The sequence below is a fragment of the Saccostrea echinata genome, unplaced genomic scaffold (genome assembly GCF_033153115.1).
Source record: "Saccostrea echinata isolate AGI-Se365-2 ecotype Australia unplaced genomic scaffold, CSIRO_AGI_Sech_v1 ptg000042l, whole genome shotgun sequence".
Classification (NCBI taxonomy): Eukaryota; Metazoa; Mollusca; class Bivalvia; order Ostreida; family Ostreidae; genus Saccostrea; species Saccostrea echinata.
Window position 1 is genome coordinate 3,947,674 of NW_026889791.1, and position 72,089 is coordinate 4,019,762.

General features: G+C 32.2%; 3 protein-coding genes across 3 annotated transcripts; 1 reads left to right on the forward strand and 2 right to left on the reverse strand.

The window, feature by feature from the left end:
* Window positions 1-17,837: 17,837 nt before the first annotated feature.
* Window positions 17,838-33,030, forward strand: LOC133201043 (acid-sensing ion channel 2-like). Its single transcript, XM_061336845.1, has 8 exons — window positions 17,838-18,076; window positions 18,543-19,095; window positions 21,357-21,455; window positions 31,269-31,449; window positions 31,768-31,824; window positions 32,266-32,419; window positions 32,520-32,611; window positions 32,843-33,030. Exons 1-8 carry the CDS (start codon window positions 17,838-17,840, stop codon window positions 33,028-33,030), a joined length of 1,563 nt encoding a protein of 520 aa, XP_061192829.1.
* A 302-nt stretch (window positions 33,031-33,332) lies between these two features.
* LOC133201044 (acid-sensing ion channel 1-like) lies at window positions 33,333-53,629 on the reverse strand. The gene is made up of 12 exons (XM_061336846.1): window positions 53,490-53,629; window positions 50,760-51,315; window positions 49,238-49,336; window positions 48,788-48,968; window positions 48,568-48,627; window positions 48,145-48,298; window positions 46,344-46,435; window positions 45,952-46,125; window positions 35,902-36,470; window positions 35,723-35,821; window positions 35,266-35,392; window positions 33,333-33,499 (listed from the first exon to the last, which is right to left on the reverse strand). Exons 1-12 carry the CDS (start codon window positions 53,627-53,629, stop codon window positions 33,333-33,335), a joined length of 2,418 nt encoding a protein of 805 aa, XP_061192830.1.
* A 5,694-nt stretch (window positions 53,630-59,323) lies between these two features.
* Window positions 59,324-60,757, reverse strand: LOC133201086 (uncharacterized). The gene is made up of 3 exons (XM_061336885.1): window positions 60,531-60,757; window positions 59,890-60,403; window positions 59,324-59,759 (listed from the first exon to the last, which is right to left on the reverse strand). The coding sequence occupies exons 1-3, from the start codon at window positions 60,591-60,593 to the stop codon at window positions 59,575-59,577; spliced, it is 762 nt and encodes a 253-aa protein (XP_061192869.1). The 5' UTR covers window positions 60,594-60,757; the 3' UTR covers window positions 59,324-59,574.
* Window positions 60,758-72,089: the final 11,332 nt, after the last annotated feature.

A 72,089-nucleotide genomic window follows, 5' to 3' on the forward strand; every position in this document is an offset into this window, starting at 1 on the left:
GTAACTACGAATAAGAATAAAATAAATCCATGCCAATATTTTTGACAATGTGTTTCAATCAATTCAGTCAATTACATAAAAGAATAATCAACCAGTATGACTCTCTTGACCATTATGGATAATACGTAATTATAGCTATTAAGGGAAGTAACTCAAAAATAAAGATCGGTGCCGATGTGTCCTTGTCTTGTTTCTTTATAAACATTTTCAGCCAAAATATCTAGAAGTTATAGGAAATGAAGATACAATAATGTATATAATACAAAAACTATATGAAATAAGTGGGTTTTGGAGAAATATTATGGTCAAAAATTATGTAGGTCCCTTTTATCAACATTTTACATAGGAAATGCACTGAGAATTGCAAAAAACACTGATTTGACAAAATCTAAAAAAAAAAAAAAAAAAAAAAAAAAAAAAGAAGGCTGGTTTGGTAGGTTAAACAATCCAGAATATAGCCTGTTTAGTACAATTAAACCTACTCAAGAGTTCTTGAAAAATTCTATACGATAACCAGGAACCTTGCTAATGTCCTTAAGTGCATGGTTATGATGAGAAGGGTGCCTCTTCCAAAATTGTGAAATTTTTGGTCCCAGGGTCTGGGGTTCTTGTGTTGGTGGAGACTCTATCAATTATCTGGTGAAAATGCTTTATTTCTTTGATAATTTTCTCTGCTCTTGGGTATTTAGGACATAAACTAAGTTCAAAGTTATGTTGAGTAAGAGTGCCTTTTCCAAAATTTTGAATTTCATGGCCCCTGTGTTTTCTGGGTTTTTGTAATAGGATTAGACTCTATTGATTATAATGATTTTATACTGAAAATGCATTATTTCTTAGAATTTTTTCTCTACTTCAAGGTTTTCAGGAAACAAACTCATAGTCATGATAAGCGAGAGTGCCTCTTCCGAAAACTGTGAATTTCATGGCCTTGATCGGGGGCTCTGGTGTTTATTCTTTGAAAATCTTCTCTGCTCCTCTATATTTAGCAGATAAACTAAGTGCATAGTTATGATTAGCAAGGATGCCTTTTTCTAATTATGAAATTCATGTATAGCCCCTCGGTCAGGGTTTTGGCGTTAGGACTGGGCTTTGTTGAATACATGTATATAGTTGTGTTGTGTTAAATCTAGTGAAAATGCATTATTTCTTTGAAAATAGATCTATTTTAAATTTGATACTGAGTAACAATTATTTTGTTGATCCCTGATCATCTTCTTTCTCTTGCCCTTGGGCAACATAGCTTCATCTATCAGTTTATTTTGTTTTACTATAAACTTCTGTGGATCCCTTACAGTTTTGTATTATTATATACTCATGTGACCTTAAGGCCATGGGCCTCTAGGGTTTTCCCCCTATATTATTGGACTGTAATTGTAAAGATGTTTTTTTCCTGAACATTGTGGACTGTTATGGCGGTGGGGTATTTTTTTTTCCGAGAATTTTTTGGACTGTTGTTATGGTGGGTTTATTCTCCAGAATTTTTGGACTGTTATGATGTTTTTTTTCAGAATTTTTTGGACAGTTATGATGGTGATTATGTTTGTTTGCCTTACATTGGTCCTCGTAGCTTTTTCCACGTCGTATTTTTCCTACGAAACACTGATCAACATTAGGGTGGAAATGGCCACTGATATGGAATTTCCTACCATAACCATCTGCAATATCAGTCCTGTAAACATGTCAAAAATTCGAAACGCCAGTGTCATATACGATTTCAGTTTAGCTGTAGGTGGGTTTGGCGAGAGTTTTGAAAGAGAATTTAATATTTCCGATCCAAAGTACGCCATTTTACATGAGCCGAGAAACGACTCCTGGTTGAAGGACACAAGCTTCGATCTAAGATCTATGATATTCGCCTGCAAGTTTGCAGAAAAAAAGGACTGTTCTCTGTTTATGGAGAAAAGAAAAACGGACGTTGGTATGTGCTTTTCGTTCAATGGTCCGTCACAGAATCCCCCCCTTGTAAGCAGAATAATCGGAAGTAAAAAAGGACTGTCGATGTTTGTAAACTTGGACCAGGATAATTATCTCATTGGAAATCACAAGGGCGCTGGAATACAGGTAAAAATTCAAATTTGAAACGTTTCGTATTTTTGGGTTCATTCTTGGAATAAAATCTTGTTGCGATACGCCAAATTCACAATCTAAGCTAGGCATAGTTAAACCATTAATACTTCGTTTTACTGTATTTATTAATTGTAAACTATATAGTTTGTCAAGCGTAAACTATAGTTAACAATTTGTTAAGTATACTCGTAGTTTTTATCGTAAAATTTTAATCAGATATAGTTAACAAATGATAAATCTGCCTGTGAATAATCATTAGTAAACTATGATTATCATTCGTTAACTATTATAATCATTCGTTAAGATAGTTAAGAGATGAAAATATTCACTAATAAGAGAAGATTCACTAATTATGAAACCATATTTATATATAAAAAAAAAAAAAAAAAAAAATATGCTTTCGTTAACTATAGTTTAGATTGTTAATAGCTTTTCTCTGTAACTACCTAAACTCTTTTGCTACCGATTTTGATGAAACTTTTCGATTTTGATGAAAACTTTGATGAAGCTCATTATCACAACTTGACACCAGAAACATATATCAAATAAAAATTGGTTGGTATGTGTCTTGGTTGCCATGGTAACAGCGGGAAATAAATGAAAAATTGTAATTTTCAACTACTTTAAATCTTTATTGAGCTTTAATAAAGACTAAGAAAATCAAACCAACCATTCTCACAAAAACATTACACCTTGATGCTAATTATATAAAGAAATTATATAGAATTTATCTCTAATGAAGTGGTAACCATGGGTATATTTGGAATACATTTTAGATGTTGAAAAACGCTCAATATTCAAACATTGAGTTCCTGTTTTGGGATATCGTCGGTCCTATAACAGCACCTTGCTGTGTCGACAAATTGAATACAGCGCGTTAGCTCGGTATGATAATTTTTCGACACTGCCAGATGCGGTTATAGGACCGACGACATCCCATAATAAAAATTCAATTCTTATATTTATATTTTCTAATTTTCTATTTTCATAAATAATTGTTAATTCTATTAATTTTTATTATGAATTTCCTTTCAGAACTGGTGTCCTTAATAAACATAAGCGCTGTTGTGACGCAAATGTACGGAAGCCCGTTGAGGCCAGTTCAGAGAAAGAAATATTTTCTTTTGCGTTTAAACGCAATAATTATTGCGTTTAAACGCAAAACATTTCGTTTAATCGCAATAATCATTGCGTTTAAACGCAAAAGATTGCGTTTCATCGCAATGTATATTGCGTTTAAACGCAAAACACTTTGCGTTTAATCGCAAAAGATTGCGATTAAATGCTGCAATCTTTTGCGTTTAAACGCAATAATATTTTTGCGTTTAATCGCAAAAATTATTGCGTTTAATCGCAAAATTATTGCGTTTAAACGTAAAAGGTTGCGTTTAATCACAATCTTTTTCGATTAAACGCGAAGTGTTTTGCTTTTAAATGCAATATACATTGCGATTAAACGCAATCTTTTCCGTTTAAACGCAATGATTAAACGCAATAATTATTGCGTTTAAACGCAATAAAAAATATTTCTTTCTCTGAACTGGCCTCAACGGGCTTCCGTACAAATGAATATCGCGTGGGAAAAAAATTAAGAAATTAATTTTAAACGTACAATTGTTATATTTTCACAATAATTTAATAGGAAAATCGTTTTTAATTAAATTGAGCCAAAACAATATACATTTTTAGTGTTCCTAGTGTATTGAAAATGCATATAGTTCCTACTGTTTATTCTACCGTGCAGTTGACAAGGTTTAGTGTGTGTTATAGATTTCCAAGGATTTCATGAAGAAAAATTATACTGAATGTAAATATTCACTTATGATAAATGTTACATGAACAAATTCAATCAACAACACAAGAAAAACAATATACAATTAATTACCCCTTATGAGTTCAACATGGTGAAATAAGGACCCGAGACCTGGCCCACGAGGTGACCTGACCTGACCGAGGCCGCGTAGCGGCCTCGGTCAGGTCAGGTCAGCGAGTGGGCCAGGTCTCGGGTCCTTATTTCACCATGTTGAACTCATAAAGGGTAATCAATTGTTTTATTATACCGATATAAGACGATTTTTGTAGGCTTAATTACTAAAATAATCAATTGTGTATTAGATCTACATATACGAAATGTTATTATCAGTGTTTCATCGGGATCGGGATTCGCTAGTGAAGTTGTTCACTTTTCGCCTGCAAGTCTTGTAACTTTTTGCACCGCCGATTTATTAAAACACTCTGTGATTGTCAGTAACATGCATTTTTATAAATTTACAAATACCATTTCCGAGTACAATGACAATCTGGTGCAGACTTTTACCAAGTCTGCATTCGTCGAATCAAGAAACATTTTATTTGACTCACCTTGAATTGTATAGAACTTAAGTTGAGTATCACATATTGATAAAGTTTGATGAAGAAAATAACACTGTTGCTGTGGTTACCAAGAAGGGAATTGTTCGATTTTGTTTACTACATACAGAAATATCAACTTCCAGTTAGAGAATGTGTGGTAGTCAAAATTGAAAACCAGGCTATTTGTTATAAATATCAATCATTTAAGTTTTGGGTGTCTACTTACAAGTGTACATATCCAAGGAAACAAAATATTTTTTTTCAGCTTTTTAAGCACATTTTCCCTACACTTTCCATAGCAACACTCTATTTGAAGAATGTAATTTGAATTTTTGAAGAAAACAAGGCCTTTAAAAATTTATCACCAGTTGTATAGAATTTTGCTTTTTAAAAAGATGGGATCAGAGTAAAACATACAGAGAGTAAATCTGAAATCCCTTTGCTGTATTAAAACCATGGCAACCATTGCCAAAAAGAATAAGATATATCACATTTCGTCCTTGGTATATGCTACAAAAGTATTTCTTTATTATTTTGTTATATTTCAATCTAAAATTGCTTTTATAGGTATATGTTTGAGTGTATGGCTTTATAAAATGAAAAAAATAAAATTATTACCTTTTAATATTTTGTTAGTAAAATGTAATAGTTGATTTCCTAAATATTTTTATCATGCAATTTAGATTCAGACCATCAACTTGTGGGGACAGTCATTGCCACTTGTTTGTATTGCTGCAAACATTAATTAGTGGTCTCTAAACATGTTAAAAATGCCATTTTTCAAACTTTAGGGCATGCTGCCATGGTAATCATAAAACATAGCGACCAATATTTGTTTGATTTGAGTTTACGGTATCAAAGACTTTCATCATAGAGAGTTTGGAGAAATTCCTAGACTATGCGTGCCACATAGTACAGCTTCTATATAAAAGTTCAAGTTATTACAGAGAATGGCTCTTATTATAACTATTCATATAGTATTCATTTAGTAATCCTGAAACTGTATTTATCTTGCAGATATACCGTATTTTGAACTTGAAAATATTTTTCACTATTTATTATAGTTGACACTTGTGATACACAAATTTCTGCATAAATTAATGTTTAGAGATTTAAATATAAATTGATGTCGTTAACTATAGATTACGCTCCGTAACCTGTATAGTTAACAACTGTTAAACCAATTTTATCAATTGTAAAACCATGTTTAGCTCATTTTTGTGAATTTTGTGTATATATTGTGATGAGAAGCTCCTTTTGCTTTGTTCTTATTAATATTAGTGCATGTTTTTATGAGAAAAAATTTTAATTACCGAACAATGCATATGGTTGCAGGTTGCGATTCACCATCGAGATGATGAACCTAATATGGCAGATAAAGGTTTTTATGTTTGTCCTGGCACTGTTACTTACGTACCGATCAGGAAAAACAAGGTAGAAAAAGAAAATGTAGGCAGAAGTCATGAAATACAACTGATATAGACTTTAATTCAATTTACTTGATGTGTCAAATGATTTTTCAGCAAACGGTTAATCAGGGCAGGTATGCTATGAATAAGCGCTAAATAATTGTTCATCAATCTAACTTAACGGAAATCTCCATTAGAAAGAAAATAATAAGTTCTGCATAAGCACATGGAGTTCATGGAAATTTCATGTTCTTTACAAATTATTATTAGTTTATAGCCTTTGTTATAAAAGTGTTATTCTTTTTTTCTCCTAGTACACATATCTGTATATTTAAGCCTTCAAATTGTTATAAAAGCGTTATTTATTTTTTCCTAGTACACATATCTGCCGAGGCCATACGAAGCATTCGGAACGAATTATTGTACAAAAACTACCGATCCAGATTTTCAAAATCCATTGAAACATTATCCAAAATACAGCCATTATGCTTGCCTCAGAGAATGTCGCTCCCGCTTCATCTTTAAATTCTGCAAATGTCGTCTGATAACAGATATGGGTAAGACTGTTTTACTCTTTGAATACACCTTGATAGTTCATAATTATACTAGTGCATTAATGGGACTTATATGAACCCAGTTTATGTGTACTGTATCCCAACTGCCTTTGTATTTTAGTAACGCAGTGTTGTAGCCTGTGATTTCATAATTGAGCACTTATGAGACGTCATTCTAAGTAATCGCGAGTTTAAAATTGTAAACATAGATGGGAAAGGAAAAGTGTTTTGTCGAACTTCTGGTATTCTCACTGTGAAAAATATCACTTCCAAAAATATAATTTTCATTCAATAGAAAAATTACAGTATTTCACTAATGTAATCAAACATCTATATTTTAACAATAGGTGACGAAATCATCTGTACCATCGCCCAAGAATATCAATGTGCTTTTAAAACAAGAGGTTAGTTAACTGCATAAAGAACTTGCGTATATTCTTATTAATTTAATTCTTAACTGATAGGAACATATACATACTTAATTTGTGCATAATCTTGTTGAATTAGTTTTTTAAATGATAATCACATTTACATTCTGGATTTGTCTGAAAATAACTTTAAAGTGCTGAATATGTGTATAATGATTTTGAAATTCTGTAATAATGATTATAAAATTTACAAACCTAATTTATGTATAATTCCTAAATGAAAATTACACTAACATGCTAAATTTGTGTATATTCTCGTCGATTTAATTCCTAAATGATAACATTTACATGTCAAATTTGTATAATTTCTAATCGATTTAAATAACACTTACATGCTAAATTTGTGTATATTCTCATTGATTTAGTTTCTAAATGATAAATACAGTTATATGCTACTTTTGTAGAGTTATTTGATAGCAATCCCAGAGTTCAGGCAGAGTGTAATTGTCCTATACCGTGTGAAAATGTAAATTTCGAAAAGGAGATCTCGTCTGCCCAATTTCCCTCAGAAAAATATCGAGAAGTAATCTATAATTTCTATAAGATTGAAAATATCAGGTAAGACTGCAAATTTTTTTTATTAAAGCGACTTCATTGAATACATGATGACTACATTAATTAATTCAGATACTTTTTAGAAAATAATCTTTAAGTTACTTTATTACAGTTCGAATTTCTTAGAGCTGAAAATTTATTACGATACGTTTGTAACGCACACAATTGAGCAAGTTCCAAAGGTAGACATAACAAACGTGCTAGGTATGTAACAACATGTTCACATAAGTACATTAAAGCATAAAAAAAATAACTTTAAAGATGTATAATAGTGTGCTTTTCAGTCAAGAAAACTCAATCAATTATTTAACTCCATGGAAAATCGCAAAATTATTAGATAGAAATGTATTTCAATTACAATAAAAGCATGCTTCCTTTTCAGGAAATATTGGAGGATACCTCGGAATCTTTCTAGGGGCTAGCTTACTGACAATAACAGAGGTGTTCGAAGTGGTTGTGCTTACTGCGTGCGTGTTTCTGAGGCGTATCATGAGACACACCAAGTGTTTTCTAACCAGAGTAAAGCAGAGAACCAGCATGGTTACAATTTCTACAGATACTACCAAATAAACTGGTGTCCAATATTGCTTCAGAAGCTAAATATAAGTTTCATTCCAAGACGTTTTATTTATGTTTTTTAACATTATAAATGCAGTTGTTTTTATTTGAAATATCATCTTTAAGACGTGTCTACTCAGGGCAAAGTGAATGTTCATTTCGTTAAAGACAACTGAACATGTTAATGTATTCAATTCAGTGTTCAGTAAATTAATGATATTTATTCCATGATAATATATACGTCATTTTGAGGATTATCCTCTTTCTTTTTTTCTGTTTACTGTTTTCTGTTTGTGATTGTGTGTTTAACTGTCTGTAGGACGGCTTAAGATAACTCGACTAAATGAAATATGGAGATAACGAACAGTATTCAAGCTCAAATTCTGTTCAAGCAATGCAAAAATAAGCAGAGCAAAGACTGACCTCTAAACTTAGAATATCAGCTCCAATGAATATAACCACGTAGCCACCGAAATTGCCTATAGCTATAACGGATAGGAAGTTAATTTATTGCACTTAAATGTTTGTCTCCAGTTTTTACTACATGTATCGTACATAAATTCCTAGGTATCGGAAAACAAGTATACCTAAAAGACTAAATATGTTCATCTTACGGATCTGTTTTCTTCTCTCTCTGATCATTGAACAGTAATATATGAACACCTGGGCAAAATTTTCTCTACAATATAATAGGAATCGATTTACATGAAGTGAACAAATGATTTTTTTTTTAATTTTATTTCCCAGACCTATAGTATAACATTTGAATTCCCAACACGAATCTTTATGGCAGTTGCCAGAGATGGGGCCCTGACTAAGCTCCATCGAAATATAATTATAGCATAAATTAGTCCTACATCATCTCGCAGGATGATGACATAATAATAATATTACTTGTAGATGAAAAATAAATAATGATAATTATAGAGTTGTATACACACACATAATCATACATATATACATATACATTAATTTTACAACCAGAAGAAAAGAAAAGTACAAGTTTATTTAATATTGTATGAATATTAATACATTCCCATTGCTGTCGATAGGGGAAATCACATACATTCACTCAGTCCTTGGGTTCCCCTTCAGCAGCACTACTAGAGGGACAGAAACCGTCTAGCAGCGGGAATTAATTAATTTTTCTTATAAAAATAAATTAATTTAATACATAGAGATTACATGAACATATTTTTTTTTAGTTTTATAAACTTATATCTATATACTATAACAAATTCGGTAATTTTATAAACTTTCCAATAATATCTACATTTAGAGCATAATTACAAAACTTAATTACTTTACACCAAAATACTGTAGATTTTTTTATATGATGTACAATATTATATTCAGTTTCGTCAAGATTTTCTATTCTACAAAACATTTTGTATTCATATATTTTTAATGCAATAAAGGAAATAAAATTGTTCAGAAAGTATGTTTTCTGGTTACGTTCAAAATAAAAACCGATAACAATGTCTTTCCATTGAATGTTAACTTTAAACACAGTTGAAGCTATATCCCATATATATTTAACATTTCTACATTCAAAAATAAGATGGTGCATGTCTTCTTCAACAGAACAAAGAGAACACTTGTCTGTGGTATCCTTTTTCCACTTTACCATATATTTTTTGCAACAAAGTAAATTGTGCAATAATTTGTAATTGAATTCCGCAATGTTTTTTTCTATAGCCAGTTTAATCTTTTGCTGATAAACAGATTTCCACATTTTTTGACTAACATTGAACATTTATCCAAGTATTCGCTGATGTTTTGGCGGAATAGCTTTTTTACTTATAAGGATATCATAGAAAAATTTACATTTCTTGCTTTCAGCCCTACAATAATTTCCATGAAAATTAAAATTTCTTTTGTTCTTTATGTTAATAAATTTATATTGTTGATCTTCACTTTTTTCTCTAATATATTTAAAAATTGTCTTTATCATTTTATATTCACACAATAAATTTGACTTTTTTTGAATTTCTTCTCCTATATTTTCGATGGTTTTAAATCCACCATCTGAAAAGAGATCTTTTACATATTTTATATTTTTAACCCAATTTTTAAAAAATACCGTTTTTCCCTTATACAAAAACAGTCTATTATTCCAGATCGGTTCTTGTAAAATTTCGTTAATACTCATTTTCTTTATATCGGGAAGTTTTTTACATTGATTGAAATAAATAAAGATTTCTTTATAGAACAAAGGCAATCTTTTAAAGGAGTCAAAGTCGTTCACACCAGTACTGTTGGTTTTTAATATATATTCAAAATTTACATTATACACCCCTAATAAATTGTCAAGGTGGGAAAGCATAGAGTTGTGATTAGCAATATCCATGAGTCTTGGTATCCAAGTAGCTTTTAATGCTTGGAACGTGGTAAGTATATCTACTACTCCAATCCCCCCCCCCTTCTTCTATTTTACCAATTAATGTATTTCGCATAATTCTGTCTCTGGAATCCCAAAGGAAGTTGAAAATGAATTTACTTATTTCTTTTTAGTTCGTTTTCTCGCGGAATAGGAAAGATAGACGCAACATAGATAAATTTACTTATACCTTAGCTGTTTATGATTTCAGTCTTACCAAAAATTGTAAGTTTTCTTTTTTTCCATGATTCAAAGAGTTTTTGCATATTTTCGCATTTATCAATCCATTTTTTTCTATAGCATTCCTCTTTATTTATACCTATGTATATGCCCAAACATTTAAGTGATGAAGTATCAACTTTTATACCTTCTATTTTGTCTCTGATATGCCTCCTGTCAATATGCATTCAGTTTTATCTATATTCAACTTCGATCCAGCATAATTTGAAAACTCGTGTATTGTTTTAAGACATTCTTTCATTGATTCCACATTTTTAAGAAATAATGTAAGATCATCAGCATGATGGACATGTTTATATTCTCTACTGCTATCAGAAAGTTTAATCCCAGAAATTTGGTCGTTATTCTTGATTTTAAGAGCTAGAATATCAGCGACAAATAAAAATAATATCGTCGAGATCGGACACCCCTGACGAATTCCCCTAGACATAATGCATGTTTTGGATACCCAAACTTTGTTTTTTAGTCGAAAAACTGAATTTTTATAAAGAATTTTCATCCATTTTAAAAAATTTGTTTTTCGGTTGTATTTCTCTAAAGTTTTGAATAAAAAATTCCATTCTTTCGAGTCAAAAGCCTTTTCAAAGTCTAAAAATAGCAATATTCCATCATTATTAGTTTCTTCAAAGTACTCTAAAATATCTAAAATAATTCTGGCATTTTCACCAAAATATCTCCCTTTAATATATGCTGATTGATTTTCATTGATTATATTTCCACTAACTTTTTGCAGTCTTTTTGCAAATATAAATGCAATTATTTTGTAATCAGTATTAGTCAAGCTGATTGGACGATAATTTTTAAAAAAATTTTCATCGCCTTTCTTGTATAAAAGGGAGATAACTGCAACTCTCTGTAAAAAACTCATTCGTTCATTTTCGAAAATATTTTTCAATGCTTCGTAAAATAAATGTTTTATATCTTTCCAAAAACATTGGTAAAATTCATTTGTAAGGCCATATAGACCAGGAGATTGGTTAGCTTTTAGATTAAACACTGCATCAGTGCATTCTTCCAGAGAGGGAAATTGTTCACAGAAATTAGCATCGCGTTCGCGCACTGTATTTTCTAACTCAATTGAAGATAAATAGTTATCAATGCCATCATCTGTTATATTATTTGAAGAGTATAGATTTTCATAAAAGTCGCACATAGCGCCTAAAATGTCATCAGTAGTCTCTATATTATTGTCATTTACCTTTTGTTCTTTTATTACATTTTGTTTTTGTCTACTTTTTTCTAGATTAAGAAAAAAAATTGAACATTTTTCACCTTCTAATATCCATTTTGATTGTGATCTTACAAAGGCACCTTTACACTTTTTATCATAAAGCTCGTCTAATTGTGCTTCTAGGTTGCGTTTTCTGTTCATATCGATATTTTGAAATTCAGATTCTTCTATTTTATTTATTTCCTTCTCTAATAAGTTAATTTTGTTCTTTATATTTTGACTTGATTTTTTTGAGAATCTAATAGAAAACTCTCTTGCTTTGAATGATTCCCACGTATCTAACGGGTTTACCTGTTCTTCCTGTAGTTCACTTATTACAGTTTTAATTCTTTTTTGTATTCTATATCAGTTAAATGAGAATTATTCAATTTCCAGTACCCGCTCCCTCGTTTCTTCTCATCTAATTTAAATGATATTTTTAAAACCCTATGATCAGACATTCTTTTTCCGAGATTTGTTCCAGGAATTTTACGTATAGTTTGTTTAATTCGAAAGCGAAGTTTTTGTTTATAAATATATAATCTATTCTACTACTAGGAATATTTTCTGAATTGCACCATGTATATCCATTTAAGGATGGATATTTCGTTCTCCACGTATCCATTAAATCAAACGTATTTAATATTTTTTTAAGTTTTGGAAGACTTTGATCGTGATGATTATCAATTTTACAATTAAAATCTCCACATCAGATAATATTATCATCATCTGTTGTGCAATTTATATGCAAAAAACAATGCAATGTTTGAAAAATTAAACCCCTTTCTTTAACAGAATTTGGTGCATAAATATTTATAAACGAGAATAATATTTCATTTATTTTTACTTTTAAAAATAATCTTCTACCGTCATGCGAGATATGTTTCTCAACTATTTCTGCATTCAATTCTTTCTTAAATAAAATACTGACGCCTCGGCTAAATGATGAGTCACTATAACAATGAAATGATTTTCCAAACCATCTTGAGTCATATTTAATCTTATTTTTCTCAACATAATGGGTTTCTTGTAAAAAAAAAAAATAACATCTATTTTTGTATCATTTAGCCATGTATATAGTTTAATCCCTTTTTCGTCCGAGTTAAGTCCTCGGACATTTACCGACAATATTTCAAAATTATTCATTTATCATTCATTTATATATATATATATATATATATATATATATATATATATATATATATATATATATATATATATATATATATATATATATATATATATATATATATATATATATATAAAGCGAATATAAATATATTTTGTGATAAAGAAAATTATGATAAAGATCTAACAATGTTTATAGATTTCATTTATTTTAAATAATTTTTTGATAAGTCCTTAAAAAAGAACTACGATTCAAACAGTTTTAAGACGTAAACGTTAATGATTTGTTATTTGATTTGTTATTTCTGCGGTTTCTTACCGACTGGGGCTTTTGAGCTGTGTTTCCCCGTTTGGATCTCATTTTGTCCGTCAGAATTTGACCCATAGTGTTCTTCCCAGGCCATGCGCTCATATCGGTGTACAATGTACCTTTCTTATCTAGTCCAGTCCCCCAATAGTCATCAAAGGCAGCTTCAACGAGTAGAGTGGATGACTCAGCAGAGGAAAGCTTTTCCTTGAATTCAATCACTTGATCGAATTTGGCTTCGATGACCTGACGCATAACGTCGTCTCTCTCCTGCAACCAATGATCCGGAACGGTCACCTGTGATCCAATACGTTTGGCGTCTAGCGCAGTAGCGGCGTTTCTGACAACTGAAGTGAACAAATGATGAATGCAAAAGCCAAATGTGATAGTAAGCTCAGTGTATTTAATTGTTCTGATGTAAATGGAAATTTATTATTGTAATACATAGAGATCAGAATTGCTGAATTGTTTGAAAAATACTTCATAAGATCTGCTGTATATCATATTCATTGTATAAATAAAAATTCTCTTGGGATTACCGATGAAAAAAAATACAATTTTTCTTCCAAGTGACATTTAAGGACTTTCTGCAATTTACCGTTTTTTTGTTTGTTTTTTTTTTGTTTGTTTTTTTTTTTTTTTTGTGAACAAAAATGGCCGTATCAAAGTTTTTCTCTGCTCACTCAGGAGTTGTAAATTCGTGCTTAACGTTCAACAAAACGACCAAAGATTTACAGGAATATTTAGATTTTAAAAAATCTCAAGACTTTGAGTCTATTACATTATCGAAAATTCTAGATAAGACTATGTTTTATCAGTTATGAGAGTGATTTCTAGTATATAATATAACTATTATGCAGTTCAGTGTACGATCAATGTAATGTTATAAGGACCCAAGAATAAAACATGGACTATATAATAAAAAATATTCTGCACTATACAATTATGGACTCTTTTGGTGATTAATATGGTTTCTCATTCACCAGAAAAATATCAATATTGACCTCAGTTTCACCTCGGTCAATATTGAATTTTTTGTGAATAACAAACCATATTCACCACCGAAAGAGTCCACATTTGTATACCTCATACACACTGACTAATGTCGACCTCGAACAGGCTCTGTCACTTTATATTGCCTTACAATGAAGGCCATAATCACCCCTACTTATGTGTTCGGAAACTTTTATTTTTCGGTGTGCTGCAAATTATAATAATATCCGAGAAGTTTACAGAAGCTCTGCAGCGAGACTTTTAATGGATAAAGTAAGTTGGTCAGGGAAGTGTAGCTAGAAAGTACTAACTAGCACGTGGAGACATGGAAAGCAGAAAAGTTATGTTACATTTCAGTTTTCAAGACTGCATTATATCAGTGGTTATGTACTTTAATGTGTCTAGAATTCATTCAAACATCATCATTACATGTAAGTATTCTTTATGAATTATTTCCTGCAGTTATGAATTAAAATTTCTTTTTTCACAGGAACTACATTTTCTGGCGTCAGACTGCTTACATACTAAACGAGGCCCCAACGTGACTTAAAACTGACAAATCAGCTGTATGTTTTGTTTGTTTGATTGTTGTTAAACGTCCCTCTCGAGAATTTTTAACTCATATGGAGACGCCACCTTTTGCCGGTGGAGAGCTGCAAATTTTGACCTATACTCAGGGCAGTAAGAGATCTTTTTCGTGCCAGTACCTACTGCGACACGGGACCTCGGTTTATACGGTCTCATCCGAAGGACCGGTCTCCACGTCCCACTGTGCAATTCGAACCCGCGACGTAAGGATCGACTCCTTACTCCGCGACTCAAGACGCTCTACACTTCGCCATACAATCAGCCGAATGAGTTAAATAGCATTGTTTTACCTTTAAAAATTATTTCCTATATAAATCTATACTTTAAAAAGTCTAACATTTCTAATGTTTTACTGAGCGGTCATAATAAAAATCGATGTTTGACCGCAGTGAGATATCGGACCTGTTGACGAGAAATTGGACCGCTTACGTCACAATGTGGGCGTGATAAGCATAATCTCATTTGCATTCATTGGTATGGAAGCCAGAAAAGATGCACATATAACAAAAAAAATAAATAAATAGATAAAAGGTATAACAAAACATTTATTGACTGTGTTCTCGGTCAAAATGCGTTTTGCCGACCCCTCGAACCAAACCGCTTGCCCTGGGCCTAACGGCCTCAGGTAAACAGTTTGGTTCTTGGGTCCGACAAAACGCATGTTGCCCTCGAACCCAGTCAATTAATGTATAATATGAGTTACTTCGAGTAGTACAGGAAAACAGGAATTTTACGTTTAGAAAAGAGCAAATCTACTTGCAATTGCAAAAAAACACTATGATCATTTTATTTCATATTATACATAAAATCAATATGTTCATTATTTTCTATTATTTCCATGCTCACAAACAATTATTAAAGAAAAGTAGAATTCTATTTTTCTCAAAGCCATTCTGTGAGACGATTTGCGTCTGTCTATCGGTGAAAACTAATCGGCTTGGCCAAGATCAGGTGCCCATTTCCAACTAAATGATGTTATATAGATGTTACTCTTTATAGTTACATCCCATATAAATATCTTTTGTTGTAGTGCAAAGATCAGAAAGAGAGCTTTGCATTGGTATACAATATAATATTTGTAGTGTCTGCATTTTTGAAAAGACAACAGAATAAAGTCAAAGTTTCATTATTTTTGAAGCGTTATGCTGGTGCACTTGATTTTTTACATTTTAAAAAATTGTTAAAAATAATTATTAGGATCATTGATTTAAGAATCAGTAGAGAATCATTGTTTTGTACATATTTAGTAAATCTAATTCCACATAATTCTCGTTTAGTTTATTTTGACCAATCAACTATAGGCGTAGGTAACATAAGGAAAATTATGTATCTCTTTCTCCATGACTGGAGAACCCACAGTACATATTACATTATGATATAAGAGGTTCTGACCAAAACTTTCTGAAAATGTTGACGGGTGACATACATTAAAAGTAAGTTAAGGCATATTGTTCATCTTTTCATTGGATTTCCTATTTTTCTGGATTTTAATTAGATTTGGTAAATTTTAAGAGCCAAAAATATTTTTAACGACATTGGTCAAGTCATGGAGAGATGGAGTCATGAACATGTAAGCTGAAAATATGGCGTATGCACAGGCACTTGTTCTTGACCCAAAGTTTTATTCTTATACTATAGATTCAGAAAGAAGGTACGGTTTGGGTTTATTTGCCCTAAGAATTTAATGTTTTCAAAAAGTTATGGTATTGGCTTAAATATGAATTAAGTATATGAATGTGATAAATCATGAACGAAAACGGCATGAAAGAGAATAGAACCATTCTGGAAATATGACGTCATTAATTTGGTACAATTCTAAGTTTTTTACGGAAAAAGCCTCATAATAACTCATTTCTGGAGTTATATTCCTGAAGAAAATAGTGTCCACAGCCGTCGCCACTTCAATTTTCGGAAATGTTGTGTAAAATCCTTGGAAAAAGCACATTTGTAAAAATCTTTATGGGCGATGTTTGTGCTCTATATTATCTGAAAAAAAATTCCACTGAAAATTTGTCTTCTGCAACTTTTTAAGAAAATACGGGAAAATGAACATGTTCTTGACGTCACAATTAGCATTTAGGAGGACAAATGAGAAAAACGATTCGTTTGTTCTTACTGCATGGAATTTCATAGTTTTAGTAAGCATGGGTTTTATTTTTTTTTAAATCACTTTCATATTTTAGGAAAATAGATGGCCAGATTTTGAAACTGTACCTTGTTTTCTTTTGTAGAAACAAGTGCCTGTGGGTGTATGTTAAAAATTAATTTTTTGAAAAATTTTTAACATTTGATTGGACAAGTATATCGAAGTAAAATGTAGTATACGGGTATACTGGTAAACAATTCGTGAATATTCGCTATGGCCAGACATAGAATGATCACGTTACACCTTTTTATACAAACTGTACTTTAATTTGCTTATCTTCAACTTTTTGTGCGAGATCCAATGTTTTGAATTTTGTAATTATAGGAATTTCTATCACTTTGGCAAAGAAAATCTAAACAATATATTATTTTTTTTCTTTCTCACAAAAACAAATTAAGATGACATAAATTAAATATCTTCAAAAAGGCATTTGCAAGTTCTGTGTTTATTTTAAAAAAAAATTTCTATATGTGATATACTGTTAAGTAACATCTCAGTTGTCGTATATATAGTATGCGGATTTTGCAAGAACTGCGTATCATTCTCAATCACACATTTCCTTTAATTGACTGCTTATCATTGTTTTGTGTACAATATATGTATAGACCAACGAATGTTGTCAAATAGAAGCATGTATAGACCAAGGAACGTTGTCAAACAGAAGCATAAAAATCAACAAATGAGATCAAAATGGATGTATTCAGATCTTCTAATTAGGAAGTAATGGCCAAATACAAACCTTTAATGTAGAATCTTTACATGTCCATGAACATTATTTGATGTGTAATAAACATTGATTTACATATTATGTAACTGATACATAGAAGGACTCAAAATGGGTTTAATTGACATAAAAATGACCCACCTAATTGATGTAACAACTAATATAAAATTGTCAAGTCTATAAGTTTAAATGCTCCATATGCCGCTAATTGAAGGTGATTATGAAAGAGATGATTCTATGTCTAAGACTTTAACGGAAATGAAGGACGGTGTTGGTGGTGTTTTGGGAGACTCGTATTTTGTAGACCAGTCCTCGGACCAGCCTTCTAAAAGATCCTCTGGTGAAACGTCAATATGTCACGTATGGAAAGAACTACTGGACAACACGTCAATGCACGGCGTCAGCCGGATATTCCGCCGGAAGACCATTTTTCATGGGTAAGATATTTTTCTCGTACTTTTTTATTCTAACGTAAAAGCATACACAAAGAATGTATTTTCCACTTTTAACTGGCGTTGAACAATTTTAAACTACTCTCTGTCAATCGATTTTAACCCATTTGCTAAATCTTTAGAACTATCAGGATAGGGAATGTAAAGAGCGTAGTGTTTTTTCATCCTAGGACTTTTGTTATCCTAGGACTTTTGTTGTCCTGTTTACGGTGTTGTGTATACTGCTTTGATCGCCATATATCACCTGTCATAATTGTAATTTGTTTTAGAATCTCTTGGACTATTATGATGGTGGGTTTATCTTAGAATTTTTGGACTGTTTTGATGGTGTTTTTTTTCCATTACTTTTTGGAAATTATATTTTTTTTCTTCAGAATATTTTGGACTTTTATGGTGGTGGGATTTTTTCCCCCAGAATTTTTTGGACTGTTATGACGGTGTTTTTTTTCAGAATTTTTTGGACTGCTATGATGGTGTTCATGCTTGTTTGCCTTACATTGGTCCTCGTTGCTTTTTCCACGTCGTATTTTTCCTACGAAACACTGATCAACTTCAAGGTGGAAATGGCCACTGATATGGAATTTCCTACCATAACCATCTGCAATGTAAGTCCGATAAACATTTCAAAAATTCAAAACGCCAGTGTCATATACGAATACCAATTAGCTAAAGAGGGGTATGGCGAGAGTTTTGGAAAGGAAATTAATATTTCCGATCCAAAGTACGCCATTTTACATGAGCCTAGAAACGACTCCTGGTTGATGGACACAAGCTTCGATCTTAGATCTATGATATTCAGTTGCAAGTTTGCAGGAAAAGAGAACTGTTATCAGTTTATAGAAAAAAGAAAAACGGACGTTGGTATGTGCTTTTCGTTCAATGGCCCGTCACAGAATCCTCCCGCTGTAAGCAGAATAACCGGAAGTAAAAAAGGACTGTCGATGTTTGTAAACTTGGACCAGGATAATTATGTCGTTGGAAATAACAAGGGCGCTGGATTACAGGTAAATATTAAAACTTGAAACATTTATTTTTTTAATCATTCTTAGAATGATATCATGTTGCGTTATGGTACTCCAGATTAACAAACTAAGCTAAACATATTTAATCGTTGTTACTTCGTTTCGTTTATAACAATTGTAAACTATTGTTTTTTGAAACGTAAACTATAATGCATAATTTATTAATTAAGTATAGTTTTTATCTATAAAATATAGATATAGTTTATGAATGATAAACAAATGAAATCTACCTGTGAATAATGTTCAAGATTATTGTTATCTACAGCATCATTGGTAAATGATGAATATCATTCGTTAATATAATTAAGTAATGTTTATATTCACCAATAAGATATGATTCACTTATTTTTAGCTATATATAGCAAATTTAAACTACAACCATGGGACATAATTATTTGCCACTTCAAAATGGCCGCCGTACTTTTTTACATCGCGCACCTTGATATTTAGGATCTGTTAAACAATTAATAAATGCCTATATTTTTTACCTCAATACTTTGTTATATTGCCTTTTATCTTTAATACTTCATTTAGTCTGCCAGGAAATGTCTTATACAGGTCCTCAATGTAGGAGGTTGGTACATTTTCCAAGCAAGTCCGAATTTCCGCCATAAACTGATCTTTTGTTAATGAATTTGGCACGGGTTTCCAGTGTTCTTTTTATTTCTAACCAAATGTTCTCGATAATTTTGAGGTCAGAAGACTGGGCTGGCCATTATGTTGTAATTATTTTGTTATTTGGCGATGTATTCTTCTACTAAATTTGCTCTATGAACGGAGCGTTGTCGTCCATAAATACATACTGGTTATCTGGAAAATGTCTCGACTGGCTAAAACGGTCAAAGGTTGTTGTCTATATTTCAATATACATTTTCTTGAATTTATGTTATCTTCTACATTAGTTAAAGTTTCTATTCCTTTAACACACATACTACCCCAGATCATGATACTCAGATGTCGCCAAGATGGCTGACACACTAGATGCGCACTGTACTTTTCCTCGTCTTTTCTCCAGATATAAACTTTCTTATTTTTTCCAATTACTTTCTGGCTTTCATTACTAAACAACCATTTATTCCATTCACGATCAACAGTCCAATTTCTCTCTTTGTACCACATTTGTTGGCCTAATAGGGAATAGCGACTTTTATCTTGGAAACCCTCCGTAAGTAACCCAGCTCTCAGTGAATTTTTTCTTTTTATAGTTCTACTACAAAATCTATTTTTTGTTTTCCTCATTTACAATATCTGTTATGTCTTCGTAAGTTCTTCGTCTGTGTCCTTTAACTACAGGTGAAATTTTTTTTCTCTGTCTGTAAACACTTTCTCCCCCCCCCTTTCCTCGTCGATTTTCTACCTGTCCCGTTTCATTAAATTTTTTCACAATACTACATATTGTAGACCTAGGAATTCCTAATAATCTCTCCAATTCTGATGTATTTCTGTTCCCTCTATACGTTTTTACAACCATACTTCTGACGGGCGTATCTAGTTCTTTTCCCTTCCGACCCATGTTGTTTTTTACATAAATTTATCGACAAACAATAAAGCAGACGACAAAAATATTGTGTATACGTCATGAATTTTAGTATAGACGAATTTCACATTCGTAAGAGTTTTCTCCCGATGTCGGCGTAACGCTCATTTTTCTCACTATAACCTTTGTAACTTACCTGTAAATATTTCCAATCTTTAAACGCTATCGGACAATTTTGATCCTTTTCCTGTATTGCCATAGTATGGGGCAACATAAAAAACATAACAAACATATTCATACAGATTTCATTTGTAAGACATTGTCTCATGAAGTTGGTAATGATATAGAGGGAAAGTCTTACGCCGGTTGACCCCAGATTGACCCCGCAAAGGGAAATAACTTTTGTAAATGTGAAAGTCGTCTATTACAAAGATAAAAATAGAAAAGGAAAATCTATTGCTTAATAACAGCACCCATAACTACTTCACCGAACATACGAGAAAACATGACACTCTCTGCGCGGAAGTGGCGAAAAATAAGTCCCTTGATCGTCTGTTTTCGTTAGCTATAATAGTAGATTGTTAACTACACATATAGCTTACTAATCGTGAATCTTTATTTATCTTGCAGATAGAAGATATTTTGAACTTGAAAATAATTGTATAATTGTTTTCACTATTTTAAAGTATAGTTCCCTTTGCAATGTCCTTGTTAGCAATATTGCATTTTTATGAGAAAATTTTAAATTACCGAACAATGGTTGCAGGTTGCGATTCACCATCGAGATGTTGAGCCTAATATGGTAGATAAAGGCTTCTTAGTTTGTCCTGGCACTGTCAGTTATGTGCCGATCAGGAAAAGCAAGGTACGAAAAGAAAATGTAACCAGAAGCCATGAAATACAACTGAAGTAGATTTGTATATGAAGTTTTTTTTTATTATTATTATTTTTTAATTCACACAACATACATAACATTATATACATACATCAAGTTTCAGAAGCAGAAGTGTGTTTTTATTTTATGAGAGAGAGAGAGAGAGAGAGAGAGAGAGAGAGAGAGAGAGAGGGTGAGAGTTAAGAGAATAGTAGGTTCCACCTGTTCCACTGGGTATCAAACTTTTCCTTTCCACCATTCTTATAAGAAATAAATTTTTGTGTTTCATAATGAAATTTCATTTGTGATATTGCAGTATGTACATTAATAGGTTTCTGGGTGCATCTTGCAGTATAAATATAATATTTAAGCCAAAGAAGAATAGCATTTTGAACATCAGTGTTTTCATCAATAAACCCTAAAATAAAAGATTTCTTAGTAACTCTAATCTTTAGACCTGTCTTATCTTCAAGTAAATGAACAAATTCTTCTAGAAAAATTTGTGTACTATTGCATTCCCACAAAAGGTGTTCTATTGTTTCCTCCTCAGTGTGGCAAAAACTGCAGAACTTACAGTCATTTATCTTAATTTTGAATAGGTATGAATTTGTTGCTAAAATTTTGTTTATAATCCTATACTGGAACCATTGGACTTTACAGTCTTTTGTTACTCTGAAGGGTATTATGTGAATTTTTTTCCATTCCTTAATTTCAATTTCTAGAAGCTCACTCCAATGTGTTTTACCTGCTGCAACAGAAGAATTTTGATTAAGGATTTCATAATAGCATTTTGATTTTTTACATTTCATTACTGTGTAGATATTTGACATAACTAATGGGTTAGCGAGCTTTTTTATTGTTTTTTCCTTACCAGAATTTTTCATCCAAGCCTTTATAGCATGAATAATACTATTGTATTCTAAAAAATTAATCTTTATATTTGGATAGGTGTTACAGAAACACTCATAAGTAAAGAGTGAACCATCCTCATTTATGATATCATTAAGTTGTCTAATGTTACTGTCAAACATTTGTTTATTATAAAATGGTTTTCCACCGATATGTAAATGTGGATTGTAAAATAATGGTGAGTCACCAGCAACATCAAACTTTTTTTCAAGGTTTTGTAACATTATCCATGACTTAAAAACATCTGTCCAAAATTTATTCTTCAATGTTTTTAAGAAGGTTGTAGTGTATTCAATTCCACAACTTAAAAAATTGTTCAAATTGAATTTTGGAATGAGGTGTTCAATCCCCCTATTTGTAAAGATGAGATGCCTTATCCAAAATAATTTCATGGAAGCTATAAAAGACATCAGATTTAACATTTTCAAACCTCCATCTTCATATTTTTTTACAATTACTTCTTTTTTTACTCTATGCGTTGAGTTATTCCATATAAATGAGAAGAAGATTTTTTTCCAGCACATATCATAAATATATATGGTGACAAAGGATCGCCCTGTCTGCAACCTCTCTGAATGTTAATTCTATCAGAGAGATTACCACCTTGGTTTATTGCAGATGTAATGTCTGTATTAAAAAGCGATACCCACTTCTTAATTGAGGGACCAAAGTTAAAAAAGTTAAGTGCACCTTGTATAAAGCTCCATGATAAAGTATCAAAGGCTTTTTCAAAGTCAATAAGTAGTAATAGTCCAGGTATATTTTCTTCCTCAGTGTAATGCATTATGTCGTAAATTAGCCTTGTGTTTTCTCCTATATATCTATTGGAAATGAAGCCTGTTTGATCTTGATTAATTATTTTATCTAAATAACATTTTACTCTGTTAGCGATAGACCCAGATGCAATTTTATAGACGGTATTTAACAAAGTAATAGGTCGCCAGTTCTTTAAGTATTGTCTTGGCTTGTCACCTTTTGGTAACAAAGTAATGACACCATGTCTTTGTGTAATAGACAGACTGTTATTCTTATATCCGTAATTAATAGATCTAACTACAAAAAAACCAATATATTTCCAAAACATCTTGAAAAATTCAGCAGAAAACCCATCCGATCCAGGGGATTTATTTGATTTCATTTTGTAAAGCGTAGAAGAGGCCTCCTCCATAGTAATTTCGCCCTCTATAGATTCTGACTCTTTGCATGAAAGCTTAGGTATTTCTTTATTGCTTAACTTGCTGAATAAATCAATATTTGTATTTACTGTACTTTTTGTATATAACTGTTCATAAAATGATTTTGTTTCCCTCAAAATTTCTGATTGGTCATAAATAACATTTCCATTATTATCCTCCAATCTTGGTATGATCTTACTAGTAAAGTTTCTGGATTCTAGTGTACAAAAATAATGTGATGGTTTTTCACCTTCCTCAACCCATTTTGCTCTACTTCTGATATACATGTATGTACCCTGTAATTTATGTTTTCGAATGTTCTCTAATTCTTGCTTTTTACTACACAATTCATCGATATTATTTTCACTAACATTTTCTTCCAATGTTCTAATATTTTCTATTAATTCTTTCTCCTTATTTTCATTCTTCTTTTTGATATAAGTTGCATATGAAATAGTTTTACCCCTTATTTCAAAGAGCAGGGTTTCAAGGAATAATTGATCATCAATAGTGAAGAAAATGTCTGAATCTAAAATATTATTTATGTTATCAAAATTGTATACTGGAATTGCATATTGTTTTTTAACCTCCTAGATAACTTTTTTGATGCATTCCAGATATTTTTCATCATAAAGTAAAGAGTTGTTAAACTTCCATAGACCCCTTCCTTTCTTAAAGTCGTTAAAGGCTATAGGCAATGATATCATGGAGTGGTCTGATCTGTAGCTAGATTCTACAGTACATTTTTCTAAACCTGACAAAAGGGACTCTGATATTAAAAAGAAATCTAAACGACTTTGTTTCAAAGGAGTTTTTCTTCTCCAAGAGTATCTACGAACATTTTCATGTAATTGTCGAAAAGGGTCAATATAACAATTATTTTCTATTATTTCCAAAACCTTTTCTCTTGCCTTTGGATTATTGATAGATTTATAATTATAATAATCTAATTCTGGGTTTAAAACTAAATTAAAATCACCACACCAGATAAAATTACTACAGTGCATATCCTCAATGTGATTTTGTACGTTTTCATAGAAGAGTGGTGTGTCATTATTAGGACCATATATAGTGCATATCAATACTTCATGTCCCTCTGTACATGCTTTAAGCAAAATATAGTTTCCATCAACATCACCCTTTTCTGCAAGGGGTTTAAAATCAAAGTTATTATTTATCAGAATTGCAACTCCCCTGGAGTTTGTAGTATATGAGCTAAAAAAGCACTGATATCCCCATAAATTTCTTACTTCATTTTCGATATCACAGGAAAAGTGTGTGTCTTGCAAACAGTAAATGTTATATTTCAACGCTCTTAAATAATTGAAAACATCCTTGCGTTTTGCAATATCACCTAAACCTTGGCAATTTACTGATAGAATTTTAACCATTTGATATAATTACGCAAAAACGTTTAGATACCCAACGGAACCATGGAGGTGAATTCATGATATTGAATATAAGTCTACTATAGAGATAGAAAGAAAGAGCACAGAAAAAGCAACAATACAGTAAGTCAGATAATGATTATCAACAGTTAAAAAAAATTCCACAGAAAAACAAGTTGACTACCGTGATCTAGTGAGTCACTGTTTGGAAAAAAGTCAATGCTTATGACACCGGATAAACATTACTGTCAACTAACGTCGGTGGGAATACGGTCGGATTTTTTAGTCCCGGATTTGTATATGAAGTTAATCAATTTACTAGATGTGTTAAATGATTTTTTAGCGAACGGGTGATCAGGGCAATAAATAATCGCTTAATAATCACCTAATCATCTAGCTTATGGAAGTCTCCGTAAGAAGGAAAATAATCAAGTACTGCACAAGTACCTGTACTTCATGCAAATTTTAAAGTGCTTAACAAATTATTATTAAATTGAATTGAATTTAGTTCTTCAAGTTTCAGTGAAACTTCTGATCTCGATCTCGATTTAATGTATTCCAAAAACTTGCCTAATACGAAATTCTGTTTGAAATGTTGTCTTATCCGGCGGTAGAGCGTTCGCTCCGTGATCGAAAGATCCTGTGTCCGAATCACGGCCGACCTAAGTCGATAAAAAAAATAGGTAGCAACTGTTCCTTCGCCAAGCGCTCGGCACTTTGAGGTTAAAGTTGCAGGTCCTTCGGATGAGACCTTAAAAACCGAGGCCCCGTGTCACGGTAGGCGTTGGCACGATAAAGAACCCTCACTGCTCAATGGCCCTAAGTGCCGAGTAAAGTTCTAAATTTGAAGCCCTTCACCGGTATATGGTGGCGTCTCTATATGAGTGAAAAATTCTCGAAAGAGACATAAAACAACATACAATCAATCTAATCCGGAATGTTGTCTAATCCGGGTGTAACGTAGAATATATATTGACCCGGGCTGAAAATTGACCCATGGTTCATTTGTCAATGTTGAATACTTACTCAAGGATGTTTTTTCTCCGTTGGAAATCGAGACAAAAAATCGTGGAATTTGGGTCATTTATCAACGTCTTGGTAATTTATTGTTGCGGCACTTAAGACATAAATGGGTTGAAAAAGACCCAGTTGGATATTGACCCCCAACTACAACCCTATGTTCGATCTGTAAGTTGTTATGATTTATATGTACATGTAACTACTAATATATTTATCAGTTTCATAAATTGTATTATTTCTTCTAGCACAATAATAAGATTGGACTGAATTCAGGAAACCTATAGCATCCCGAAAATACAGTTGCTGTCAGTACACCTTATATCTTATTTCATGATTGTCTTTGATAAAGGTTATTTAAGATACTAGAATGACCATCTAAAGAACCCTTTATCGCCACCCCACCCTCTTTCAGGTGTTCATTATGATATAAAACTCATTGTTAGCCGCGAAGGATAAAATTGCAGGAGTTAATTTTTTTTCAAAAATTGGGACAAGATGTGTAGAATTTTATTCCTGTATCAATTACACAGCTGTATCAGGCCCGTAGGAAGCAATTTCACTTTGAGGGGGCACAACCATACATTTTTAGTTTGGGAGGTACTATGAACTACCAAAATTCCTTGACAAGCAAAAAAAAAAAAAGACATTATCATTGAGGAGGCACAAGCATATAGCATCTATGTTTTCTATAGTATTCTAAATATCGGCAAAATTATTAGGGGGGGGGGGGCACGCCCCCCCCGTGCCCCCGGTTCCTACTGCCATGTGTATATACACATACGGCAACAGAAGAGCAAAACTGTACGACAAAATTAACCAGTTTTACAGTATTTACCTGTATGTATTTGATTGCGATATAAATCTGTAAAAGAGCAGAATTCATATCCATGCATAACTGATTTACCTACACATCCCAAGGACATCTACATGTGATTAGCAATCTGCTAGAAGAACTTGTATTTATTTTTTATTTATTTATTTATTTATTTATTTATTTATTTATTTTTGGAAATCCAACTTATACTCCAAATACTCCAAGGTTTACTCTTTCTAAGGATAGTTTTTCCTCAAAATCACGCTGCTGTCTTAACATTCAAATCAACGAATTCGATTTATCCTTTCTATGCTGGATTCTTAAACTTCATACATGCAGGTTCCAGCAAATGCTCTAACAATCCCCTATTTTTACTTCTCACAAAATTTTAACTGTTATGAAGAAGAAACTTAAGAGGTACTATGCTTCAACATATTCATGAAATTGTTTAAATGATATAAATTATGGATTTTAAAATATCTGCCAAACTTTTGCATTTTTAAAACATTTAAAATCACATATTTTTTTTCAAAGTCAATAACACCAAAACGTATGATTTTACAAAACTTTATAAAGCTATTCCTTACGATGATTTAAAGATTACATGTTTTGATTTCATAGAAATATGGCTTCTTCAAGAAAAATGGAACTCGGGAATTTTCCTGTTTCGTGACTAGTCATTATCAATTAATTTTAATTGGGGTTCTTTTTTATGTACTGTTCACAAATTTGTATTATTTTGGAGAATTTTGAGATCATTCACTGTTATTTCCACCTTTTACAGCTTGGTTGAAAATTACGTATATCGGTATATTTTGTAAACTTAAGAAAATTCAGTTGGTTGATCAAACCGGTAGTTCAGCTTATAAACTATAGTGGAAAGGGCTACTTCTTCCTTTTTCAGTTATTCCATTCATAGAGAAAGTTTACCAAATAGGTCTATAATATTTTAATTAGACCATATGCAATTGTCATTTTTGTTTTCATTTCATTCGTTTTGACAGTTGTAGGACATAAATAAACGAGAAAGGGTTGAAATTATTGAATAGCGATACCAAAAACAAAATAGGTGTTTTGAGCTGTTGAGTGAATTACGTATGGAGAGTCTTAATAATATACAAGAGCTAAAGCTGTTGTGTAAAATAAAATAACTTTCAATTTTCAAACTGGATATAGTATTGTATTCACTAAGTACGAATCTGATGTTATTTTCCCGGTTTTTTTTTTTTTTTTTTTGTTTTTTTTTTTTTTGTTTGTTTGTTTGTTTGTTTTTTGTTTGTTTGTTTGTTTGTTTTTTTGGTTTTTTTTTTTTTTTTTGGTTTTTTTTGTTTTGTTTGTTTGTTTGTTTGTTTTTTGTTTGTTTTTTTTTGTTTTTTTGTTTTTTTGTTTTTGTTTGTTGTTGTTGGTTTTTTTTTTTTTTTTTTTTTTTTTTTGGTTTTGTTGTAGTGGTTGTTTTTTGTTTGTTTGTTTGTATTCTTTTTTTTTTTTTTTTTTTTTTGAGGGGAGGGGGGGGGGGTGTTAAGCTTCGTAGATTGTCCTTTCACCGGTATATAAAAATACTATTGCCTGTGGCGATAATATGCGACGATAACATGCGAAACGTGTTCACTATACGTAAGTGAAAAATAGTAATATATTGATTGTAAATTAAAGCCTTTTTTGTACAGTTTAGAAATGAAATAAAGTAATGTATATTTTTGCGATGAGTCTTTAGAAAATTCGAGACCTTCCTAAAGTGCTATATGTTTAGTATAAATTGACCATTTTGCACTGAACATGTATCAGTATTCACGTTAATCTAAAAATAAAAAAAATATATATTCAGTGAACAGCTCAGTAGAAAGGAAAATCTATTATAGTTTTGTTTTTGTTTAATTTTTTTCTGTGTGTGAAGGGGGGGGGGGGAGATTAAACAAATTCATTGACAAGCAAAGAGACAAAAAAGGTCATTAGAGTAACGTTCTTTAGCTTTGTTTCCTATTGTATAGTATATGATCACTATATTATTACTGATATGATTAATGGAAATGGTCACACCGTGCCCTTTCCCATTTCCACTCATCTGGTTCCTAGGGGTTAAATATAAATTTAGGGATGGCAATTTATAACCGGTTACTCGGTCGGAACGATGGTAACCGGTTAGAAAATCTGTAATCGGCTAAAAATTAAAAATATGTGAAAAAATCTGTAAATTTCTTTAAAATTCAATTTCAGATTGTAAAAAAAATATTTGAATGTTAAAGTCATAACGTTAAGACATATTTATTTCGGCTGATTTGGAGGTAAATAATTAAAGCTCTCCGGATTGAGATCGTTAGGGTAATTGGTCAGTTTATGAAGTGTTAATTGTTATTTATAAACACCATGTCGTTACGCAGATTGTCCTGCGTTCCTTTTATGATATTAATTAATTCGCCGTTGAGCACTGTGAAATGGTTATAATGTGTATCTTACCCCATCTATCCTTGGCAGTTATCTGTCAAATTATATTTTTAAGCAAACATTGTAAAATTAAGTGACAGTTCAGCTCAGTTTCTGTTTATGATGACAATGCAGAATGACCTTTAACATCTGGTTTGAAAAATTCTAACAACATCATTGTTATCTCAGGGATGCTTCATGGTTTTCTCAATTTTCTTTTTAGCTCACCTGAGCCAAAGGCTCAAGTGAGCTTTTCTGATCAAAATTTGTCCGTTGTCTGTCGTCGTTGTCGTTGGCGTTGTCGTTGTTGTTGTTGTAAACTTTTCACATTTTCATCTTCTTCTCAAGAACCACTGGGCCAAATTCAACCAAACTTGCCACAAAGTATCCTTGGGTAAAGGGGATTCAAGTTTGTTCAAATGAAGGGCCACGCCCTCTTTCAAGGGGAGATAATTAGGAATTAGTGAAAAAATAATGGCATCATTTAAAAATCTTCTTCTCAAGAACCACTGGGCCAGGAAAGATGAAACTTATGTGGAAACATCCTCAGGTAGTGTAGATTCAAATTTGTTCAAATCATGAACCCCGGGGGTAGGGTGGGGCCACAATGGGGAATCAAATTTTTACATAGAAATATATAGGAAAATATCTTTAAAAATCTTCTTCTTAAGAACAGCAAAGCCATGATTGGTCATATTTATATGGAAGCATCCTCAGGTAGTGTAGATTCAAGTTTGTTCAAATCATGACCCCCAGGGGTAGGGTGGGGCCACAATGGGGGATCAAAGTTTTACATAGAAATATATAGGAAAATATCTTTAAAAATCTTCTTCTTAAGAACAGCAAACCCATGATTGGTCATATTTATATGAAAGCATCCTCAGGTAGTGTAGATTCAAGTTTGTTCAAATCATGACCCCCGGGGGTAGGGTGGGGCCACAATGGGGGATCAAAGTTTTACATAGAAATATATAGGAAAATATCTTTAAAAATCTTCTTCTTAAGAACAGCAAAGCCATGATTGGTCATATTTATATGAAAGCATCCTCAGGTAGTGTAGATTCAAGTTTGTTCAAATCATGACCCCCGGGGGTAGGGAGGGGCCACAATGGGGGATCAAAGTTTTACATAGAAATATATAGGAAAATATCTTTAAAAATCTTCTTCTTAAGAACAGCAAAGCCATGATTGGTCAAATTGATATGGAAGCATCGTTGGGTAGTATAAAATGAAATTTGTTCAAATGAGCGCCCCCGGGGGTAGGGTGGGGCCACAATGGGGGGTCAAATTTTTACAAATGAATATATGGGAAAAAATCTTCTGCTCAAGAACAGCAAAGTTATTTGTTATATTGATATGAAAGCATTGTCAGGTAGTTTAAAATCCCCCATCCCTCTCCCCCCCCCCTCTCTCCCCCGTTAACTTTTCAATACTGAACTGATTTTTGCTTTTTTTCCTAGCCAGTGTACTCAGGTGAGCGATGTGGCCCATGGGCCTCTTGTTATTTTTGAAATTGATAAAAACAAAATATATAAAGTTTACGGCTCAAGCATGAATAGAATATTTATTTATCAACGTCTCTTTTTATTTTTCTTGTGTATGTGAATATGTATAGAGTTTACTCTAGAAAAGAGGAAAATGCGTATCTATTTTGATTCGATTAACCGGTTAATCGGTCGGAACGTCTTGTGGTTAACCGATTAGTAATTCTGTATTCGATTGCCATCCCTAAAATATATACATGTGTTATATACATGTGTAATTTTCAAATGAATAAATCATGAATTGTATACGCCAGTTTATTTTATATGTGTTTTTATGCTGTTGAATTTTGACCCGGTTTTGTGATGAAAATTCAACATCCCGGCTCAATTTTCAACAGGCTAGGGTCTGAATTCAACGCCGATGGTCTCAATATTTAACTTTGGAAAAAGAATGCCCCCCCCCCCCCCCCCCGGTCAGTTTTCAATCCGAGTCAAAATTCCACGTTACACTGGCAGGTGTCCAGATTAGACAACAGTGTGTCCGGATTTGACAAGTTTTACTTTATATAATAGCATTATTTAATTTTTCCTAGTACACATATCTGCCGAGGCCATACAAAGCATTCGGAACGAATTATTGTACAAAAACTACAGATCCAGATTTTCAAAATCCATTGAAACATTATCCAAAATACAGCCATTATGCTTGCCTGAGAGAATGTCGCTCCCGCTTCATCTATAAATTCTGCAAATGTCGTCTGATAACAGATATTGGTAAGACTGTTTTTAATTATTGAATACACCATGATAATTCATAATTATACTAGTGCATAAATTGGACCTAAATATACCCAGTTTATGTGAACTGCATTCCAACTGCCTTTGTAGTTTAGTAGCGCAGTGTTGTAGGCTGTGACGTCATAATTGAGCTGTTAAGAGACGTAATTCTAAGAGATTATGAGTTTAAAAATTGTTCAAAGTGGTACTTTCACTGTGAAAAAATCACTATCAAAAATATCATGTTCATTCACAGGAAAAATCACAGTATTTTCACTTTGATAAATGTAATAAATATCCATATCTTAACAATAGGTGACGAAATCATCTGTACCATCGCCCAGGAAGATAGGTGTGCTTTTGGAACGAGAGGTTTGTTAATTGCATAAAGAACTTTGTTAATTTCATTCTTAAATGATAAGAACAAATATACATGCTTAATTTGTGGATATTCTTGTTTGTTCATTTAGTTCCTAAATGATGATAACATTTACACTCCGGACTTTTCTATATTCTCATTGACAGAATTACATTTACATGCTGAATATGTATAAAATCTCATTGATTTAATTAATAATAATATATTTTTGGTGCTTTTGAACATGTAAAATGTAAATATAAGGAATGTTTTTAAGTTAAGTGTGAATTATTGGTGTGTAAATCACACAGAATTGCACGTAGTCATATTTTTCATGAAGCGCTAACGCGACAAGTCTGTGTGATTTATACCCCAATAACTCAAAAAAAAACTTAAAACATTTCTTAACTATTTAATTACCAAAATGATAAGAGTGGTTACATGCTACTTTTTAGATGTATTTGATGGCAGTCCCAAATTTCAGGCTGCGTGTAATTGTCTCATACCATGTGAAGAGGTGGAATTTGAAAAAGAGATCTCGTCTGCCCAGTTTCCCTCAGAAAAATTCCGAGAAGTACTATATAATCTCTATAAGATTGAAAATATCAGGTATCATTGAGAATTTTCTATTAAAGGGAATTCAGTGAATACATGTTAACTAAGATATTTCTTCACAAACTCTTTAAAAAATAATCTTATTTTATTACAGTACGAATTACTTAGAGCTGAAATTTTATTACGATACATTTGTAACGGACACAGTTGAACAAGTTCCAAAGGTAGACATAACAAGCGTGCTTGGTACGTAATAACATGTACATATAATTACACTAAACATGGAAAACAATATAATTTAAAGATGTTTACTAGTGTACATTGCAGTCAATGACAACTTATCTCTCCATGAAAATCAATCATTGAACTCCATGAAAAAAAAAATAAAATTATTACATGTAGATAGAGAAGTATCTCAGTTACGAAAAAAGTAAAAAAAAAAATAATAAAAATAAAAAAAGCTTGCTTCCTTTTCAGGAAATATTGGAGGATATCTCGGGATCTTCCTAGGGGCTAGCTTACTAACAATTACAGAGGTGTTCGAAGTGGTTGTCCTCACAGCGTGCGTGTTTCTGAGGCGTATCATAAGACACATCAAGTGTTTCCTTACCAGAGTAAAGCAGAGAACCAATATGGTTACAATTTCTACAGACACTACCAAATAAAACTACGGCACTACCAGAGTAAAGCAGAGAACCAATATGGTTACAATTTCTACAGACACTGTCAAATAAAACCTGTGCCCAATAATGCTCCAGAAACTTAGAATAAGTCTCAATCCAGACATGTTTATTAAACTTTTATGTTCTATAACATAATACTTGTAGTGATTTTTTACTTGAAATATCATCTTTAAGACGGACCTACATAGAGCAAAGTACAAGTTCATTTCGTTAAATACAACTGAACATGCTTGTAGTAATACAGTCAATAGGCTACTAAAATATTCAGTAAATTAATGAAGTATTTATTCCATGACAACATATATGTCATCTTTTGGGTTATCCGCTTTCTTTTTTCTCTTTATTATCACTGTGATTGTGTGCTTAACTGCCTGTAGGATGACCTGAGATAACTCGACTAAACTTAGAATACTAGCTCCAAGGAATATACCCATGTAGCCACCAAGATTGCCTATAAATGGATAAAAAGTTAATTTATTGCACATAAATGTTTGTTTTCAGTTTGTACTACATGTATTGTACATAAATTCCTAGATATCGGAAAACAACTATATACCTAAAAGACTAAGTATGTTCATCTTCGGGATCTGTTTTCTTCTCTCTCTGATCAATGAACGGTAATATATGAACACGTGGGCAAAATTTTCTCTACAATAGGAATCGATTTACATGTAATGAACAAATGATGAATGCAAAAACCACGTGTTACATTAAATTCAGTGAATTTATTTGTTCTGATGTAAATGGAAATTGACTACTGTAATAAATAAATAACAAAATTGCTTAATTGTTTGAAAAATAATTCATAATAGTTTGCTGTATTTCGTCTTTATTATATATGAATAATTCTTGGGATTTTACCGAAGAAAAAAATTACAACTTTATCTTCCCTAGGTGGTAGGGACTTTATGCAACAAATAGTTTTTCTTCTAGGTGATATTTAAAGACTTTCTTCAACTCACCACTTCTTTTGTGAACAAAAAAAGGCCGCATCAATTTTTTTTTCGCTCACTCAGAACTCGGAATTCGTAGACTATGAAAGTGTTTAACGTTCAAAAACGACCAACCTTTACAGGAATATTTAGATTTTAAAAAAAACAAAGATTTTGAGTCTATTACATTATCGTCAATCCTAGATATAAGACTATGTTTTATCAGTTATCAGAGCAATTATATAATATAACAATTAAGTACTTCAATGCACGGTTAATATGTGGTTGCAAGGACCCATGTCAAGCTATATTGACCTCATACACAGAGATTGATGTTGACCTCGCAGGCTCCGTCAATATCGTTTCTGTATTTTCGGTCAATATTTCTTAAAATGGGTTCACCTGATACTACACGGAAGACCATAATTGTATTATACAAAACTGTTGATATCTCGTTTTTTTTAGCTTGGACTTTGAAATAATTATACAAACCTGCTTATATTTTTTCCATTGTGTTTGAGCATTGTTGTTCTTTTGCCAAGCGTTACAGACGATATTTGCTTCTCAAAATATGTTCTTATACACGATCTTGGACATGAACATATATCTCTTTGTGATTGTGTTTGTTCAAATACATCTGAAATCAAGTTTGTGTTTTTAAGTCATGAATACATTATGCATGCATGTACTTTAAAAAGCATGATCATTCTCTTTCAAGTTTATATGTACTTTTTACTTTGAGATCACGTATTGGAATGTCTTATTCCCCATTAAAACCTTCACACACACACACACACACACACACACATACACACACACACACACACACACACACACACACACACACACACACACATATATATATATATATATATATATATATATATATATATATATATATATATATATATATATATATATATATATATATATATATATATATATATATATATATATATATACATACATATATATATATATGATTCTTTTTTTTTCAATTTTGAAACGTACTGTAAAGTTTTCCTCTAGCTCTCACAACTTTCACAACCCTTTAGCTGTGTTCGAAGATATAAAGCAGCTCACCTTCTTGTTTGAGAACACAAGTATGCATCTGGTGAAAAGAACAAAGTTTCTCCGATCCTGGAAAAATATATAGTCACGACAGGAAAATTAAGTGAACTTAGTAAATTCTATTCAAATATACTAAAATTTGTGACAAAAAGAGACACACCTTGGTATGTGTGTCCTCTACATCCACAGTGACTGATAATAAATCTGCTCTTACACTCTCGGACACAGGCGCGATGGCTGTAGATCTGATGGTGCTGTAAAGGGGAGTTTAAGTTAGGACTGGTGACGTCCACACAATGACCGTCAGTAAAGGCCAAATAGGGAGCAGGTAAATAAACGTCCTGTAATATTGTTAAGGATGCATGGGTTCCAAAAGCGTATTAAATTATCATTTTTTTCTGAAACTCAATATCCTCAATTCTTCTTTCAAAGAATAACACGACTTGCCACCAAAGGTTTTGAATAATTGCAGATTTTTCGAGAGGAAAAAAGATCGCAATGAATTTTGAACTATTTTGACATTTCCGAATGTTGAATGTACTGCGTTGAAAAAAAAAAAATCAGAGATAGATGGAGGATATATCTGAAATACATGTATTAGATAAATCAAGCATATGTATGAAGCGTCTGTCATGAATACAAATGTAACTCAAACAAACTATCAAAATTACTTGTTTATATTCGAGGGCTACTTCTGTTACTGTTTCGGGGCCAATGAGGAAACTGTCAAGGTTCATGTTGGGTTCTTCATCTTTAGGATGGATAGCTACCTAGATTAAATGCTTTGTATGTAAGATATGAACATATTCAAAATATTTTAATTCAGGATCGCTTTAGGGAACATACATACACTCATTCCAACAGCCATGCTTTCTGTGTGCACGAAATTATCCTGGTCAATATGCAGCAAGAGAGATAAGCCATGGGATTTCCCAGGATTAGAAGTCGGAGACAGAACACTGTCGTCTAACATAAAACAAGGCCCCATGTCAGTCAGTTTTGGTATCATCAGATCGAAGCACTTCATCATTTTTTCTCTGTAACTACAGGACAGAAATGTCTCGTTCACTTCAAATCCGACATAGTTCAACCAATTGTCTATTCCATCCTCGTGTAAAAAGGTGTTTTCCGGGTCACTGAAATTAAGTTCGATTCCAGCAGAAAGGGAACTAGTTTTGCTCACAAATGACAAGTACCTAAGAAATGATGTATTGTTTTGAATTTTTGAGAAGTTATATTTAGATAAGGGACAAAATGTAACAGGAGGAAAATCAAGTTCTTCCTTGAGTTTAATACTCATTGTAGTTAAGGTATTCAAGTCACCATAGTATGCAAACAGCAAAGACGCAACCACAATGAAGGCTGTGAGTATGGCTGATGTTAACACTGCCCAGAAAACACTGTGGAAACAAAAAGTCTCTGGAAATATTGAAGCTCTATTTATGTGAAATAAACTGATATATTCTGGTGTGAAGTATTACATTTTTGTAACAAGATTCTATTAATTGAAAAAGAATTCTGAAGTAAATTGAAATAATTAAAAGGATTTTTTCTATTCATTGAAATAAAATAAGGTATCCATTTCTACTTTCATTTATATTAGTCATAAGGGGATAAAAACTTCAATAAGAGATAGTATTTGAAATTATATCAAAGTTAGATTTTAAGTTTCATTCAATTCAAACAAACACTTTAAGCAGACGAGTAACATTTTAAAACTTTTCAGCTATATATATATATATATATATATATATATATATATATATATATATATATATATATATATATATATATATATATATATATATATATATATATATATATATCATTACAGTTAGACAAAAAATATGAGAAGGATAGTTAATCCGCATTCAGCAGATGATTACATATGAGTAGCCATGGCACATCTACGTCGAAATTTATTGAACAGAAATACCATTCTAATGTATTTGGTACACGATACGGACAAAATCTGTGAATGGACTTTTTTTTGTCTTTTTTCGAGAAGAATAGCCAAATACTACTTTTGCATTTCTTTTGGTCATCCACCAGCAAAGTTAATGAAAAAAATAAATAAAACAAAAGAAAAATAGGGTAAATACCAAGGATTTACGTTTACTCGGACAGCTTAGTCGAATAGCTGGATGCTTTAGTCGAACGATAGTCGTACTTTTAAAATATTTTATGCCAAAGTTTTGTCATTTTCAGAATATTACAATATTTATTCCACGCTCCCATCATATACCATTATTTACATGTGTCCAGTTCCTGCAAAATCATTAGCCCATAATTTGTAAAAAGTTTACTTTTCTTTCTATCAAATTATACGAGGGTCGATCAATAAAAAATGCAATAGGTCATCTAAAAGTAAGAGAAGTACATAATACATATTCTAAATATTTTCAATCCCTCAAAACGTTCCCTATTACCCTTTACGCATGTCTTAAGTCTTTGTACCCATGACCAGAAAACCTCAGCATACTCATCTTTAGGGATGCCCCAAAGACACTGATGAATATCACTTCCCATGACATATCTAATATTGTACAATCTTCCTCTGATTGTTTTTATGCGTTTACTGGACCTCTTAAAAAATGAAAACTAATAAAACATGCTTGGGGTCCTTGTTTCTCTTTACAATAATAAGAACGATAGGTTTTTCTTTGATTCCACATTTTATTATTGATCTTCCTTTTTGGCTATAAAAAGTGCACCAATGTTTCGTCATCTATCATGCAAATTTAACAAATTTTCTATTTTGTTAAAATATTTGTTTTTAAATAGACCGTTAACACGTTTAATGTGTTTTCTCCTAGGCAATTTAAAAAAAAATAAGGCACTTATCTAATATTATTATATTCATTTCCGTTGTCAGAATTCTATAAAATGTTGTGATGATGAAATGCTTAATGTCTAAGCAATGTCTTTCGATGTAAATCTGACATTTTCAGATATCATGTTGCACATAGCATAGATAATTTTTGGTGTCCCTGCAAATTTCAATCGACCAGTTTGACTGTTATATTTTAACTCTCCTCTTTTACTTTTGAATTTCTGAATCAATCTGAAAATTAAACAGCGTTAAAGACTATTCTTTCCACATATAAAAATCACATCTTAAATATACATGTAAGTTCTTCGGCGATTAATCTAAAGAAGCAGTTTTCACATACGCTCTCATTTTCATCTCCTTGGCAGAGATCATTTTAGACAATTTTCAGCTCAGTGTATTTACCATGCATACTTTAAAAGTGAATTACTTTGCAAGGAGAATAGGAAAAATCATGGGGTTTTCTGTGATTAGAAGCTCTTTAATTGAACGCTTCAACTGTGAAAAAATAAAAGTAAACAGATCTACATTTACTATGATATACTGTTTGTTGCATTATTTATTGAAACACCCTCGTATAAAATTTTAATTATGAAATGCTGTTATAAAAACCAATACATTCAAAAAATGAATTGACATGAAACATGAGAAAAAAAAAAACAACTGTAAATGCTGAAATATTTCCTAAATTACAGGTACATGTTTGCACATGATTAGGCATGAAAATATTCTATTGCGAATCGGAATTTTGAAATTTGAAGCTAGAATCCAAATAATTTTATAAGCCCTCTCCATTTTCAGCACTTGGAGGTAGAAAATCTATTACGATTTTGTTTGTGGTAGCATCCGTTATTTTTCGGGCTCTTTACCTTGGCGATTTTGCGGAGAACTTACGAGAAAAGGTTCAATTTAACCTCGAATTAGACGGATGTCGGTCTTTAGTCCTTTAAAATGATATAATAAATTTTATGTTAATAAAGACACAAAACATCATTGTAGCTTCAAGTAATTTTAATTTTTCAGTCTTTCCACCGTGAAAGCTTTAAAAACATGCCCAGACAGCAGATTTTGAAGATACATTGTATGTTTGACGATCAAAAATAAATCTACAAATATCTCCTTATTACTAAGAACAGTGACCTTAGAACGGTTTTAAGCTTTTCTCTTACGCGGGTTTATTACGAAAACACTGATGCAGAATAAGGAAAATAAAATTTTATTACCTCGAACTTATGTTTACTATAAAGTAGCACATTTTTAACGAATAACCGAGTAAAATATATTTAGCTGATAGTTGGTATGAACGAAGGATAGTCGAGTACTCGAACACGAACTTGAAGTGAAAAAACAAAATAGTAATTCTGTTACTGAAAATGGCATGCTATTAAAAATAAAATTGTGACATTGTAATAAGTTGTCGTTTATACTTTTAATTTCTCTATATAGCTGTATTTCTCAGATTCCTATATTTATTTACCAGGAAAGTCGTGACCTTTCTGCCGTAATATGCGCTATTCCGTGTAATGTCGTGGTAGATCTGTAGTCTCGCCATATGTCTCCTATAGATCTACTGTTCTCTAAACAAAATTAATTTATAAGAATAAAACATAATGAGATAGGTATGAGTGATGTAATGAAGGGTTTGGTTAAAATCTTACCTTTTACATTCTTCATATCGCCCTTGATATAGCTTGAAAACTCAGAATATTTCTCGGTTTGACAAGTCAACAAGCATCTTCAGGATAGAATGTTTCTACTCTATTTCCTTTTTAACGGAAACTGGCAAAACGTTTTCCGGCAAGGGCAAAATTAGAAACACACACTTTACACTAACTTGCACTAATTGTATATTTTACTGCAGTATCATATTTGTATTTTTGAACAAAATAATCTGGGATACGGCTTTGTAGTAAATGTCCAAACTACTTAATTGTGAAATATCATTTCTATTAACGATTTAAACTCACCTCGAATTAACTCTAGGAAAGAATGAAAGCGATTTAAAAAATTACATGTATATATGTCTTACCTTTTCACGACACATTTTCATAACTGGTTTTTTTAAATATGTCAATATTCAATAAATACAGATAACTCTAATAAAAACAAATACATTTAAGATATATAACCTATTTTACTGTATAAGATAGGTTACATATGAACATATGTAACTTAACATCATCTATAAGAAACAAATTTGTTAAAATAACATACATGGCAAACAAATATTAAATAAGCTTAAATTATTTTAAACAGAAGAAATAAAGGATTACTTTTCTGAGAAATTTTCCTTGTGGCCAGAGAACAGAAACAAAGGGCTCATGGGCAACGTTGCAAACTTGGGCCGATTAATCAGATTTTTTGTGTTGCTGTTGAAATATTTCACTCCACATTAATAGGACTAATGTGGCTTTGCTGTTTTGGAGAGAAAAATTCATCAGATTTTTTCGGTTTAAATATAGCGTCTCAGACTTTAAGAAGTACATAAAATATCTTTAGGAATATTATTACAAATGTTCTGTCAATATGCAATAAGGTTTTCATTCAGAAAGCAATTTTGGAACCCAAAAAGTTTTTGAAGGGGATGGGTGTTTTTTGTTTGTTTTGTTTTTGTATCTTTGTGGAGTTCAATAAGACCATGTTATTTAAAGCTCCCATCAGATCTTAAGCAGTAGGAAAATCATATTTTGGAACATGTTCTATAATGCCTTAATGTTGTTAATGAGGTTTCGGAATATGATTATACCCACACTGTGAGTCAATTGGGGGGAGCCTCCCCCAATAAAAAAAACTTTCAAAAAATTCTTCGTTAAAAATGGTATGGGTTATATATTAAAGGACATCATAATACAGTGCTACATGTAACTGCACATAAGTTTTGTCTTTCAATGTATTCTCCTTCTAACCTGGGTAATTTGATTGAAATTTCCACTATCTTGATCTAAGCTAACATGGCTAATTTAGCGTTCACAAGGTTGCATTACACTAAGGTGACCTTAAAAAGCCATGGTCTTTTCGTTGCAGGAAAATGTCATTTTTCTATTTTCGGCCCCTAATTTTCCCCATGATGAAAAGGAAAATTCTGAAACCTCATCGAACATCTTAAAGGGGCTGGACACAGTTGCACTGTTTACAATTTTAAATGTAATTCTTATTAAAAAAAAAAAAATAACTTCATTTTACATGAATATTCTAAGAATTTCATGACAACGACATTCTTCATAACATCACGTCAAACACCTGTGTTTGTAAAGAGGGCACGAGCTCTGTTATTCTTAGTGTTTACGTTTAACCGGGTGTGTTCAATTTGTTTAGTCTGCACACATCACTGAGCACGGACTGACAATACTAGTGAGTTGGTTTTGCTTTCTTGCATTTCTACTCTGAACTTTCTAGATTACAATTTTCATATTTTTCATTAATACACAACAAAATTTAGACTTTTCTTAAGTATTATGGATAAAGTTTACTTTGTGAAAGTGCAAGGTTACGTGTCAATCAAACTCGTCCCGAAAATCATAGTTTTAGTAATTTCCAGATAAAAGAATTTTCTTAACACGCTTTTAATATATTTCGGTGTGAAATGCTCTAGCAACACATAAGCCATGATATTATTTAGAAAATTTTAGAAAATATGAACTTCAAATCTGTGTCCCAGTACTTTTAAGAACACAAACAATCATATTCCAATACAATGTATATGATTTAGGTTTTTTGTATAAAAAATGTTTTTTCGTCCCCGAAATGGCCTTCTATATGAAAATCAAAATTTTGAAACTTATTACACATCTGCAGACATTATTATCAATGACATTCAAAAAGGCGAAATTGCTACTGAGTAATCTCTCAGAAAATTCTGAGAACCAGATATCATTGTGTAAAATTTACCCCAAAATAGAATTGAAAAATCCAAAACCTGATTGCATAGCACAAGATACAAGATTTTGTTAGTCTAATTTTGGTTCCCGGAGGAGCAAAATATTTTTTTTAAAAAAATGAAGAAGGAGAATCAAAATGATAGAACAAACATGGTTTGCTGTTGCCATGGAATAAGTATTTATACATTACCGATTTATTTCTTTAAAATAAATGAGTTATATTCTACATGTATTACTTAGAAGTTTGTTTTTGTATCTTAAAAAGAATATTGTTTCGACACTTTTTAATTTTCCGCTTTTTATTTATCAAAACATCCAAATTTGTTGCTGGGCAACGGATAGGATTTTTCAAAAAACCAACGTATTGAAGTCAAACTCTAAAAGTGTTTTTATGTGAAATACATGCAACAACTGGTATTAATTTAAATTGATCTTGAATATTGTCAAAATCAAGAAAAAATCTGTATCAGCAGAGAGAGAGAGAGAGAGAGAGAGATGTAGATATATATATATAGATTCTAAAGTCTATCAAAGAACTATGTCTAAATTTAATATCAATGTCTTGTTTTGTTAAAACACGTAAAATGTGTATCATTATTATACTAGTAAATAAGAATAATTATAAAATTATTGATATTCAATTTTTAGCTATAGTATAAATGATTTGATTTCCATCCACATGGAAAAATTGATTGGTTGCTAGTGTCAATTGTAACCATGACCAAAAACACTTTCGTTTTACATACATGGATCATAGTGAAAGAGAAATCTATTATATGGGGTGTGATTTTCCATTTGTAGGAATATATCTCAGTTTTAATCACGTCATAGAGAGGCCACCCTGTTAAGACAGATTGAGTATTATGACACTATGTAATTTCTCTTTCTCTCTAGCTATTCCACATTATCGATGAATAATACATAAATTTAAATAATTGATCATCTATTATCAATTGTCCAATTTGCTTTATTAACAGCATATGCTAGATATTCCCAAACTGTTGCTTCCAAACTTCAATTATAAACAAACCATAGAGTGCCTAGATATTGAAGATCTAAAACAAAATCCTCTCAAGTGTTCTAAGACTTGCTCTTCTTCTTCTTCTTTCAATACATTCCCGTTGGGCATGTCGTTACTGATGATGTCAATATACAGTAGTTGAAAATGAAGATCTTAAAGCGATCATATTAAAAGGTCGTAAATACAAGGAGTTCCGATCAATTCATTTCTATTAAGAATTCTATGGAAGATTATGCCAACCGTTGGGCTAATTATGAAAAGGAAGATCTGAACACTTTGCCAGAATGGATCAAATGTTTTAGAAATATATTAAAGAATCGAATAAGAAATTTAAAAGGCAATATGCAAGCCATCTATCTTTCCGTTTTCACTAAATCGAATGTGACCAAAAAACTAGAAAGACTACATAAAAATATGGTTCAAGCTTGTAAAAATATCGTTTTTGTTTGCAAGGCTCATTATTATGACTGCATTTTCGAAGAACTTGGTTTTAATTCTACTTTTGGATATCCAACTTACTCCCAGTTTCACTTTCTAAAGATGACATTCTATAAAACCAAATTTCAGTATTTAAAACCTTTAACATTCCAATTAACGAAGGTGAGTTCGAGCTATCCTCCCTCTACTTGATTCCTAAACTTCATAAAAATCCTTACAGAGATACATTGAAGGGTCAAGCAAATGTTCTACTAAGCCCCGATCCTTACAAAAAATATTTACTGCTATTAAGGAGAAACTTCAGACGTACTGTGCTACAGCATATTCTAGAAGTGGTGTAAATCAGATGTGAATTCTCAAAAAATTTCAAAAAACATTTAGAAAATTTAAAATCGCCAAATTTTTCAAATGTCAGTAACATCAAAACGTACGACTTTTCAACAATTTATACAACCATTCCTCAAGATAAATGAAAAACTAGAATTTTTGATATCATAGATAACTGTTTCTTCAATAAAATGGAAATTGGAAAGTTTCCTCTATCTTGTGATTGGTCATCAACAAAATGACTTTGTTAAAACTCACTCTGATTCTATACACAAGTACTCTGAAGTTGATATAAGAAAGATGCTGGAGTCTCATTGACAACATTTATGTAGTTTTTGAAGACCAGGTCTTCCAATAAACTGTTGGAATTTCGATGGGCATTAATTGTGCTCCTTTATTAGCCAGCCTCTTTTTATATTCCTATGAAACAGAATTTATTCAAAAACTTCTGCATAAGATGAAGAAAATATTTGCTGTGGCCTTCAACTCGACATTTAGATATATTGACGATGTAATATCAATTAACCAGTTCTTTCATTTATATGTCGTTTTGATATATCCCAGTGAACTTGAAATAAAAGACACCACAAAGTCTGCCACATCTGTTTCATATTTGGATGTTTTACTGACTATAGACGATAAGGGACAACTAACAACTAAATTGTATTACAAAGGTGATGACTTTAACATTTTCATCGTCAACTTTCCTTATCTATAAAGTAAGATCCCGTTAACACCAGCATATGGTGTTTTCTTTACCCAACTTATTCGATACTCAAGAGCATACTCCGAGTACGATCAATTTTTAAACCGAGGAAGTCTACTGAAAAATAAGCTGATGTTGCAGGGATTTCAACAACCTTGTTTAAAGTCAGCATTTCGAAATTTTATGGTCGTTATAATGACCTTGTTAGCAAATATAGCCTTTCATTGGGTCTTATTTTGGCTGACTTGTTTCATACCTATTGTTAGGCTTATTATACAGAATTTGACTACGGAATGTGAAAAGACACCGAAGATCAAAGATTCCAAAACGACCAAAAGTGTTATTAGTATGTTTACTAATAGAAGATTCTACTTTTCAAATTTTTATTTGAAAATCATGATTCAAATTTAAATAAAAGACATTTTAAAATCAATATAATGCATAAATCATGACGATTTGAATAATGGCTTCCAATTACTTGTAAATGATACATAAACATAACTTTTCAAATACTTTAAAGTAAAGCTTAAGCTTGTTCGGGTTTACCTACAATTTTATACAAGCTTATAGACTGTATTACTGATATATTTTGGTTCAGATCTAAGAGCTGAGGATGTTTTTTTTAACTTTAATTTTCTCAACTTTATTGAAATGATTAATTTGGTTCGATCCTGATGTAGGAGTTCGGGGAACTGTTGGGTTTATATATATATATATATATATATATATATATATATATATATATATATATATATATATATATATATATATATATATATATATATATATATATATATATTTATATATATATATAGTGTGTGTGTGTGTGTGTGTGTGTGTGTGTGAGAGAGGGTGTGTGTGTATGTGCAATGATATAGTGTGCAACAAAGAATTATGAATCCAAGAAATCAGGACTTGTATAACGTTTTATTTCAATATGTCAAGAAATACGTACATGTCATGTGATATTTTGAAAGAGTCTTCGCATATACAATAACTCATCTTCAAGGTTTTTTTTTAAAAATCAGTGAAATATCTTTTGCATGATACATGTATTAACATATAAAGACAGACGGACAGGAACCTGATCAATGCATTTTAGCCTTTGGTATTCGACAAGTAGTGCATTTCTCAGTTTTAAACCATTAAATTAATTTAATATTAGCATGCAGAATCCAGACACCTCCCACTGCACCCGGAATTTTTTAAGTAATTTCTTAAGTAAAGTAACCCAAAAAATGACCTTGGACCCCCTTTATCAAAAGCGATTTGTCCTACCCCCCCCCCCCTCCCCCCGAAATAGAATTTACGGGTTTGGAGAAGTTGATAAAGTTTTTCTTTGCTTATCAAAATAATTCTGAGTGGGATTTTCTTTTTGAGTGTGTAAACCGCCCACCTCCAATCTCTGGAAAAAATCCTGGATCTACACTAGATCAGATTTCTGTATCAATTGTATTTTGAAGCTATGAGTTGAATTTTTATAAAGTCACCCAACTTATTGCTGAAACATTAAAAAAAAATTGTAATTTCTAGAATCACCAAAATCCTGGTTAAAAAGGCAAAATGTAAGTTTATCTGACGAGTATTTCTCTAACTTCTATTCATTTGTTCAATCCCCTGCCTAAAATGATATCATGGTATCGGTAGCGCTGTGTATATTCCACTTTTGAGAATGAGTGGATATCACAACGGACCATTACTGATGCTTAATGGAGATTTCCTGGATGTACCGGGAGCAGGAGAGGGAGCTAATCTTGCAGGACGGAGTGCTTTCTTACACATAACAATGATAGACAGGAACAAGACTTCTATGAGCTCGGAGAGCGTCAGTAGGCTGGCTCCCAGGAAAACACCCATCTGTCCTCCTATTGTTCCTTAAAAAAAATTCAAATTATTTCATTTTATGTTTTTTGCGAAAATATTTATACAATGTAGCAATTGTCTGGCTTAAGGTTAATTTCACGATTATAGATTCCAGTGCTGAATCCAATAATTAGACATAGATCGAGTAATCCATTAAGTAGAGATTCCATAACATTGTAAAGGATAAATCATCAATAATGAACGAACAATAGAGAACATAAACACTCACCCAGAATTTCAATGTATGTGATTTTCTGAATTTTCTCAAAGCTTTTATATACCAGACTTTCATAATATATCCTCACTTCCATGATGTTTTCTCTGAGAAACAAATGCATAGTGAAAACGACATAGATGATCATCATGTTAAATTGTTTAGAAATATGATTGAACAATTATCATGCATACTGTAGATTTATTAAGGTGCTGTTACCGGGAATCAAAACCAAACATTATTGATATAAGGTAAACATGCAGTAGATGGAATTTTAAAAGGAGAATGGTTTGAGGGTAAGTTCGAGTCCTTTATTGGGATGCTCACTCCTCCATGGCACCTGGTCCCACCTCTGGTGTTTCAGAGGTCCTGTTTGCTCTGCTCCGAAATATTGTATTGTTTAATGGACTTTTGAGCTTGAATACTGTTCGCTATTACCTTATATTTCATTATTTAAATAGATTTATCACATTTATTTGGAAAAAATCATCTGATACAGACTCATTTAAAAGAAAATCGAATGGGTCCTATTAAGACAAGAATACATAAGCCTTAACAGTTCCTTTTTTTAATTCTTTAAAGATGTTCAATTTTCAAAGGCCTCATGAACTAAAATTGATAATGTTATTTACATGGATTCAGCTGTTCTTGAAATTAATTCAAAGCCAATAAGTTCACAAATAACAAGTGTTTCTATGAAGCTGATTTGAAAATTAGTTTGTTATAGATACAAGATGGTGATTTGCACATAGAAGGTTTCTGATCTTCATGTCTTTTGTTAAGAAGATGGGCGAACACGGTGAGCAAAATGCCTTTTGTGTGAAAGGAAAAAAAAATGAAATCTCAATTATGACATAACATTAACGTATATTTTTTGTAAAATCTCCATAATTTGCATCAATCTCACAAACATTGAAATTATTCGGTCTAGTAAATAGCAAAAACACACCAAAGAAGGCAAAAATGATCATTTTTCATACTATATTACATTTTTTTTTCAATTTTTCTGGGCGCCTGCGTGGCGTAGAGGTTAGAGCGTTTGCTCTAGAGTCGCGGTGAAAGGAGTTGATCCTTACGTCGCGGGTTCGAATCCCACTGTGGGACGTGGAGACCGGTCCTTCGGATGAGACTGTATACACCGATGTCCCGTGTTGCAGTTGGTGCTGGCACGAAAAAGATTCCTCACTGCTCAATGTCCCTAAGTGAAGAGTATAGGTCAAAATTTGCAGCTCTCCACCGGCAAGTGGTGGCGTCTCCATATGGGTGAAAATTCTTGAGAGGGACATTAAACAACAAGCAATCAATTAATCAAACAATTTTTCTGTATGAGTAAATCTTCGTTTCATTTTTTTTTAAAGATTATACTCAAAGTAATGTAAAACTATTCATATTACGGTTAACAAGAACACACGGCAAAGATCCGCTATACCAAAAATACACATTTATGAAACAACATTCGTATCTTTCCGAGAAATATTTGAAGTCCATTTAGTCAAGGGTCATTTCACAAAAGAGCTATAAAGGGTAGTTGTGAAAAAAACTGAAACCCAAGAATACAACTTTTTTTAAATCATAAAATGATTTTTGCTGAAAGAATTTTTCCGCAGAAAAGCTTTGTCAGAATTTCATATTTTTCAATAATATGAAGTTTACTCTAAATACTACCTTCACAAACTGAATATAACTTTATACATTTGAAGCTATAGGCAATTTGCACGCCTTGTTCGTCCAGTTCCTTTAAGAAATTTCAGAATATTTCAATGCCATAGTTCTTGCATCACACACAACATAAATGTTCCCTATACTTAGGGTTTACCGTATGTCAGTGTACCCGAATGTAGCTTTGATCCAATCCTCGTACAAATTGGCCGGGAAATAAGCATTTGATATGTGTGTTTTATACTCAATATTTGAACAAGGAATCGGACAACCACACTCAATCTGGAGTGTCAAGTTTCCATCAAACTCTTCTGAAATTAAAATACCATGAATCAGACAATGAAAAAAATAATGCATTATACGTGAACTTATTTTGATTGAAACATTATACAAAGAGCATGTACTATTTTCATTATCAAAGTGTTAAGTGTAATATTTATTAGTTTAAAAAAAACCTGGTATGAAGATTTGTTGTTACATCTCAAATGAAATTAACAATAAGCCTTGTTACAATTTGAAGAGTTTGCAATCTTGAACTGAGTCTTGATATCTATTCAAACAACAGAAATGTGATACTCGCCCCTTGCTGGCTTGTGACAGTGATAATCTCTCTCGATAGAGCATATTGGTTCCAATTGTCCTATTGACAAAAAGGGTGGGTAAAAAAAAAGCCAATAACTCACAATCAAGACAGTGAAACACTGCCAACAACAGAGATATAGTTTAGGCTAAGATTTATCGATAAAATGTCTTCATAAAAATTCTGTTATATCATGCATAAATCAATGTGTTCATCTTACCTAAATCATGATGACTACGACATGAACATTTCTGGAAAGCAAACTTTTCTTTGCATTCCCGCAGACAACCACTGTAACTATACAGTCTATGGTGTTTCAAATTGTTGATAAATCCAGCTTTATCAACATCTTCGCAGTATTCATTCCCAAATGCCTTGAAAGGATGGGGAAGGAATTTGTACTGCAATAACACGTTATTTATATATATTTTTTCATTTACTCTTTAAGATATGTCAAGTTACTTTAGATCAATCGACATTTCGCACCAAATTCTTATGATCAAAAAGAACAGTCTTGGTAATAATTACATAACCGTACATTGCATTGAAAAAATATAATTTGCCCTTTCGAAATCAAATTAATCTGAACATTTCTTTTTCCTAGATATCAAAAAATATTTCAATTTAAAGTCAATTATGAATTTCTACTACATGTAGTTTAACGTGGAACCTTTGTCATCTCTAAAGGCATGTAGGTTGTGAATCCTGGAGAAATCAAGAATCCAGAATTCATGATGTTTGGCTCCTCATTGTGATCGTGGATCACTAACTGTAAATTCAATAAACATGGATCACAACCTTTAACGTCACAATAAACATGAATTACTAACTGTAACGTCACAATGAACATGAATTACTAACTGTAACGTCACAATAAACATGAATTACTAACTGTAACGTCACAAAGAACATGAATTACTAACTGTAACGTCACAATTGTGACGGTCAGACGGGTTCGATCGCCGGTGGCCAGATAGCTATGTTGGTAGAGCACCTGACGGGAGATTCAGGGAACACGGGTTTGAATACCGGTCTGGTCTGTTTTATTTTTTCTCCTCTCCTGTTACATTTGGATCCTGGTCGGCACCAGATGTCACAGGGGAGGAGAAAATGCGTTCCCGGATTCTCCACCCAAATCATGTAACAGGAAAGGAGAAAATGTATGGCTGGACAGGGAATCGAACTAGGGACCCCTGAATCACTAGTCAGGTGCTCTACCAACTAAGCTATCCAGGCCGATTTCCACGGCCGAAACCATTACATTCCTCCCTCCTTAAATTGTCTTGTCCTCAAAGACACAACCCAAGTTCTTTTTGCCCCTGGAAGGACTTAACCTGCAAGTCCAGGGTCAACGGCACCAAATTATGTAACAGGAAAGGATGAAATGTATGACTGGAGCGGGAATCGAACCTGGAAACATGCCTGTATCGCTGGTCAGGTGCTCTACCGACTGAGCTATCCAGGCCGATATCCACGGTCCAAACAATTAGGCAATAAACATGGATTACTAAGTGTAACGTCACAACAAACATGGATGACTAAATGTTAAGTCCCAATAAACATTAATTACTAACTGTAAAGTTACAATAAACATGGATCAATAACTGTAACGTTACAATACACATGGATTACTAACCGTAAAGTTACAATAAACGAGGATCACTAACTCTAACGTCAAAATAAACATGGATTATTAACTGTAAAGTCACAATAAATGTTGATTACTAACTGTAAAGTCACAATAAACGTGGCTTACTGACTGTAAAGACGCAAAAAAACATGGATTACCAACTGTAAAGTCACAATAAAAAGACGTACTCTTCAGATGTCTTATTTATAAGCTGCAATTCAGTGTTAATCATAACTCTAGTAGATATATAGAAAGTTACAAATATAATATAAATAGGATGAATTCTAACTGTTAACATGACAGTGAAAATGGGTATAATTATATTCCATATGATATCAAGGGCATATCAAGGTGAGAAGAAACGTTCTTGTTTTACAGGGAATCATATAGAAGTTCTGGTTCCATTCTTTTCCGACTGAAGAGAGACGACGCCTTTAAGTGATTTGATTTTCTGATTTGATTTCCTTATTTGTTCTTATTTGAACATATGTACCTTTACTATGGAACATTTCTGACAAAAAGAAAGCTGGAGAAAGACATTTAGTTCATAAGAAAGTTTTACCTTGATTCCTGCCCCCATGTTTCTAGCGAAGACATAGTCACTTTGATTGATATGCAAGTACATCGTCAATCCCAGAATGCTTCCAGTGTAATGTGTTCTTCTGGGTTCCCTCGTATCAAGACCATTGAAGGAGAAGCATAGTCCCCACTCAGTCTTATACGGAGTGAACAACTTGGTACAATCGAAGTATACCGTTTCCTTCCATTTACATGCAATAAACATGTCGCTTACACTGTAACTAATGTTAACCAACCAATCTTCCGTACCGTTCTCATATAACGGTAAATACTTGGGATCACTGAAATTCAATGGTGGAACAAAAGATCCAATATTACTGCCTCTCTCTAAATAATCCATTGTGGCCTCGTCCGGATTTAACTTTGACATTTTGTAGGGACTAATATTACATACAGTTACAGCGGGAAAAGTTATCTCTTCCTCCATTTTGATGTTTAAAATTGTCAACGTTGGGTATGAGAAATATTCCAGCTTGAGGTTATATAAAGTTAATGTCAGCGAAATCCCCATGACTATCACGAGAATAAACCAGATTATCCTGAAATCAAACAGTACCAGATAATACTAAAATCATGAAACCAGATCATTATAATCATGCCAAATTTCTCAATGATATCTTAAGAAACAAAAAAAAGTTATGTCCAAAAAATATGCTAAAAATGTCGGGAGTGCAACACCTTTGTGTGACATTTTGAAAATTCCATTTTTTTTTTTAAGATCTGTTTAATAACAAATAATGGTTTATGTTGGAAATAAAAAGTTTCCTGGTTAAATTCAATGTATTGAGTTTTAAATCTAGACTAGTAACTTTTGCTTGATCAAGTAATGGTCACTGCTGATACTAAAAAAATGATATCCCATGTCAGGAGTGCAACAGATAAAATGTAATGATGCTAAAAAATATTGAATTTAAAAATCTGTATGACAATTAAGTCAAAAAAGAAATTTTGAAATTGTATGACAATAACCGATAGACCATTAAAAGGTATGGTACCCTACGGCTTTCCATAAAAAGGTTTAAAATGTTATATAAATCACAAGCAGCATTAACGACAGTCAAATATCTGAGGGTACCCATTTATGTGAGGAGTAAAACATTTGATGTTCTAACTTGGAAAACTTTCATCAGTATATAATGTTTTGCATTCTATTTTGAAAAATAAAGACAAAAGGAACATATTTATCGAATAAATCTATCATTTACAGGACCTGTCTTGTTTCGGTGGAAAAAAGTGGCTTTTAATTTGCTATTTAACATTAACATTAATTGTCGCAATTCTGGTTTGAAAAGTTTTGATATGAAAGAACTATGATGTAATAATTTCTCCAAAAATTACTTTTTTGTCAATTTAGTCATTTCTTCAAATCTTAGCCAAAGCAGAAGTTTGATATAACAAGTTTTTTGTTTTGTTTTGTTTTTAATAAAATATTAGATTTTAAAGTGACCCTATTTTACCTTATTTTGTTGCACCCCTGATATCTGGTATGGTTTTTTTTTTTTTTTTTTTTTTTTTTTTTTATCAAACATTGTTAAAACAATTCTAACACACAATATCTCATTCTTATTTTGTAAAACAGTTCTTTGTTAATATTTTTAATCATTTACGGAAAGTTTTAATATTTGACTTCAAAATATGCTTAATTGCTTATGTATGAAATATTTTTAAAAAATATGTGTCTGATGATGAAAATTTTCCGCAATTTTCCTCTAAACGCTTGCAGATATTGAGCTGATTTTTGGTATGTGACTTAACCTTGATGATTTATAGATCAAGTTTGCATTTCGTTTCGCTTCATTGATTTTTGAAGAAATTATGGCAGTTTCAATTTTTAACGGGAACCAGATTACACATGCCGGTAGGGGACTAGTATTGCTAATGCAATACTCTCAGAATGCTTGTTGATTTACATAATGATTTCAACTTGAATAGTATCGAGCATTATTTTATTATATATTTTGTAGTATAGAGATGGAGTACATTGACAAAACAGTTTTGTTGCACCCCTGAGTGCAGTAAGATTTAAAATTGAAACCACAAAACACAAAAATTCATAAAATACCCATATTTTCTTTTTTCAAATGTTCTGCAAATAAATATTCTGAAACTTTTTAATGGATTTGTCAATCTTATTTTAATTACGGAAATTTTAACTAGAATGTATATACAATATGATGTTATAATGATGTTATAATTGAAAGATAAGTTATGACAAGTTGATTTTTTTTTAAAATCAATTTGCTGGTCATCATTTTTTTAATTCATCTTGAACCTTTTTTTTTTTTTTTAGAATTGATCACCGTTTCACTAGAGTGCTTAATTTCCTGTTATCCTTTGATTTATAAATGTAAGTATAGATATGAGGAATTTGGAAATTCAAAAATCATTCTGTGAAAATTTAGTGCACCCCATACCTACTTGTATTTAGGCTGTTACTCGTGTAAAAAGGGGAGCACTAAATACTACAAAGTAAATTATCAATGTGAATATAAAATCCTTACTAATGATAAAATATTATATAATAAATTATATAAATAAATAAATTATATAAATATAATAAAATGACGTTGACAATAATATATTCATTTCCTATATATATATATATATATATATATATATATATATATATATATATATATATATATATATATATATATATATATATATATATATATATATATATATATATATATATATAATTCTGCTTTCTTACCCTCGAACAAAAGTTCTTTCCTTTGAGATGTGAGAGAGTCCGTGTAAAGATGAGGAATCCCTGAACTGCCGCCAAAGACCACGAATAGAGTTATCTGATGGTTGTAATGACGTCATTTCTGATCTTTCCAATGATGTCATTTCTCCTCTTTGTGGGAAGTGTTTTTCCGTGTGTTGGTATGTTATTTTCAAATCATATTTCAGATTTAATCATTTCATAGACAAGCCTCTCTGTTAACACAGATTGAGTATTATGGGACGATGTTATCTCCCTCTTTCTCTCCAGTTATTCGACAGAATCGATGAATTGGACACTCAGTTTCAATCACCGATCATCTATTATTAACTGTTCTACCACTTAACTTGATTGACATCATATGCTATAGTTCTACTGAAATAGAAATTTCTAGCGATATATCAATATAATCAATGTCTCCATTGGAGCGGTTATTTTCAAAGAAACATTTGATACGTTACCTGTTTGCAGAGATATAGAGGGTTTTTTAAGGACATACGCAACGTAGTTTGAACTTTATTGTCTTTTCCCCTGGAGTTGAAGAGTTCCAATACTTAAAGGAACTGTGTGCTACATTTTGATGTCTATATATGCTATTGTACACTTCTTCTAAAACAAGTTTGGATAAACAAAATATCTAGAATATATGTTTAGTAATTTTTGTATATTTTTCTTTGAATTATACAAGAATTTCCATCAATTGATATCTTTTCAAAACCCCTGGTAACGCATGCTGATTTATTGTCTACAAACATCTGATGGCACTATAATCTTAAATTAAGAATATCTCGAAAAATTATCAGTAGGTAAGGTACGTTGCGTATATCCTTAAAGAGTTACCCTTCTTTTATCTCCACAATGCCATTAAATGCCAGCTAATGCACCTCTCGTAATCATCCAACATATTGGTAAAGCCAGAGGCAAAGGGATCAGCTTCTTACACAGATATACACTTTCTTTCTAAATCGAAAAGTTTCGGTTAGTGAATTTATACTGACTGACTCATTATTACAAACATTTATAGATAAATGTTTTCAAATTGTTAACAGTTAATGATATCTTTGTCGGTAAACGACAATTTATTTGTCCTTTGTTGCACAGAATGAAGATCAAAGATTCCGAAGATTTTAATGGTGTATTTACTCAAAAAATATTCTACAATTTTTTTAAAGCTCGTATGTTGAAATCAGGGTCCAAGTTCCAATTAGAACAAATTTTAAAATGATTTTAATGCTTAAACCATAAAAGCTTGATAATGACTTCCAATTACTTGTAAATGATATATATACGTAAATGGTTATACAAATGATTAGAATTATAATTTTTTTACTTTACAATTTGTCTGTGTCCAGATGTATCTGATAATACGCTGTATTTTTACAAGACCTTGATAAGCACATAGTGTTTCTGATTTCTATTGTTTCAACTTTCTTTAGATTCATCCTTTGAATACTGCCCCTCCCCCCAACTTTTTTGGAAGTAGTTTTTCTCCCTATGAGGGAAAACTTCTACATAATAGATTTTCCACCATAGTAGAGTTTCTCACCTATTGATAAAGAAAATTCAGAAGCAAATATAGGGCCAAACACAGAGAGGTAAAACGCAGCATGAGGAATAACAGGAAAAAGTGGATAGAAAACATGAAAACAGAAGCAGAAAGGATAACCAACCAGTAATGGCCACATGAAAACGGTGTATGAGATAATAAGAGTGCTAAGTAATGAAAGGAAAAGCATGACAACAGCAATAAAGGACAAAAAGGGCAAGATCCTGAGCAGTCTATATGGAAGTATAAAACGGTGGAAAGAGCACTTTGATGAATATTAAACTGTCCACAACTTGAGATGCAATAGATGAGATGGACACTGGTCCCATACGGAAGGATAAAATCGTCAAAGCTGTCGAAATTAAATAGTGGAAAAGACGGAGCAGTTGATGGGATAACAGAAGAAATATTAAGGCAGACACAGAGACAACAGTTCGATACTTCGAAAAGTTTTTCATAGTTAAAAGTATTTGGAACAAAGAAACTACCATCTCTGTGGAGTAAAGGTCCGATCGTGAAGATTTCAAAGAAAGGTGATCGATCGATATGGGACAACTTCAGAGTCAGCACTATTTTATCTGTGCCAAGCAAATTATTCTCTAGAACAGTGATACAAAGGATTCAAGGCAACTGTGGAAGGAACAAGCCGGCTTTAGATCAGGGAGGAGTACAATCGAACAACTATTTACACTTGGTAACAGCATAAAACAATGTACTGAGTTGAAAAGGCATTTGATTCAATTCACATAGAAATCATTTGGTCTATCACGAAGATTTTTAGCATTCCAGACAAACTGATAGAATGGTTCAACATTTTAGGTCACCTGAGCCATCAAGTGACCTATTGCTTTTTTCTTTTGTCGTCTTGCGACGCGTGCGTCGGACGTGAATCGTAGACTTGCGAACATTTTCAGCTTCTTCTCTTGAACCGCTGAATCATTTTCAACTAATTTTGGTATATGGCATCTATGGACAAAAAGGGAACAAAAATTGTGAATTTCATGGTTTCTGTTTCCTTGGGTCTGAGGGGTTGGGGCCAAAACCATCAAAATTAATGCAATCTTCAAAAATATTTTTTAAATCTTAGACAGCAAGCAGTCAAGCGTTTGGCTTATTATAATAAGCTACCAAAATTGCAAAATTCATGGCTTCATGGTCAAGGGTTCTGGAGTTAGGGTTATGCTCTATTGTTCAAATACGGAAAATGCATAAATTCTTAAAAAATCTTCTTCTCTTCTCCTAAGTATTTAGCAAACAATCTGTGTGCATAGTTATGATGAGCAAGGGTTCCTCTTCTAAAATTGTGAAATTTGAGGTCCCTGGATCAGGGGTTCTGGATGGGCTCTGTTGGTCATGTAGTGAAAATGCATTAATTCTTTGAAAATCTTCTCTGTTCATGAGTATTTATCTCGAACTCGATGGGACAGAGAAATAACTTTGAGCTTTGAGATATCCAAGGATTCGAGATACCGAGGGTTAAATAATAAGTAATTGGAACTTCAAAATTACTTCGGCATATCCATGGTATTCGAGATATCGCTTTTCGAGATACCAAAGTTCAGCTGTGTAGTAGGTTTTCCCTGGTATTAATCTGACTATAAAAGTGGGAGGGAATCCCACTTTTTAGCTAGCTTCCCGAATTCGTTTTGGGGTGTCTGATGGCTTTGGGGAAAAGCTACCTACAACACCGTCCTTAGAGATACCAAGTTATCAAAGCCTGAAGGATATTTATAAACTCAAAACATTTAAACTTTAAAAAATTCGGTTGATTAATGGACGATATGGAGAACTTTTGATATTAGATAACAGAATATAAAGAAAAGACGCAACTAATCGACACAGGTATTCTACATGGACAGGAAATGTTAACTTGCACCTGCTCAAGTTCAATGACAAAATGATAACAAATCTGAAATCAACGCGATACCGGATGTGACAATTAGTAAAAGTAAACTTATAAATTTCAAAAGTGGCAGAAATATTGTTCAAGTATTTCAATATTCTTGACGCTCTGTCAATTAGAGTATATGTCTGGAAACGTGGGCGCCACGCGTTTCTCAATAAGTAACACGTTTATGACAGCAATTCTTCCATTCCTGTAAAAAAATTTATAAAAACAGGATTAAAACAGATAGACTTTCTATCTCGTTTTTGTACATGAAAAAACGGCACAAAGAGAAACATATTACCGGTATTAATTTATTCGTTCGAACTTAACACATTTTATAGACTTTGCTTTCGATCCAAATTCAAAATTTAGTTGAAAGGAAATCTTTTAAAAATAGCAACAATGAATTTCATTGTACCATTTCAATCAATCCTCAAAATTCAGGTTGCGAGAGTAAAAAAAAGTGAAAATCCAGCTTTTAAATAAAGCTGAGCGTTAATGATGTTCATTATTAGCGGTCAGTTTAAAAATCTAACCGGCAAACAACGGCTAACTACATCATGTCGCTGTTCTGCCCACCGTGGACAGATGTAGAATTAAACAATCTTCTTCTTAAGTGGTAAATGGATAGTGACAATTCGATGTTTTGGAAACTGACCATAGCTGAAGGGTCCTAATTATAGGTCTCCACAGGAAACTTGTTAGTGACCAGTAGGGGTGGTTTTCTGACGATGTTGCAATTCTGACCAATTGTCAACAACTCAAGCAAAAGGGTAATTACAGAACGACTACTGATCCTAGGATATTGTGAACAGTTGCCTTGTTATAAGTACTCTTATAATAATAGAGGTCAAATGTTTGTAGTGTTATAAAGATTGACTTTTGGGGACTTTAACACTATGGCTCGGAGATTTTCCTATACAAAAATATACGGAAACATCTACATGTATACATTTTTAAGTGAAAGGGTCTCTCAGATCTTTTTGGAACGTTACATACAATATAGTACTGGTTTCTATAGAAAATGCAATAGCTCTCAAGATTCCATAAATTAAGTAACAATAATCAAATCATTTCTGTGCAACTTTGTTGTTAGAAAAGTATGTATCCTCTCTCTTCAACTGACCATATGATGTCCAGAGGTTATACGCATTTATTCAGACATACTGAATGCATAGCTATCAAGGGAAGTATGGAAAACTAGTGTAGATATAATAGGAACACAAAGCACGATCTGTTTTTAATCATTTTCTCAAAAGTATCAAATCTGTTACCTTTTTGCATTTGATATAAATATATAGATAATTTGACTTCCTACATGGGGGAGTAAAGAATATTTTTAATATGTAATACCCCTTATCAAAGGCAGGGTAAACAATAGGTTAGCAAGAAAACTAGGACAGCCCGTTATTTCACTTTTAGAATAAACCTCCCATCAACTTATTGCACGGGTAAAATTATAAAAAGTACGACACTTTCAAAAGAACGCGAAAAATGGGTGCCAACTTGCTGAAACCTGATTCCAAAAACCTGTTTCATTTTTGATACATCGTCTCACCTAGCACATTTTGTGTCAAATTTCTGTCATTAGCGTGCATATTTTATCATAAAATTTAACTTCACATAATGAACAAATCTGAGATTTCGATGATTAGTGGGTCTGAAACCCGACTCAAACTGTAAATATCCAATATCACCCTTATCTAAGGCAACCTGGCCTCAAGTGCGCATGTCAGTGTACGATTGCTGCCAAGACATCCCAAGGCTACACGTGTCCCTTTAATACTCCTATTCGGGGTGGCTCTGCTCTTCACCTTCTTATATTATTACAGCATTTCTTGTTGACTTTGATATCATATTATTTACTTTTCGTTATTCTGAAATAATAAGGTAAATATTCCATATACAATCGTGTTAGTATTCTTTCGGTACTGATTCAAAACACATGAAGAAGAGACAGGATGGTATGACACACATTTTGTGTATTTAAAGTGCAGAAAATATTTGTCATAGGCCGGTAGAGTCCAACAAATATTTTTGTGTCATTATCAAACCTTTTACTTTCAATGCCAATTTCAAAGCTGTTTCTAAGTGAAGTTTATATGCTCTTATCGGAAAAGTTAGCGCGTGCGCTATATATTTGTTTTATACAATACGAAGTACCAGGTTGTTTTTGATCTTCTAGTAGAAAGGTATGTATGAAAGAAACTCTTCTTCAAAGGAAGCAGGATTTTATTTGTAATGAGGCTCTCGACGTTAAAATCGTAAATTAACAACCCTTTTGTAGCAAATGCGATCATACTCCTCATTGAATTTATTGCATTTCTCTGCAAACAAACACTCTGGTTAGTTCGTCTGTTAAAGACTGCGTCAAAATACACAAGGTTGCAGATCACAACGTTTATTTAAAAATAATAACAATTGTAAAAATTTCAGAATCTATGTACAAAATTACAAATATAAATCAGCTTATTCTTGTAAACATGAACACAGTATGGTATATGATAAATCCATGGTCTATGTTTGGTTCTGACATTTTACAATGTTCTGTACAATAGAACCTCTTGTTAAATAGAGGCAGTATATATAACTCTCTCTCTCTCTCTCTCTCTCTCTCTCTCTCTCTCTCTCTCTCTTCACATTTTCCTATGTAGATATGTCTGATGCTTTTGAGCACTTTTGCCGTATATTTTATTATATTTGTACATTTTGCTTTCCGCCTTTAGTCTCAAACTGTCATATTTCACTGTTTTCCAGTTCTGGAATCGATAAGGTTGAGCTTTGTTAGCAATGATGAGAGGTTTTTCTTCACAACTGGAATCTGAAACACAAATGATACACAACACTATTTAACTTATTAACTACATAAATTGTACACTTCTATGTGCTTTAATGTTAATGTAAAGAGTTATATTTTATTGCATATATTTTTACAGGAATCGAGCATTTACCTGGTGCCTCCCAGAACTGAATGGTCAGAAGCGTATGTTTTGTAATCCAGTCCTTTGTCTGGTGAAGACGGTCACAATTCCAGAGAGCAATATGCCCCTTAGGTTTATTTCCAAATTTCGTATACGTTATTATTTCCATAATTCCTTGTTTTCCCCAGAACTTCCGTTTTGTTGCAATTGGGTCCTTGTCATGCAATACAGAGATACTGGGGTATCCATACTTGTCTGCCATGTACGGTCCAAAAGCTAAAGGATGAAACAAATATTGCAGATTGTTTCTTCCAGATACACTGTCTTTGCCGTGTTTAGATAAATGGATAGGAGTATACCCAATGGAGTATACACCTCCTATCTTATTAAATGTAAAAGACATACGCAGCGCGCTGGTATCGTGTAAGAGGTCCGTTTTATTACATCCTATAGTATGAACGATTCTTTTGTGGGAAAAGCGTCCTCCAAAATGTTTATAACCTGGATAGTGATTTAACAGCTTACTGAAAGATGGAATAGGAATCTGAAAAAAAGAAAGATTAAGGTATCAGTCTCAAAGTATGCTTATCACAGTTAAATCCTCGGAGAAAGAAAGTATTTTCTTTCTGTATAAAAATAATTTTCCTGTTTCAAAATGACTAACCACTTACCGTTTTGCTACATGAAGCCACCACATATAAGAGAAACATCAAAGATATTTTCAGATAATCCATGGTGGTTTTTTAGATAACACTTTGCATGTTGAATGTAGATAGGTTTACTTTCTCCTGCCTCGTGCCTTGATGACGTCAATGCCACGCGATCAGATCTTCCGCCAGTGGACTATTCCACGTGCCAAAGTGATCTGACTTTGGTATTTTGGTTTTTCCTACGTCTAAGTTGTACCTTTTAATTTAAGCCCCGCCTACTAGAGTGTGCCCAACAGCATACATTATGTTTATTCATATTTTGATTGGTTGACTGGTTGTAATTGCCATTTACGAGGAACACTACCACAGTTCGTTTTCCTGCGGAGTGATTATTGAATCCTAACTAACTATAAACCACAAAGCTGCAAATCTTATAAAAGTTCCCCATTTCCACTGTTAGTATATAGGAGCTGCAATCTGTTTACGTAATAAAATTATGGGTCTTATTTTTATGGTACTTCTTTTCATTTAAAAATGCTTAAAAGATTATTTTCAGTAAACTGTTATCATAGATAAAACAATGCATTTCTTAAGCTTTAATATATATTTGAAAATTAATATAATGCATCATTTTTCTGCATCTTTTTTTCTATGCTTACAAGGCCAGAATTCCTGGTGGAAGTGGAGCAGGGGTACATTTTGTAACACTCAAGAAAACAGCAAGACTGTTAACCGCCGCTTCAAAATTAAATATTTCTCAAAAAGGTTTTGTTATTGTATATGTTTTCAACGACAATATAAAAAAGCAGCCATTAATTTTTCCCGCTGTGAGGAAAATAAGTGGGAAGACCAGGCTGACAGATAAAATATATGATACCGATACTTGAGAACCGCTGCAGAAATCTTAAATTGATATTTTATTCAGCAATTGTGTGTGCTTCAATTGTTTGATTGCTGTCATTTCTTTGTAACACAAAAGAAGAACGTGTAATGTTACGGTAAGATGCTTGTGAAATCATGTTAGATTAAAGGGCAAACTATGGATAAAATATTAAGATCTTGCATAACTTACAAAATGACTGGATCTTTTTCATTTATGCCTAAAACAAGAAAATCTAGATGATGTTTGAATTTTTTAAAAACACTTTTAAATCATTCTTTCCTATGATCATTTTAAGGGTGTAAAATCTTTTGCGACATCTGCTTTGAACGTTGTTTATTTTAATACACGGTCCTTCGTAATCTGGATTTAACAAAAATCCACCACGTTACTTTGGAAACTTTGAAGTAAATGGCCTTATCATGTACAATATTACATTCCCTCTAGCCAGATTTAGAAAAGAAATCTCTGTCTTCGTTCGATATATTTAAAAAAAAAACACCCTATAGTAATTGACGTTTAGCTCAGACAGAACTTAATGGTTCGTCCTTGCACAACTCAAATAAACAAAAACCTTTTACATTAAACTCTTAAATTTACTTTTAACAGATGTACAGAACAGCATTTATTTAGAACTAAAGAGATATTTTCATAGCTACCTTTTAGGGTACTATTTGCTTAAGGTCACGTGATATGGTGAACCTCTGTATTATTCCTCGCCCCATTTCGTCAAACTTCCTATTTCTCCTGTCTATTGTAAATCCCCTGATAAGACTTAAATTTATTAAGTGCAGACATTTTAAGATTTTATTGTAAAGCATCATTTCTTCGTTATAAAATTATGAGATTAAATGGTAATAAAGGGCTAGGCATCAGGCTGATAAGAGAATTAATCAGTACTTCTTTCTGCTTAATTCTATTTATCCTGTGAGCAAATAAGAAATAATATCACTGCAGAATTGTAAGTCTTCCTTCCTCCTCTTACCTCTTCAAGTTTTTTTTCTTTTTTCTGGAGTTTTGACAATAAGACAACTGGTATATTTGAACACCTGCCTCCGAGGCCTTTCTTACAAAAACCACCCATTCATTCCGCATTCACAAAAAAATCTTGACAAGGTTTTTATAGGATAATTTCTTCTCGTTATATCGAGTTGCAAGCGATTCCATTATGCAACTGAGCACTTTGCACACACAATTGTGTGAAGAACAATTTGTAAATTGCTGTCTAGTAAAGGGGGTTGAACCCAACAGTGCCTTAACAATGATGTCTATTTCTGATCCCAAATGCATTTACACCTTTTTGTGATTTTTCAAATATTTGCTTAATAGCAAAAGAAACTTGAATTCGAGAAGTAAAACATACTATTTCCCGCCATACTGGCGTTTTCTGGCCGTTAGTTATATACCTTATATAAAACAGTTTAATTACTACTTTGCCAGTTTACATTTTGTCGCAGAAAATTATATCCAAAATCAATATGATTAAAGGTGTGACAGATGCAAACATTCTCAGAAACAGTTTTATACATTCTTACAATAAAAAAAGAAAAGAAAATAGGGGGCGTGATATTTCAACTTAAGGACATCTGAACTGTAAAATGGCCTATTAGTTTCCGTTTTTGTCCTTCGTCCGTCGTTCTTGATGTTTAATTACTTTCACTATATTCTCTGAAACAAACGGGGTACTTATGACTAACGTCGATAAATACCCTCTTTGGGTGAAGGGAAACCAAAAAAATCGTAAAGATGATAGGCGAACAAGGCGAGCGCAATGCCAAATTTCACTTCACCACCCCTTGAGTCCTAAGGAGTTTGGAACAAACCTGCTAAAACTTACTTTTTAAACAAAACGTGTACCATAAAAAGCAATCAATCCTTTACCAAAATTGTGAGAATTCATACCTTCTAAATCCAGGCTTAATGAACTGAAAAAGCTTTTTCTTTTTTAAACCAAATGACGTGTTAATCACACGTCGTAGTTTACATAATAGTTGCTGCAGTGTTACAGTGCAAAATGTAATAACGACGCAAATGTAATAAACTCGATTTATTACTTTTTGTGTTATTACAATTTGCATCGAGATCAATGTAATAATATGAAATGTAATAACACACTTTTTTGGATAATTACATTTTGCATTATTACTTTTTGCGCTGAGATTAACGCAAAATGTAATAATGGTGGTTCATATCTTTAATCAAGTAATCAAATACCCGCCACTCGAGTTAAGGAAATATGATTGATTCAATAAAAAAAAAACCCACTTCTTTCTATTTCAGTCTCTTTTATAAATGTATTTTGTCATTTTTCGACGTGATGTTTTGCGTTAACAATAACCAAAAAGTTTATTCTATTTTGCTTTATTACATTTTGCGTTCCTCTAGACCCAAAATGTAATAAGATATGATAATTGACTTTCATACATAAACATTCCTTAATATTTTGTCCTTTTCCCAAAGTAATATAACATTTTCTGTTGATATATATTATTCGTGATCCGAGAAAAGTTTATTAGGAGACAAAATGTAATACTATAGTAACTCAAAATGTGCTTTTATCTCCACAATTAAATGTAGGAAATATAAATCATTGCTATCAATAAAGTTTTCAAATTTCACCCCCTTTCCCAAATTTTTCAAATTTCCTGTCGATGTACGTTTATCAATACTTTTTCTGTTAAAATCCTTGTTTGCTGACTTAACAGAATGATAACCATATTTTCACAATTTTTAAAGTTTTCTTGTTTTGAATTATACATGTACCTCAGAATGGTTTTTATATAAATCGAATAAGTTTGTTTTCCAATAGTTCTACATTTCGCGTTGTTAAAGAGTTTCTGGTAGCACCTAGGTAAATGGTTTCTCCCTGAATTTTGGAGGATATACTGTTTACCTCCCGTAATATGGGTAATTATTTAATTTTTTGTTAATAACATTCTTGAGTGCATCTCGGCATAGAATATTAGGAACACAATATGTTAATATATTTATATATATAAATCTTTTTTTACTATATCCTATTGACATTCTTTTTGAAATATGGAGAATTATTATTTAAATCAATCAACAATGATATGTAAATCTTATTATTAAAACCCAAAAGTGCGTTATTACATTTTGAATTTAATAATGCAACATGTAACAATTCAGAAGGTATTTTATTACATTTTGGCTGATTACATTTTGCGTTAATCTCGACACAAATAAAATAACGCAAAATGCTATAATCCAAAATGTGTCTTATTACATTTTGGATTATTAAATTCTGCGTTTTTATATGTAATAGCGCTTTATGTAATATTCCGAATTTATTACATTTTGCATCGTTACTACATTTTGCGTTGTAACAGTACAGTTTTAAAGAAAACTTTTACCAACTAATTTTTTTCTTTGTACCTGAATGATTTACACGTCTAATAAGATACTCGTAAATGAAGGAATAAAAATATTTTTAACAATTTTACTTTTTCAATGACCAATTTTTCTAGAACAAACGCACAAGTACACCGGAATACACGTCCACCTCATTACAGAGGGCCAATTTAACAAAAAGGTGAAAACCATAATCAAATTTCATTTTAATGATCTATGACATTCACTTGACCTCCTGTCTGACTGTAAATAAAATTTCTTGCAAACAAAGCAGCTCCTGAAAAAGGACCCGTTGAAATGAATGCAGACGATAATAAGGAAATGAGAGCACAGTCTCTAATTTTCCCCTTAGTGTAACTATCACCGTTTACTGGTAACCTTTCATTATAATTCCCAGTATTTTACATGACATTTTGATGAACTGTGTGCCCTCTTTAAATGCTCCTGAGTAAATTACTATTTTTGTTGCCTCCTTAGTTCTTCACTACACTTGGGTAGCTTTTTCCATAGAGCACACTGCTTCTTGTACCCCACACACGAACTTCACAAAGAGACAAACGACATAGCATAGTTTCGTTTTAATGATTATTAAACTAGACATACACACTAACACACAAAATAGATGACTATATCCATTTAATTTTTGTTCCTTCAAACTTTTGCCTTGGTTATACACAGAGTCCACGCAGTACAATTTGGTTGTCGATCAGACATTGTCAGACTTGAGATTGCCCTTCGCCTTCATTTGTCAACTCTGTAACTGGATAAAATAATTCAATTTAGTTCTAATGTTCTAAAATTATTACCTACGTTACTTAAATTTCATGAAATTGCAAATCATTCACATGTATATGCATACCTTTTGAAAATGAATACTGTTCCCTTCCTTCTACAAACGCTTCCCGATTTTTATATCTAGTTCTTATGAAGCAGAAAATACACGTCAACAAGGCAAAAAACAGCACACAAAACATTAATAAGATGACAGCCGCCATTGTCTCCATTGGGAGTGTTTGAATGGGAAACAGAGGTATATCCAAAGAGTGGACACAAATTAAAAAAAAAATAACGAATACTGCTAATTATTCACTTTTTAATACATGACTGTTTCACATCACGCTTTTTTCTAAAATTAGTTTATAGACTAACAGTTGATAGGGGATGTTAGAATGTTTAGATACGGGTAATAAAGTATGAACTCTTTTCTGGCCGATATTCTACATTTGATTTTTATAGGTCAATACTAAGATGTTTTTATTAAATAATATACAAAATTACGCTAAGACATCTGCATGAATATAATTGGAGTAAAAGAAATTTAATTTGTTGATGTATTAGGGGGTGACATTTGACCAGGAGGGTTAAATTTGTCGATCCCTCCCCTTGTCACCGTGAAGCTGTCAGAATGACACCGGTCTATAGACTGTTCTTGCCTTCTATCAGAGGACGAATGGCGGGGTGTTAAGGCACTGTAACAGGACAATCTATAGTATTGTTGGACAATAAATGGATAATGGTTGTTTGTCAACTTTTCATCTCTGTTGGAAGTAATTTTCTTACACAGCTATAATGGATGACACACCATTAAATCTGAACTGTATTTTGTCTGTTGTGATGTTAAAGTGTTAACAAAGGCAATAATAAATAGAATACTCACAAGACCCCATTCTGTACAATGTTTTCTATAACAGGAACTCTGACAATAAACAAATTAGAGTTAAAATTGATATCAATTTATTTTTTGCTTGAATGCTAAAAATATCATCTGTACATGCATAAATATTTTATTAATTAAATCTTATCTTTAATTATTCTCTAAAACTCGTAATGTTAAAAAAATGGCGTTATAAATGTTTGGTTTTTTTTTAATTTTCCCCTGCTGAAAATTATTTGCCACAAATGATTTCTTATACTCTATTTGCATTCTGTCTTTACCATTAGCAATAGATCACGATGGCTGTGTTTATGCTATATTTATTATATTTACTATTGACTGCTATCATTTGCTCTCTCTATATATAATAATATTATGTACGAACCACAAACATTATAATACTGGTCCAATATCATTATGTTCCAACAATGTTAGTTATCACCTAAAGTGACGAAATATCCTATCTACCTTTCAAAAGCATCTGTGTTATTTTTTGATTTACTGCCTCTCTAGGGCTAGGGTTTCTCTGCTAAATGTAGACGACTTCCTACTGTTTATTCTGCTGCTGGTAGTTGCATTCAGTGTTAGTGCACATGTACCCTTGAAATATTTCTTCTTAACCTCGATATATAAACCATATACAAAACAGAATCATTGTATATCCAATTTCGGAGGAATGTTTTATTTTTTTCTTTTGTTATAATCATACGAACGATTCAGTGTTAATTGACACCTTTAATGATTTATTTTAAGATATAGGACAAGTTTCATTGACATCCAGAGTGCGACAGCTTGCCATGCAGTGTTTATCTCTCACAAGCTGTGGTATAACACACGTAATTCAAACGATAGATTCCTACAAGTACAATTTCTTAAGAATTATAATGTTTTTAATTGTGTTTATAATTATAATTTAGTCTTTAAATATGCAAGTTATATTTTACATTATTTTCTTAATGCAATCTGTTTGTCAAAAATAGCAGAAACACGCATATATATATTCAAATGATAGATTTTATTTTGAAAAGGGAATATACATGCATCTCTCAGACGTATTCGAATGGTGATTTCCTTTTGTCTCATAAGGCTACTTTTAATTTCTATGCAGTATATCTTTGAGACAAATATCTCAATTAAAATAATATTGAAAATAAGTGCTAAAGATGGCTTAAACGCAATTCAACAAATTATTCTTAAACTGTTGTTCTCATTTTTTTAATTATTAAAGCCTATACATGATTAAGAAGAAAACACTTGGCTTTTGGCTCACCTGAACTGAAAGCTGAAGTGAGCTTTTCTGATCACATTTTGTCAAGCGTCCTTCTAGCTATCGATCAGTCAGTAAACTTTGCACATTTTCAACTTCACCACCAGAACCACTGGGCCAATTTCAACAAAAATTGCCACAAAGCATCCTTGGGTGAATGGGATTCAAGTGAAAGAACAACATCCTTTTCAAGGGAGATAAATTAAGAATAAATGAAAATTTGGTGGCATCTTTAAAAGTCTTCTTTTCAAGAACCACTGGGTCGTCAGAAAAGATGGCACTTAATGTAGATTCCAGTTTGTTCAAATCATGGCCCCCGGGGATAGGGTGGGGCCACGATACATGTAGGTGATAATTTTTTTTTTTTTTTTTTTTTTTTTTTTGTTACATAGGAAAATATACGAAAAAATCTTTTAAAATCTTCTTCTCAAGAATAAGCCAAAGATTATTCCTATTAATATGCAATCATCTTCTGATAGCGTCGATTCAAGTTTGTTAAATCATATGGTCCCTGGGGCTAGATACGTGTAGGATGGCTAGGGTCCACCATTGGAGATCAAAGTTTTACATATGGAAATATATATGAAATCATTAAGAATCTTTTTCTCAAGAAAAATAAGGCCATGATTATTCATATCTATATGCAAGCATCATAGGGTAATGTAGATTCACGTTTATTCAAATCATGGCCCCCGGGTAGAGTGGGGTCAGAAAGGGAGAACAAAGTTTAACATGGGAATATAAAAGAAGAAATCTGAGAAAATCTCCTCAAGAACAACAAGGCCATGACTAGTCATAAAATGCAAGTTTCCTCAGAAAGTGAAGATTCGACAATACCTGAGGATGCTTGCATATTGATATAAGTAAGCATGGCTCTGCTCAAGAAGATATTGTTGATATAGGTTTGATCAAAGTATGCCCCCGCGGCTAGGATGGGGCCACAAAAGATAATGTTTTAGCATGGGAGTATATAAGATTTTTTTAAAAATCTACCAAAGAACATCAAGGCCATGATTAGACATATCAATATGCAAGCATCCTGAGCTAGTGTCAATTCATGTTTGATCAAATCATAGCCATTTTGGCAAGATGGGGCTACAATAGTTGATCAAAGTTTTACAAGAATATCAATAGGAACAAATCCATGCGCCACACTGCATTTAATCAATATGCAAAAAACGTCTAAGTTGCTTGTTTGTTTGGTTGTTTTTTTTTTTAATCAAATTATGGACATGGGGTTAGGGTGGGGCTAAAACTGGAGATCGACTTTTACATTAAATATATTAGGCCTTAATATTTTAAAAATACTAGCATATTAAATAAAAAACATATTTAAATATCGGTTATATATTTTTCCATAACAGCATATCCTCGTTCGTCATAGTGATATTGATGCATCTCAGTGCTGTGTTGATTCAAGTACGGTTAAACAACCTCTTGAGACTAAGTTCGGGGCACAACATTGGGTCAAAATTTTTTATGGGAATACTTGCAGAAAAACTTTCAAAAAACTCATTAAAAAAAAAACAGCAAGATTAAGGTGACTCGGATGAACGTTGTGGCCCATTGGTCCCTTGTTCAAATGCATCAAGACATCGGGGAGTGGGCAGTAATTCAGAGGTCAAGCTCCAAGACCAGGGGCCTGTTTTACAAAACAACTTACGACTAAGACCAAAAACTTTTAAGTTGTTTGTAAAATTTTGCAAAATCAATCATTCTGTTTAAAATTGCTAGGGTAAAAGAAAAAGATTAAAACCATTTTCAATTAGATGTAAATCAGAAAGTTATAAGCGAAGTTCAATTTTGGACTTAGTCATAAGTTCTTTTGTAAAACGGGCCCCAGCAGTCAAAATTTCACAGTATTGTAACATTTGAAATAATGTTGACAATGAAAAAATCTACTTTTTTTGGTTTTTGTTGTATCTGAATATTTTGCAAACTTGCAACTTTTTAAACATGATTGAAATATAAAAATCTAGATCTTCAACTAAATTTTCTCAGTTCATGGTCCTGGAGCTAGACCTATGTATATCACGGCAAAAATATTACCATGTAGTTTGTTTGTTTTTTTTGTTTTTTTGTTTTTGTTTTTTTCTAAATATGCGATTTTTGCAAATCCTTGCAAACGCTGCGCTGCTATGTTCTTGCCATTTTTGTTACTCATCTTGTCTTCTTCCTTTGGATGATGTCCTTGATACACGTTTACAACGAAGTTCATTAACTCAGAACCTTAGATTACTAAATTATTTAGTGTATCATGATTATTTATTCCATTTAACCAACTAAAATACAATTTTTTTTCGTTTCTGAAATGACCATATACGGTCTGTTCATGGCATATGACTGTTGTGAAGTCACCCCGATGAAATCTTAGGAATACATTTTACTTTCAATACATATGGTTACAAAACAATAAAATACTTAGTGCATTGTATAAATACATGTAATATGGATCATGAAATGATCCACAATCGTCAATTGGCTGAAATTGCTTTCTGTTTTGCCGGAGTTTTCAAGACATGAAACAATTGACATTTTCCATGAACTTACAAGTCTTGAACACCTGTATATTTTCTATATCTTCCAGACAATAATAATTTATTGACAATGAAAGTAATGAAGCCATCATTTTTGGCTTTAGTTGGGATAATTATGTTTCATATCAATATTACTGTTTCGGGAGATGAAGCGATATGAGAAGTTTCCCTTTCGTGAGACTCCGATAATATCTTCACGTCTCAATCACTCGCTATCTGATCGTCACATTATTTTTTTGTGATCACTGTAGCGAAGGGGGCCACATCTATGGCACCACTCTCATGAATGTTTTCCCCGCCATTACCTACATTTAATTCCATGTTGTATTTAATTCTTTTCCTTGATAGCAATCAGCAACATGGAAATAAAATTTACACTGAATAATTCAAATTCACATCTAAATCATAACTTTCTCACACAATCCTTAGGATAGAACGTTTGAATAATTTAAATTGGACTTTGTTTTCATAACTACTTCGGAATATATGCAGTTATGGTCAGATGAAGATCATCTATAGGTCTTTGAGAAAATGATTTTATAGATGCATAAAATGATATATAAACACACAAAAAGATCTCCATAATAGATTTCAGACGACGAAATGCTTTCAACAAGCATTTAACTGATTATTAGTGACAGTTGAAAAGACTCTCTGGGACTGATATCAGTTCACGTAACTATCAAACATTTATTGGGTTTCGAGGCAACATGTGTTTTGTCGAATCCGAGAATCAAGCTGCTTGCTTGAGGCCGCTAGGCCGAAAACAACAGTTTGATTTGAGGGTTGGACAAATTGCATTTTGCCAGAGAACTCATTCAATAAATGTTTTGTTATATATATTTACATTTCCAAATATTTTTCCTAAAGATTCTTTGCAAATTAGAAGGCTGTTCATTTTCTCATGAACTACCATGGATGAGCATGAATATATCCATTGTTACGTCATAATACCGTACATGACGTCAAAACTATAGTGCAAACTGTTTAGCTTTATGAATGACAGTTGAATGACGTAATTTGTGCAGAAAAAAATGTGAATATAAGACATTCTAATTTTTGATAATTCGTGAGGTACATGAAATATGACGGCGTGAAGCGTCGTAGTTCATGTTCTCATGAATCTTCAAAAATTAAATTCATTTCTGAAAATATATTATTGAAAATATATATTTCTAATATATATATATATATATATATATATATATATATATATATATATATATATATATATATATATATATATATATATATATATATATATATACAGAAAAAGAAATAGGTAAAAAAAAAAATTAAAATTATTTAGAGGCTAGCATCAACAAATGATTCATGATTCTTTGAAAATTAATACCTCTTTATAAGGGGTATATTGGTGTCTAATAAAATACACGGAAAAAATTGAGAAAAAAGGATGAATATATAGTAGCTTCTCAGTTGTTTCCTTTTAAGAAAATTACCCATACTTTTTTAACAGTTATTAATAATCAGTTAACTAGCTTTCAATCTAAATGCTAAAAGTAATTACATGATGCTTAGAAATGTTGAAAGGACAAGATAGGCTAAGACCCCTTTTTGGCCCCTGGTTTGGAGTGTCTTTTAGAACGATGCAACAGTTTATCAATAGAAACCTGTTGCTACCCCTGTCACAAAATGAGTATTGGTTCTAAGTTATGGGTAACACAGAGGTCGCAGGAAGGTCAGAAAATATGTCAATTTCCGAATTTTCTCATTTTTATGCAAATTTTCATCGATTTTACAGCACATTTTGTTTCAGAAAACATAGAGCACAAGCTTGCCTATCTACCAAATTTATATATTTCATACACTAGTATCAGATGCATCTTATGTATAAAAATCTCAGATAGGC

Bases quoted from the DNA above. Each gene is read 5' to 3' on its own strand.
- LOC133201043 (XM_061336845.1), top strand. From the start codon at position 17,838: ATGCCGCTAATTGAAGGTGATTATGAAAGAGATGATTCTATGTCTAAG. The intron at 31,450-31,767 runs GTAAGACTGTTT...TCTTAACAATAG, and splicing joins TCGTCTGATAACAGATATTG to GTGACGAAATCATCTGTACC. The intron at 32,612-32,842 runs GTACGTAATAAC...CTTCCTTTTCAG, and splicing joins AGACATAACAAGCGTGCTTG to GAAATATTGGAGGATATCTC.
- LOC133201044 (XM_061336846.1), bottom strand. From the start codon at position 53,629: ATGACATCATTGGAAAGATCAGAAATGACGTCATTACAACCATCAGAT. The intron at 48,299-48,567 runs GCGAGTATCACA...TTTTAATTTCAG, and splicing joins CTGTCACAAGCCAGCAAGGG to AAGAGTTTGATGGAAACTTG. The intron at 33,500-35,265 runs GTAAGAGCAGAT...ATCCATTTATAG, and splicing joins TCGCGCCTGTGTCCGAGAGT to GCAATCTTGGTGGCTACATG.
- LOC133201086 (XM_061336885.1), bottom strand. From the start codon at position 60,593: ATGGATTATCTGAAAATATCTTTGATGTTTCTCTTATATGTGGTGGCT. The intron at 60,404-60,530 runs GTAAGTGGTTAG...TCTTTTTTTCAG, and splicing joins TGGCTTCATGTAGCAAAACG to ATTCCTATTCCATCTTTCAG. The intron at 59,760-59,889 runs GTAAATGCTCGA...TTTGTGTTTCAG, and splicing joins TCAGTTCTGGGAGGCACCAG to ATTCCAGTTGTGAAGAAAAA.